The 51,230-nt window shown below is 44.4% G+C and overlaps 2 protein-coding genes across 10 annotated transcripts; both read left to right on the top strand.

Moving 5' to 3' along the window:
* The first annotated feature begins 502 nt into the window (after positions 1-502).
* LOC306920860 (PH domain leucine-rich repeat-containing protein phosphatase 2-like) lies at positions 503-13,747 on the top strand. Of its 5 annotated transcripts, XR_013789694.1 has the most exons (9): positions 503-631; positions 3,249-3,446; positions 3,912-4,146; positions 4,582-5,125; positions 5,697-5,929; positions 6,708-6,959; positions 7,761-8,865; positions 8,926-12,029; positions 12,101-13,747. XR_013789694.1 is itself a non-coding variant. In XM_079497804.1 (7 exons), the coding sequence occupies exons 2-7, from the start codon at positions 3,364-3,366 to the stop codon at positions 8,088-8,090; spliced, it is 1,677 nt and encodes a 558-aa protein (XP_079353930.1). In that variant the 5' UTR covers positions 503-631; positions 3,249-3,363; the 3' UTR covers positions 8,091-12,040. The 5 variants fall into 5 exon arrangements, 1 of the variants encoding a protein (XP_079353930.1); XR_013789695.1 differs by having other exon boundaries at positions 7,761-12,029; XR_013789693.1 differs by lacking the exon at positions 3,249-3,446 and having other exon boundaries at positions 7,761-12,029.
* A 14,584-nt stretch (positions 13,748-28,331) lies between these two features.
* On the top strand, positions 28,332-41,477 carry LOC306920861 (PH domain leucine-rich repeat-containing protein phosphatase 2-like). Of its 5 annotated transcripts, XR_013789698.1 has the most exons (9): positions 28,332-28,460; positions 30,979-31,176; positions 31,642-31,876; positions 32,312-32,855; positions 33,427-33,659; positions 34,438-34,689; positions 35,491-36,595; positions 36,656-39,759; positions 39,831-41,477. XR_013789698.1 is itself a non-coding variant. In XM_079497805.1 (7 exons), exons 2-7 carry the CDS (start codon positions 31,094-31,096, stop codon positions 35,818-35,820), a joined length of 1,677 nt encoding a protein of 558 aa, XP_079353931.1. In that variant the 5' UTR covers positions 28,332-28,460; positions 30,979-31,093; the 3' UTR covers positions 35,821-39,770. The 5 variants fall into 5 exon arrangements, 1 of the variants encoding a protein (XP_079353931.1); XR_013789699.1 differs by having other exon boundaries at positions 35,491-39,759; XR_013789697.1 differs by lacking the exon at positions 30,979-31,176 and having other exon boundaries at positions 35,491-39,759.
* Positions 41,478-51,230: the final 9,753 nt, after the last annotated feature.

Here is a 51,230-nt window from a genome sequence, read left to right as displayed (position 1 = left end):
TAGTTAGAAATATCAATCAGTCTACTTATATGAATGCATATAACATATACAAGTCAATGCATTCCACCAAAGATCCCTCACGTGACGTTAGGGTAGAGTTTGTTTAACAGTACTTGTGAGGACTCTCTCTCTCACACACACACACCAGAGACTGGCAGCTGATTGGCTCATTCAGGGTTGCCAGGTTGGTGGCTGTCAGGTTGTCTAATGCCTGCTGCATTGTGTGTGTGTGTGAACCAGCTACACTGGCATTTAAACACATTCATATTGTAACTGTTGCCACTATAGGTGATATAGTTTGCTTTATTCCTAAAAGCTCCAAGTTCATAATGAAGAAGTTCATAATTAAGTCACATTTACGTTTAAAACATTATTTCATGTATTTGTGTCAAGTTGTTGTAATGCTTTTATTTTGAAGAGTCAAAGTCATGTTCCGTGTCTCGTTTGGTCTGCTCATATAAATTGGGTACACAGGTTTTTTGTGTAAGCAATCAAGCCACAAGCAGGAGCAGCTCCGTTTGCACTGGTCACACAAAGAGACTAAAAGTTACAAGAGACTGTCATAAGAAAGGTTAGAAGGACCTAAGACTGAAGAGATTCCCTTCTTTGTTATTTGCACGCAGCCAACAAGGTATTTGTATTACTTTGGTAAAATGTTTGCATCTACATGCTGTGCATGTCATGTCGTATTTATGTTAATTGTAACGTGCTTGTTTTATTGTATTGTTTATAGTTTTCACGGTGAATTTGGAGGATCCACAAATAAATCAGTTTCAAGGAAACCACTTGTGTCTGTCTGTGCTCGGAGGGAGTTACACATATAATATGACAGCACCACACACACACACACAGAGGCATTGCCTAAAACACATTAAAAAACTCAAACATTCCAGGTGACTAAAATGTGACTAAATGAAAACTATTCAAGGGACTGAAATGAGTTTGCTGCCAAAAACACAACACTGCAGGATGTCACCTCAGCCACGCGTATGTGTGTCAAGACATTTTATTAGCAACTACACACACCTGTTGCAAGGTCCCCTTTTGGTGTTTTAAACGTTTACTGGGGACCCCCTGGAAATCCCACAAGGGCCCCTGGTGGTCCACGGACCCTGAATTGAGAAGCACTGGCATACATTCTAAGCATTTATGTTCAGTTAGCTTTTATAAATGTAACTTTAAACGTAACAACAGACTGCGCTGCTGTCTAGTCGTGTTCAAACCATTGTGATGTTGCATTACCTACGTTTACTGGGGACCCCCTGGAAATCCCCCAAGGGCCCCGGGGGGTCCACGGACCCCGAATTGAGAAGCACTGGCATGCATTCTAAGCATTTATGCTCAGTTAGCTTTTATAAATGTAATTTTAAACGTGAAAACAGACTGCGTTGCTGTCTAGTCGTGTTCAAACCATTGTGATGTTGCATTACCTACGTTTACTGGGGACCCCCTGGAAATCCCCCAAGGGCCCCAGGGGGTCCACGGACCCCGAATTGAGAAGCACTGGTATACATTCTAAACATTTGTATTCAGTCAGCTTTTATAAATGTCATTTTAAACGTGAAAACAGACTGCGTTGCTGTCTAGTCATGTGCAAACCATTGTGATGTTGCATTACCTACCTTTACTGGGGACCCCCTGGAAATCACCCAAGGGCCCCTGGGGGTCACCGGACCCCGAATTGAGAAGCACTGGCATACATTCTAAGCATTTATGCTCAGTTAGCTTTTATAAATGTCACTTTAAACGTGAAAACAGACTGCGCTGCTGTCTAGTCGTGTTCAAACCATTGTGATGTTGCATTACCTACGTTTACTGGGGACCCCCTGGACAACCCCCAATGGCCCCTGGGGGGTCACCGGACCCCGAATTGAGAAGCACTGGCATACATTCTAAGCATTTATGCTCAGTTAGCTTTTATAAATGTCACTTTAAACGTGAAAACAGACTGTGCTGCTGTCTAGTCGTGTTCAAACCATTGTGATGTTGCATTACCTACGTTTACTGGGGACCCCCTGGACAACCCCCAATGGCCCCTGGGGGGTCACCGGACCCCGAATTGAGAAGTACTGGCATACATTCTAAGCATTTATGCTCAGTTAGCTTTTATAAATGTCACTTTAAACGTGAAAACAGACTGTGCTGCTGTCTAGTCGTGTTCAAACCATTGTGATGATGCATTACCTACGTTTACTGGGGACCCCCTGGACAACCCCCAAGGGCCCCTGGGGGTCACCGGACCCCGAATTGAGAAGCACTGGTATAGATTCTAAACAATTGTATTCAGTCAGCTTTTATAAATTACATTTTAAACGTGAAAACAGTCTCTTGTTATAGATATTATAGTTGTAGTTAAAGTACACAGTGTGAATGTCCCTTAACATAACACCAATGCTGAATAGTACTAGGGAGAACATGATAGTATCCGTCCATAGACTGGCCTCTGGTGACCAGATAGGAGCATTACTGCATCTACATTAAGGACAAGTATACAGCCTACTGTACATCCTCAGGGTTCATTGATATAATCTCTGTCTAAAATAGCAGATCTACAAGCTCGGTAGCGCGGCACCGATTGCCGCGCTACGAGCTTGTAGGTCTGCTATTTTGGGGGCCTCTGTCTGTCTGTCTGTCTAACAATCTGTCTTGTCTGTCTGTCTGACAGTCTGTCTTGTCTGTCTAAAATAGCAGATCTACAAGCTCATAGCGCGCCACTCGGTGGCGCGCTACGAGCTTGTAGTTCTGCTATTTTTGAAAAATCGTGAAAATATTTATTTCAGAAAACTGGAGGATTTAGAAGATTTTTTTTAAATTTTGAGGTCAGGCCTAAATGGGTTAAAGTATGTTTTGTATGAATAATCTAAATCTCCAAAGTCACTTGTAACTAAAGCTGTCAAATAATTGTAGTGGAGTAAAAAGTACAATATTTGCCTCTGAGTTGTTCATTTATGTGTTGATGTGTGTGTGCTGTGTTGTGGACAGGTTGTGTTAATGTGTGTGCTGTGTTGTGGACAGGTTGTGTTAATGTGTGTGCTGTGTTGTGGACAGGTTGTGTTAATGTGTGTGCTGTGTTGTGGACAGGTTGTGTTAATGTGTGTGCTGTGTTGTGGACAGGTTGTGTTAATGTGTGTGCTGTGTTGTGGACAGGTTGTGTTAATGTGTGTGCTGTGTTGTGGACAGGTTGTGTTAATGTGTGTGCTGTGTTGTGGACAGGTTGTGTTAATGTGTGTGTGCTGTGTTGTGGACAGGTTGTGTGTGTCTGTGCTGGCAGTGGATCGTTTTGGGGACAGCGGCGTAGAGGCAGCTTATGGCATCTTTGACGGTGACCGCAATGAGGAAGTGCCTCGACTACTGCAGTGCACCATGGGAGATGTGCTATCCGAGGAATTACAGCACTCCAGTGTGGACAGCGTGTACATGTGCAATACCTTTCTCACCTCACACAGGTTGGATTATCTAATAAATACACTGGTTCTCAGAGTAGGCTCCGGGGACCCGGGTTTCAGGGCATCCACAGCAAAATAAGGAACAATGTTTAAATCTTAAACTTAAACCTATTTTAGTATTTGGCTATTTGAAAATAGACCATCTACAAGCTTACGTGTCGCAATGTGACATGTTGTGAGCTTGTAAATCTGCTATTTTCAATATACGGTTAAAAGGCCTGAGGCAAAATACAGTGTCAATCTAATATATTGCGTAAATTTGAATTAAAAACTATTTAGACGATATTTGCCATCAGTACATCAACAGTGTTTGCAATTAACAAACGGATCATTGTGCTGCCGCTGCTGTGTTGATTTATAGGTTGCGAACAGCTGCTTTAGGGCTCTGAAGCTGGTGTGTGTGTGTGTGTGTGTGTGTGTGTGTGTGTGTGTGTGTATGTGTGTGTGTGTGTTTGTATGGTACAGGAAACTAGGCATGGCTGGGCAGAAGCTGGGAGCCTCTGCCCTGCTGTGTTACATCCACCACGAGCCTTTAGGGGAGCCAGGAGGCGTGTTCAGCCTGACCGTGGCTAACGTGGGCACCTGCCAGGCAGTGCTGTGCCGAGACGGCCAGCCTCTAGTCCTCTCTAAGGTCCTCAGCCTGGAGAGCAGTGCCGAGGAGATGGAGAGGGTTAAACTAGCCAAAGCCATCATCACAGAGGTACTAGTTATTGCACTATTGCAAATTTCAAAAATAGTGAAGATAGCTCATCTACAAGCTCACAGCGCATCGCGATGCAACTTGTAGATCAGCTATTACAACTCTGACCACCAAATTGCACCATTTGTAAGATATTGATTCTAATTAGAAGTTGTGTAGTGATTTTTACAGTGTACCGAATGACTATACATAACCAGCCAGTTTCATTACAAGAGTTTAGTAATCTCATCAAGGCTCAACTAATAAGTTGCCTATAAAACATGTTTTTTGAGGATAGAAAAATCACACATGTCTTCTTGAGACATTATGAAAATATTGACTGGTTGGAAACTCTTTATACTTTTCCAGATGCAACACTTTAGGATGAAACCCTACATGTACTAGACTGTGTTCTACTCATGTTTACATGTTTATCTCTGTTCTTAATGTTTGCAGGACAACAAGGTGAGCGGAGTGACGTGTTGCTCGCGCCTGCTGGGCTGCTCTTATCTCTCTCCGTGGGTGCTGCCCAAGCCCTGGGTGCACACCGAGCCCCTCTGTCCCCAAGACCAGTTCCTGATCCTGGGCAACCGGGCGCTGTTCCAGAGGGTCTCCTACCACGAGGCCGTGCGTACCGTTCAGACCGTGCGCGACCCGCGCGCCGCCGCCAAGAAGCTCTGCTCCCTGGCCCAGAGCTACGGCTGCAAGGACAACATCGGCGCCGTGGTGGTGTCTCTGCACATCGGCGAGGACAGCTGCACCTGTGAGCCGCCGCTCTCTGCCGCCGGCACTGAGCCACGAGGAGGGGGGCCGACCACGGCGTGCCCCGCCACCGCCTTACCGGCCGCCGTGATGATTCTCGGCCCCGCCACTGCCGAGCCAGTCACTCCCTCGTGCAGCACCGCCGTCGTCGTGTCCGAGTTCAACAGCGAGACGTCGGCCTCCGAGGTGGGCAGCGAAGCAGGTTCCACTGCCTCCGATGAGCAAACCTCCTCACAAGGTTAGTAAAGTTTAGAATCCGTTTTTTTTAACGTTGTTTGACTTTTTTTCCTATGCACAGCTTTGTGTGTGTGTGTTTGTAGCACGGAATGTGATGTATGATGATATATGATGGCAAGAGCGCCCCTCACTTCACACAAGTGTAATTTTTTATTTAGTTTTCACTTTTTTTGTTTTTCAATTTCAGTTAGTGTTTATAGTTCGTTTTTTAATTAGTTTTAGTGTTGTTTTTTATTGTAATGTATGGGGTAGGGGAGAGATTCAAAAAGTTCAGAAAAACGTGTCGCATTGCATCGCTGGCACAGCAATAATATTGGAAGATTTCACATCCACCCAAAATAGGCTTTTGGGTGGATGTGTCTTATTCATTCATTAATATTGGAATCCCCATCAATGATGTTATTGGTAGACAGGTTTCCGTACACTGTCCACCAATGAGACGCAGTGAGCGAATAGGCACAAATGGTGCCATCTTCTAACGAGCATGAGGACCAATTATCTGAAGATAAGATTTAAAATGGGTGACATGCTCCTTCTTTAACCAGTGTATGATAGTAACCCTGCCTCCTCAGGCCCCGTGCACCGCCCAGAGAGACGCTGCAGCCTGCATCCCGCTGCCACCACCACGCTGTCTGGCGTTATGGTGCCCGGCTCGGCCGGGGCGGGGGGGCCTCACCCCGTCTTGTTCCAGCGGCAGCCCTCCAGTGCCACCTTCTCCAGTAACCACTCTGACAACGGGCTGGACAGCGACGACGAATTACCACTTGAAGGTGTGATCTCCAACGGCAGCAAGCTAGAGGTGGAGGTACTGTTCGACACTGGACCGATTCCAGAGTATTCTGTAGTACTGGACTGATCCCAGAGTATTCTGTAGTACTGGACTGATCCCAGAGTATTCTGTTGATCTCGTTATTACGACACTAGTTGTTTAAGCATAGCGTGGGATACTGTAATTACTGTGATTGGGTGTGTCTTGTTTGTGCGTAGCGCAGGTTACTGTAAAGGGTGTGCTGTCGTAGTGCAGGTTACTGTAAAGGGTGTGCTGTCGTAGTGCAGGTTACTGTAAAGGGTGTGCTGTCGTAGTGCAGGTTACTGTAAAGGGTGTGCTGTCGTAGTGCAGGTTACTGTAAAGGGTGTGCTGTCGTAGTGCAGGTTACTGTAAAGGGTGTGCTGTCGTATGCAGGTTACTGTAAAGGGTGTGCTGTCGTAGTGCAGGTTACTGTAAAGGGTGTGCTGTCGTAGTGCAGGTTACTGTAAAGGGTGTGCTGTCGTAGTGCAGGTTACTGTAAAGGGTGTGCTGTCGTAGTGCAGGTTACTGTAAAGGGTGTGTTGTCGTAGTGCAGGTTACTGTAAAGGGTGTGTTGTCGTAGTGCAGGTTACTGTAAAGGGTGTGCTGTCGTAGTGCAGGTTACTGTAAAGGGTGTGCTGTCGTATGCTATCATTCATTGTTGATGGCATTTTAAGCGTTAACCATCAAAAATGGTGTGCTTTAACTGCTGGCCACTGAATTTGCCCTGCGGGATCGATAAAGGTGTCTGTCTGTCTGTCTGTCTGTCTGTCTGTCTGTCTCTTTATCTATCTAGGTTGACATCCATTGCTGTGCGTTCCAGCTGCGTTCTGGCCCCCCCGCCGTGAACCCCAAAGACGACATGGAGAAGCGGGGTTGTGACTATCCCAACGGTAAGACGCGCAGGCAGACCAGCGTGGTGGTGTCTGCGACCAACGGCTGCCTCCTGGCCGTCTGCGGCCGAGAGATGTCGGACCTGAAGAAGTCACCGTCCACGTCCAGCCTCTTTGGCAAGAAGCTGTCCAACGGCTCCGTGGTTGCCCCTCAGGTAGCCCTGTCACAATTACCCAGTGGTGTGGGGGAAAGTACTCAAATGTGTTGCTTAAGTAAAAGTATCAATACTGCAATGTAGAACTGCTCCGTTACAAGTAAAAGTTCGGAATTCAAAATGTACTTGATTAAAAGTACGAAAGTATTGGCATCAAAATGTACTTAAAGTACCAAAAGTAGAAAGTACTCACTGTGCAGAATGTCCCATTTCAAGTTTTCAAATGTATTCAAATATTTTGAAAATAGCAGATCTAGAAGCTCACTGTGAATTTGTAGATCGGCTATTTTCAAATGGCCGAAATGTATAGAGCTGAAGTGTTTAATATATGTTTTATAATAATAATCTAGTTATTGAAATAATTATAATAATATTATTTTTAATAAAAAATAGTTTTCAAATGAATGTAAAAGTACAATATTTGCCTCTGTGATGTAGTGGAGTAGAAGTAAAAGTAGGGTACTTTCGATCACATGATCTCCTCATCGCAAATTATTTGGGATGACTCGTTTCCATTTCATCTGTATAAATGAGTCTGTGGAGAAATGCATCGTATCATGTGCTTATAATTTAAATCATCTATTTTCGCCATTTTTGAAAACTTTGGAAGTATTAAATGATCAAACAGAAAAGTAATTTTCTGTTACTAGGCAAACTGAAAAGACATTTTCAACTATATATGTATTTTTTATGCCAAAAACAGTTAAATTGTTACTCGCATCAATGGATTATTTAGGGACATGTCAGATAAACATTTGATCGTCAACTAAACTGTCATCATGATGACAACCCTACCCTCAGGACAGCCATAACGCCATCGAGGTGGCCCTGGAGGCTCCCAAAAAGAAGTCGGGCTACTTCACTGCCCCGGCCCAGCAGGACCCAGAGGATCAACTGATTGTGCCCCCGAGTCTGGAGCAGGATGTCCGGGAGCAGCTGAGAGGCCAGACCCCTGTGGTCTTGGGTCCCCCGGTGCCGTCCACTCCCCCTTCCATTAGAGACCTGGTGTGGGACCACCCGCACCCTCCTGCTGCTCCCATGCTCCATCAGCACAACCACACCTCCATGCTGGCCCCCTCTGCAGGCCCCACTCACATTCTACAGCAGGAGGTGTACGACACTGCCCTCTAGTAGGAGAGCCAGAGTAACGCACCAAATGCCATGGCAAAAGGAGGCAGAAAGGAGGTCTCTCTGTGGGATATTCAAATTGGAGTTGCCATTCAGACCAGACATGGTAGATGTGTTGTGACGTTTGACAGATGGAAAAGCGATTGATGTCCGTCAGCACGTCGTTCTAAGCTAGCGAGTTGTCTGAATGGGGTTGAATCTGGTGGAACTGTGTGAGCGGGGCGTCGGCGGCACAACTCGTGACAAGAGGTTGTGGAAAGAAATTCATGTTCCAAAGGACGAATAATAAGCCCCATGCCTGAACTGGAATACCTCATGAATTTAACATTGCAGAACACGTCAGCAACATTTCCCTTTACTCGGAAGGTCTAGCAATCAAATTGCTATCCTGAATTGGGATGATCACTCTAATGATCTCCTCTCGAGGGGTCCGTCCGGCGGTCTTTCAGGTCCAGGAGGAAAATCCCTGTGAAGAAAAGGTGAAAAAGTGCCTACTGCGGATGAATCAGCCCAGACCAGAGCGTGTTGACATTCCCAGCTGTAAGAGAAAAGCTACTGTGGGATTGTTCAACGATTCCATTCAGTAGGCCTATGTGGTGAACCCTATGTATAGGATGTGATCCATCTTCAAAAGTTTTTTTTAACTAAGGCCTAATTCATGCGCTGTCGTGTGCAGAGAACGGCTGGGAATGGCAGGGAACGGCCGAGAATAGCAGGCCTTCATTAGCAGACCTTGTATGTCGGCTGTCCTCGACATGCGACACCGTCGTGCAACCAAGTATGAATCGGGCTTTAGTCTGTTGAATTTAGGCACTGGTTCACGTGGATGTTCCGCTAGAGAGGACATTAATTTTGAATTGTTGCCAAAAATAATTGTAAGAACTTAATTGTCATAACCGTGTAAAGCCAACACTGTAATTTGAGATGGTGTGTGATTAATTATTGTCCTCACAAATTGCATGGGAAAAACAAAAGGTTCAATTGGAATGGATTATGTTGTTTGGTCATCAGAGAATCAAATGAAGATCTAGGAAGTGTGGAAGAGTCATTTGAACAAAACAATTATCAAAGTACTGTACGCAATGAGGGCAAGGCTGGATTTATTTAGAGACATGTAAAATAAACATACTTTATATGTATGTACCGTATGTTATGAAATGTCAGTGTACTCTGCTGGTACATAGATGACAAATTCTAGTCAACACACACTGTTTTTGTTTCTCTTTTGAGGCTGCTACCCAAGTACCCATTGAAATTTGTTATCTCAACTAAAATAATCTTCACGGGCGCATTCAGTTTGTTTGTGTGACAAACTAACTACAGCAGTGACAACTATGACAAGCCATAATTTATCTATCTCAGTGGGTCTTTTTTTTAAATTATTCTTACTGTTTTACTGGCTAGCATATCATCTACAGATCCACAGCAAGTTAAACGTATGGTCTGTCGGTCTTGTTTTATGCAGGAAAGTGTTGTGTGGTAGGATCTGGTCCCTAGAGGTAGCGTGACCCAAATGGGAGAATGCCAGTCCAGGACAATAGGTGGGTGTGATTTTTGTGTTGCTGTTGTTGTCTTAGAACAAACGACAGCATTCATAATAATTGGGACAGTCTATGTCTCCCACACAAGGTTTATTATGCCTTGTTTAAACCCATTAAAACCAGGAAAAGCATCCGTGTCATTTTAGATTTTAAACCCTTTAACCATTATTTTATACTTTGGCTATTCAAAAATAGCAGATATACAAGCTCATAGCACGTCACGTTGTGCCATGCTATGAGCTTGTAGATCTGCTATTTTTGAATCTGGAACATTTGTGCAAATCTTTGAATATATATATATATTTTTAAAGTGAACATTTTTAACTCAAATCTTTGCTTCTGGGGGTCCCTGGAACAAAATATTTTGAGATGGGTGTCCGCGGCCAAATTCATATAATTTGGGGGGGTCCTTGACATGAAAAGGTTTGAGAACCAATAACATAGAAACTAGGATTTAGAACAGCGGTTCCCAAAGTGGGGTCCGGGGACCCCCAGGGGTCCTTGAGGGAGTTCAAGGGGGTTCCCATCTAAATGATGGTTTGGAACCATCATCAATTCTAAAGGTACTGCATCCTCTGCCGCCGTGTGTTTGCCAAGTATAGGTGATGAACAATGGAATGCAGGTTACAGTGTTCATTGGTTTGTCAAACACCATCGTGCAGTTCTAGAAACCCCTGTCTAGCCATTCCTTTAAACCTTGCCTTGTGCCAAAACAGAGATTGTAGGGAGGCCAAACATGTATAATTACTAGTGTCATTTATTGCTCCATCTAGATACTATTTGGTTATTGGTGCTGCTGCATTCAGTAGCTGCATCTTCCAATTGGATCTTCCAATGTTCCCATATCGCCTTAAAGAAGCACTACTACTATTCTATGTTATACCGTCTCCCTGTCTCTTCGTGACTTGCATCAGTGGTAAATAGAGGGAGGACAAGAAACAAAGAAATACCAACCTACCCTTTTAATCTGTATTCATTAGACTGGAATGATCGGTAAAATATTTACCGATTGATAGATTCATTACTCAATTTTGCCATTACTTTTTTCATTTAAAAAATATATGTTCAAAGCACTTTGTAAAACAAATGAAAACATTTGTTGTGGGCTATTATTTTTGCTAACTTCCCCCAGGATAGGCATGCTGGGGACGTTCAAGTGGTTAACACGAGAATCTTAGCATCAGCACCATAAACAACATACCGTAATTGGGCCTCGATAACGTTGATATACCTGGGCTATGGTACAGGTATAAGCCAACAGCATATTGCCTTTGTGATCACTCTCTTCCCAATTGTTATTTGGAAGTCTTTGTGTTCATTATTGATTATACTGTAGTATTTTTCCTAAGGTGACAAACTACTTAGATAATTCCTTTAGAAAAGTACAGAGCGCCTTAGTTGCTGGAACTAAGGGATCTTGGAAGAAGATTTTGTATGTCTGTGTGTGTGCGTGCGCACGTGCATGTATGTGCATGAGTCTGGATCCAATCTTTGAAAATGCTGCACCTGTCAGCATCCAAACTTTGTGCAGGCTTCCAGTAGGCCGAGGTCCTAGAATGGTAAATAAATGGTCCTAGGAAGACAACGCAACCCAAACATATTCAAAGTGTCCTAATGGTGGTGCTATAATAGCCCACTTTATATTTTGGCCGAAAACTGTAGAAGGTCACAGTACAACCAAAAATGTGGTTTTTTTCCTGGATTCCCTGGCTCATGTAGCAACTGTCCATATAGTAAGTCCATTTCTTCAGAATACACACATTTTTCTACTACTAAATTTACAGATTTTGTCCAAAACTCTCACGTGACCCGCCCCGCCCGCCGTGCAATAATTGAGCTGAAAATCTTGTCCCGTCGGCCGGGACAAGATTTCGATCTTTCAAATCGGCGCGGGCCGGCCCGGTTGCCGGCCCCGCCCGTACATCACTAGTACATACATGTGCTTAAGTGTAGACCTTTTCTGTACATTCTACACTGGGATGTTGGAGATAGAGCTTTGGGACAGATGCTAATGTTTAAAAAAATATTTGCACACATTTGACATTTTCATACTGCATTTTTTAAGTTGGGACGAGGGTTTTTCTTTATTAATTCCTGAAATGGAATGGGCCTTTTTGTTTGACTTGTCTTATTGCATACAGGATACTGTTGTAAGGCACTAAAGTATGAAGACTTGATGACTTCCCTCATACAGATATGCAAAGCAAACTGGATGGAAATGATATAGTAACTGATGGTGTGCCTGTGTGAATGTGCGTCTATGCGTTTGTGCAAACATTTTGCATTTATGTGAGTTTTGTTAAGGATCTACAGACCATTAGTCAGGTTCAATTGTGCATTTGTGTGTACATTCTCTCCCACTCTTCCATGGTTTAATAGAAACAAACACTTAACCCATTATGTTATACTTTAGCTATTGAAAAATAGCAGATCTACAAGCTCATAGCGCGCCACCGAGTGGCGCGCTATGAGCTTGTAGGTCTGCTATTTTTGAAAAATCGTGAAAATGTGGCACAGATCTTTGAATATAATATTCTTTCAGAAAACGTTTTATTTATTTCGACGTCGGGCCTAAATGGGTTAAATATCCTTACAGTTAGTATACATACTGTCGAGCCAGAGGGAGCACAGGGTACAGTGAAGTCCAATGTTTTTGATAATAGGATTGATTCCCTTTAATTCTCTAGTGGACAAGACACCATACATACAAGCGTATGCATATGATATAACCATTCCCAACCTGTGAGGATATTGCAAGTGGGCCCTCAAAATTCACTATGGTTTTATTGATATTACAGTACGGAAAAGTCCTTCTGCACACCTACAAAGGACAGGTGCGTCGGATAACAGGAACTGATGGGTAGAAAAAAGAGAATCCCGCACACTGTCTTCACCACACAGGTTGGTTTTTATTGCAACGTTTCGGTCGTCAGACCTTCATCAGGCATAAATGAAGGTCTGACGACCGAAACGTTGCAATAAAAACCAACCTAAGTGAAGACAGTGTGCGGGATTCTCTTTTTTCATTGATATTACAGTACAATAATAAAGAAATCTTTTAAATCTTGACAAATGTGTTTTCATAGTGATACCAAATAAACAAAAACTTAATAAGTAGTACACAATCGATACATTAAAATAAACATGTTCTGAAAATGCACACGGCCCAAAACATCTGATCATAATAGGTGGTCAGATGGGTGGGCCATGTGCACCTTCAAGATTTCCTAGTGGGCCCAGATCCACAAGAGGTTGAGAATCGCTTGGCTGAGTAAAAGGCTGTCAGTGTTTTTCAAATTGCCAATTCATCCTTTCCACTATAAGATGCTTATTTTTCCTTCTTTTTTTTTTTTAGATGCTGCCTGTGTTGTGGTATTGTATGTTGTATGTGGTGTGTGTGTGTGTGTGTGTGTGTGTGTGACGTGTGTGCATGCATGCATGTGTGTGTTAAGAGATGTTAGACTAAATGCACACATACAAGTATGCATGCATGCTCTTATGCATTATGGAATGAATGTTGTTGAGTGGTTCTGGTGAAAGAGAGACTGGTAGAGGATGTTCCAGTTGTTTGACATAATGACCAAAGTAACCATGTTTAACCCTCACTGTTCCTTTCTGTACATTATTTTCTAGAAATGCTTGAATATTTTATCTCAATGCCAAGAAGCTGATGTTTATTTTTGTACTTCATTGTTTCATGCAAATTTATATTTCCTTCTCCATTACAGAATTTAAAATGATAGGGATTGTATGGTAAATTGTTACACATTATTGTACTTTTAAGGTACTAATTATTGCTGTATTTAATGTTTAAAGCATGCCCTATATACTGTAAATCAATATAAAATACATACAGTACATACAAAATGTGATTTGTACAAAATGGAGCATATCTAATATTCTTTTATTTTAGCATGCAGAATACTGCAAAAAAAATCATGTTAAATGTTTATTCATCAGTTGATAATTGTTTTATTTAGGAATAGGACTAACAATGAGCACTTTTGCTGTCTGTCAGCCAGAATCGTACTCCTCCTTTAAACTGTTTTATTTAAAAAGCTGCTATGTCTAGTTTGGAGCAGAAAGCTGTATTTTTAATTAACCTTAAGCCAAGTAGCAATAAAGATTTATACTGTGAAATGCTATGTTATTAATTTTGTCCATTGTTTATTTTGTACACCTTTCCGATGAGCTCATTTCATTCTGACCCCTCCACGAAAAGGCCTCGTTGTCCTGAACCCTTATCTGTCATTTATACATTATGGATCAATAGTGTGGACTTAGACTGTTATTCGTCTGTGGCATTAATGTCCTTACAAAGGAGCTTTTTTTTGTGGAGTAAAATACCATATATTCTCAGTGTTCTTTGCCGTTTACTCTGTGAGAAGAGTTCTCCAATAATTGTAGTCAATATGCACAAGTTAGTTTTCATAAAACATGAGCATAACATTTTGTTTTATATCCCTTTACATACAGAAAACAGGTGTGTTGGTTCATAATGACAACATTTTGAATAGAATGATGTCTGGAATAATATCAAATGTGTAAAATAAATTTAGCTGACAGTGTTGAGACCATTAAATGCACCTTAACCCATTTTGGACTGCGGTCGATTAAAAAAAAGGCTTCAAAATCCTATTTCTTTCCTGAAAAACCCATGTTTCTATATCAGTGGTGCTCAACCTTTTTCATGTCAAGGACCCCCAGAATTATCTCTATTGGGCCACGGACCCCCCCCATCTCAAAATATGTAGTTCCAGGGACGCCCCAGAAGCAAATATTTTAGTTAAAAATGTTCGCTCTGAAATATATATTCAATGATTTGCGCCACAATATAACAATTTTTCAAAAATAGCAGACCTACAAGCTTGTAGCGCGCCACTCGGTGGCGCGCTATGAGCTTGTAGATCTGCTATTTTTTAATAGCTAAATTATAACAATGTTTAAAACACCAAAAGGGGTTCCCGCCCCAAAATGGGTTAAGAACCATGTTAGTATCACTGCTGTTGTGGCTCTACTGGCTCAACGGCCAGTGAGGAGCCCCCACTGCCAGGTGCCTCCCCAGGAGTCGCTAACGCAGTAGCCTCGGTGACCACCGGGGGCATTGCATTCTGCTTTGAAATGTATCTCGACGACACTGCAAAAGGAGGGTGACCTCAATGTCTTACGAGAATAAATAAAGGTTTGAATGCATTCATTTTCCATCCCCCCGAATACAGTATGTGGAAGTACACCCTATGACTTATTTTTTGCACAATAGGAATACATGTTTTCATTTAAAAAAAAAAAAAAAAAGGTATAAAATGTATACTTTGACATTCTACTGTAAAAACAAAATGTAATCCTAATTTCCGAACAATAATTAGTGTGAACCCATTGCAGTACCAACAAGTACCCCTAGGGGTTTGCAAGCCGGACGATGCACCACTGTGGATTTGAAACTCTTGTCTCCATGATGATGGTGGACAGATACTTTACCAATGCACCATTATGAGCACCTTACTTGTTGTTTGAGTCATTTATTAAGACAAATGAAAGATGTTATACACTAGTATATTTATACTAAAGGAGGCAGCAAGAAAAAAATAAAATACATCACTAAAATATTTCTTTAAAAAAAAATGTATAGAACGGTTAAAAATACTGTGAACTTGTATCATGATGATGATGATGTATGATGATGTATTGACCCACATGACTAGCCTGAATTTTCATTTTGTTTCATTTCATTATTCACTGCTGGCACGGCATCCACACTTAACCCATTTAGGCCCGACGTCGAAATAAAAAAAACGTTCGCTCTGAAAGAATATATATTCAAAGATTTGTGCCGCATTTTTACGATTTTTCAAAAATAGCAGACCTACAAGCGCGCTATGAGCTTGTAGATCTGCTATCTACAAGTCCTCGGGCGACCTTTCTAGTCGACATGGCGCGCGCGAACGTTCCACTACACCGAGTGGCGCGCTACGAGCTTGTAGATCTGCTATTTAAAACCTTTGCTTCTGTAGAACGCCACAACGGTAAGGCCTTCCGGTCTGATCTTCGGATATGTTATAGAGCTCCCCGAGACGCACGCGTGGAACTGTAGTACGTCCTCGGGCGACCTTTCTAGGGGACATGGCGCGCGCGAACGTTCCACTACACCGAGTGGCGCGCTACGAGCTTGTAGATCTGCTATTTAAAACCTTTGCTTCTGTAGAACGCCACAACGGTAAGGCCTTCCGGTCTGATCTTCGGATATGTTATAGAGCTCCCCAAGACGCACGCGTGGAACTGTAGTACGTCCTCGGGCGACCTTTCTAGTCGACATGGCGCGCGCGAACGTTCCACTACACCGAGTGGCGCGCTACGAGCTTGTAGATCTGCTATTTAAAACCTTTGCTTCTGTAGAACGCCACAACGGTAAGGCCTTCCGGTCTGATCTTCGGATATGTTATAGAGCTCCCCGAGACGCACGTGTGGAACTGTAGTACGTCCTCGGGCAACCTTCCCTAGGAGGCGGGGTCTCGTTTCACTTTTTCAGCCAGGATGCTGTTAAAGTCTATGGGTCTGTGAGCTGTCCGATGCACAGAGCCAAAGTGAAGGACGTTTTGTACGACTGTCGGAGGCGTACATCCAAGAGACCAAACCGTTCGTCCTGGCTAGCTCTCCGACATATCAGCGCGGCACTTGGTGCAGCGCTGTGAGCTTGTAGGTCTGCTATTTTTCAATAGCTAAAGTATAACATAATGCCTAAAACATCATGTTTCTATGTCAGTGGTTCTCAATATTTCATGTCAAGGACCCCAAAAATGTTATGAAATTGGCCGCCGACCCCCCCATCTGCACATTTTCACGGTTTTTCAATAGCTAAAGTACAACATAATGCTTAGTTATGTAGCCCTCCCATCAGCCTTACTCACATTAATTATCAGGTTAATGAAAAGCATGGGAGGAGCAATACCAACATTCTCGTTGTCTAGGTTCTCACTAGGGTGACCAAAAAGAGACCTCAGGTAGCCACAGAGACATAACATGTAGCTATACTGTAACTTGAAAAACACTAACACTATAAGGTACTATTAGCTCTTGAGCCCCCACCCTGAACACAATCAGAGAATAAACCAAATTATAAATTCACAGACCACAGTACTTTAACTATATTGGTGTTTTTATTCACCCACCAAATCAATTAAAATGCAATGCTCTTATTATGGCACAGTCAGTGGTCAGTTAATTTCCTTACTTACAGTCTGTCTGTACTCTGTGATATGAACCAATGATTCCCGAATCCCGGTCCAACGTGTCCTCCTCAACTGGCATGCACGTGCGTGCGTGTGCTGCGTGTGGTCTCCTGCACACAGTGAACCAGTTTGTAGTAGTCCCGAAATTGCGGTAAAACAAGCGTTCAGAAAGTGTCACTTAAACTCACTTCGGCAAAACTTGTCCTCAGTTGCAAGTCATACAGCACTAAACTGTCTTCTTTCAAGTGTCAATATATATAGACAAGCTAGGCTAAACCATAGCCAAACAATGACTCAAACTGGTTCACTGTTTTCTCCATCCATGTCCACGTTCTTCTGTTCCCCGTTGCTTCTTTTAACACGCATGTCACGTTTCTCTCATAAACACAGTCTTTTTCTCTATGCGTTCATCATGTAGCTCAAACTGAAGCTCTCTCCACATTTTTACATTACGTTCTCCAGCTGTTTACCTTCTCTCTCTCTCTCTCTCTCTCTCTCTCCCACTCCCACCTCTCTTCTTAAGGCACAGTACACACACATCTCCACATAATGGAAAAATAATAAATACCTCCCAGTTTCAAAGAAATAAGTTGACAAAGTTATAGAAAATAACAAACGTCAAAGACTAAAGGCTTTAAACAATGACATTAATTAATATAATTATTCAGGGGCACTACAGTTAAAACACCAAACACCAACCTCTCAGACAGCAGCGCAGCGCACTAACCCTCTTAAAGCACATTATACAAATAACGTTTTATTATTTTATTATTATTATTATTATTATTACAATTGGGTCACAGGGTGCCACGAAAACACATTAACCACAGTGTGATGCTAAAGATTTGATTGATTGAAATATTTATTAACAGTTTGCAGAATTACAGTACATTTCAAGGACAAACTCAATACAAAGACTGTTAACTGTGAGTGGACGACCCAATTAAGCATCACACTTGTTTACAAGAGGGTCCACCTTGTTCAATTCATCAAAACATTTAGAGATGTACAAATAGACACTTCTATATAGCCAAAGAACAGAATCACGTTTAATCACAGGGATGACCCGTACCTGTCACTTTCTGCTGCCTCTCGGGACTCCATGTGTGTCACGAAAACATATAATCCAGGGCATTAATCTCCTCCAAAAACATAAACAACTTAAAAAAGCCAAAATCGCAACAGAGTCAGCTATTCATTCACTGTTTCACAGACCTTGATGTGATTCTTAGCTGTGAATAAGTAAAGTAAACAGATGAACGAGACGACACGATACGACACAACACACACACGCACACAACACACACACACACACGCACACAACACACACACACACACACACACACACACACACACACACACACACACACACACACACACACACAGGAAGTCAGAGAAACGAGAGTCAAATAAAATACAGTCAAATGGCAGTGGATTTCAGAACAGCGCCACAGCCCATCTGTGGCCAGATATAGATATTACATGGCCAGTGAGCGGAGAGGCCCTCCTCTCCTCTCCTCCACAAAAGTGAAAACAGACAAAACAAACCTTTAAAACATGTTCCCTAAGCCTATTCTTCGCAAACGAGACATTTTATTGATATTTAGAGCGTGTAGAATCCAATGGCGTCAGTCTGGGCTCTCCACGCCGTTTACAAAGGTCAATGGTCAGCAAAAAGGCTGCCTCTTCTCTCCTTCCTCTCCTCTCCTTTCTCCCCTCTCTCCACAGAAGTGAAAACAGACAAAACACACCTTTAAAACATGTTCCCTAACCCTATTCTTCGCAAACGAGACATTTTATTCATATTTAGAGTGTCCCGAATTCAATGGGGCCGGTCTCGACTTTCCAGGACGTTTGCAAAGGTCAATGGTCAGCAAAAAGACTGCAACGGTGACCCTTTGGGCCAAATTCTTTAAAAAACGGGGTGATATATATTTTTAAAAATATGTAAGAACCTCCAATATCCATATTCAGGACATGTCGAATCCAATGGAACCGGTCTCAAATTTCCACGACGTTTGCAAAGGTCAAAGGTCAGCCGAAAGACTGCCACGGTGACCTTTGGGCCAAATGCCTTAAAAATTAAGTGATAGATATTTTTTAAAATATGTAACACCCCCGAATATCCATATTCAGGCCATGGCGAATAAAATGGCGTTGGTTTCGATTTTGTGGGACTCTTACAAGTGTCCGATAAAGGGAACTACACTGCAATGCTAGGCCTCGGGTCAGATTTGAGGTTCCCGAGGTCGCAGAAAAAAACTCAGACCATCATGACGATCGGCTCATCGCCGCGATCGCAGAGGTGTTCGGCCCATCCCGAACAGACTTACGATCGTCGGCGTAGGCACGCGTGAACGTAAAAACTTTGCTTCACTGGAACGCCACGACGGTGAGGCCTTCCGGGCTGATTTTCGGATATGTTATAGAGCTCCCGGAGACGCACGCGTGGATCTATAGAACGTCCTCGGGTGACCTTTCTAGGAGGCGCGGTCTCGTTTCACTTTTTCAGCCAGGACGCTGTTAGAGTCTATGGGTCTATGACATGTCTGCATGCACAGAGCCAAAGTGAAGGACGTTTTGTACGACTGTCGGAGGCGTACGTCCGAGACACCGAACCGTTCGTCTCAGCTGGCTCTCCGACATATCCGAACGTCGGACCGTGATGTTTTATCGTTGGCGCGTTGTCGCGCGTCAAAGTCGGCAATTTGTAGGCGTTCGTTCAAGGCTACCGCCGCGACCGTATGTCCGTTTGGCCCGAAACCTATACGGCTGCGATCGGGGCCGCGACCCGGCCGTGGTGATGGTCTCGGATTTGTTCTGCGACTTTCGCGTCAAAGTCGCAAATTTCGAGGCCTTCGTGCAGGGCTACTGTCGCGACCGTATGTCCGTTTGGCCCAAACCCTATACTGCTGCGATCGGGGCCGCGACCCGGTTGCGGTGATGTTCTGCGAATTTCGCGACTTTTCTCGCTAACTTAGGCCTTACTTTGTGGGATCGGTTTATGCTAATGAAGGGCGTGGTTCCGGCTACTTTGTGGGTGTGGGCTATGCAAATTAGTGGGTGTCACTTATGCAAATTAGTGGGTGCTGCCCGCCTACTTTGTGGAAGCGGTACATGCAAATGAAGTGCGTGGTTCCGGCTACTTTGTGGGTGTGGTTTATGCAAATGAAGGGGTGTCGATTATGCAAATTAGTGGGTGTCGCCCCACCTACTTTGTGGGAGCGGTTTATGCTAATGAAGGGCGTGGTTCCGGCTACTTTGTGGGTGTGGGCTATGCAAATTAGTGGGTGTCGCTTATGCACATTAGTGGGTGTCGCCCGCCTACTTTGTGGGAGCGGTTTATGCAAATGAAGGGGCGTGGCATGCAAATGAAGGGGAGTGGTATGCAAATGAAGGGCGTGTTTCGGCTACTTTGTTGGATTGGTTTATGCAAATGAAGGGGCGTGGTATGCAAATGAAGGGGCATGGTTCCGGCTACTTTGTGGGATTAGTCTATGCAAATGAAGGGGAGTGGTATGCAAATGAAGGGGAGTGGTATGCAAATGAAGGGCGTGTTTCGGCTACTTTGTTGGATTGGTTTATGCAAATGAAGGGGCGTGGTATGCAAATGAAGGGGAGTGGTATGCAAATGAAGGGGAGTGGTATGCAAATGAAGGGGCATGGTATGCAAATGAAGGGGAGTGGTATGCAAATGAAGGGCATGTTTCTGCTACTCTGTGGGATTGGTTTATGCAAATGAAGGTGCGTGGTATGCAAATGAAGGGGAGTGGTATGCAAATAAAGGGGCATGGTTCCGGCTACTTTGTGGGATTAGTTTATGCAAATGAAGGTGCGTGGTATGCAAGTGAAGGGGAGTGGTATGCAAATGAAGGGGAGTGGTATGCAAATGAAGGGGAGTGGTATGCAAATGAAGGGGCATGGTTCCGGCTACTTTGTGGGATTAGTTTATGCAAATGAAGGGGTGTGGTATGCAAATGAAGGGGAGTGGTATGCAAATAAAGGTGCGTGGTATGCAAATTAAGGGGCATGGTATGCAAATGAAGGGGAGTGGTATGCAAATGAAGGGCATGTTTCTGCTACTCTGTGGGATTGGTTTATGCAAATGAAGGTGCGTGGTATGCAAATGAAGGGGCGTGGTTCCCGCTACTTTGTGGGAGTGGGTTATGCAAATTTGATGGGCGTGGTTTCGGCTACTTTGTGGGTGTGGGCTATGCAAATTTGTGGGTGTCGCTTATGCAAATTAGTGCGTGTCGCCCTCCTACTTTGTTGGAGCGGTTTATGCAAATGAAGGGCGTGGTTCCGGCTACTTTGTGGGTGTGGTATATGCAAAATAGTGGGTGTCGCTTATGCAAATTAGTGGGTGTCTCCAGCCTACTTTCTGGGAGCGGTTTATGCAAATGAAGGGGCGTGGTTCCCGCTACTTTGTGGGAGCGGGTTATGCAAATTTGATGGGCGTGGTTTCGGCTACTTTGTGGGTGTGGGCTATGCAAATTTGTGGGTGTCGCTTATGCAAATTAGTGCGTGTCGCCCTCCTACTTTGTTGGAGCGGTTTATGCAAATGAAGGGCGTGGTTCCGGCTACTTTGTGGGTGTGGTATATGCAAATTAGTGGGTGTCGCTTATGCAAATTAGTGGGTGTCTCCCGCCTACTTTCTGGGAGCGGTTTATGCAAATGAAGGGGCGTGGTTCCCGCTACTTTGTGGGAGCGGGTTATGCAAATTTGATGGGCGTGGTTTCGGCTACTTTGTGGGTGTGGGCTATGCAAATTTGTGGGTGTCGCTTATGCAAATTAGTGCGTGTCGCCCTCCTACTTTGTTGGAGCGGTTTATGCAAATGAAGGGCGTGGTTCCGGCTACTTTGTGGGTGTGGTATATGCAAATTAGTGGGTGTCGCTTATGCAAATTAGTGGGTGTCTCCCGCCTACTTTCTGGGAGCGGTTTATGCAAATGAAGGGCGTGGTTCTGGCTACTTTGTGGGTGTGGGCTATGCAAATTTGTGGGTGCTGCTCATGCAAATTAGTGCGTGTCGCCCGCCTACTTTGTGGGAGCGGTTTATGCAAATGAAGGGGCGTGGTTCCCGCTACTTTGTGGGAGTGGGTTATGCAAATTTGATGGGCGTGGTTTCGGCTACTTTGTGGGTGTGGGCTATGCAAATTTGTGGGTGTCGCTTATGCAAATTAGTGCGTGTCGCCCTCCTACTTTGTTGGAGCGGTTTATGCAAATGAAGGGCGTGGTTCCGGCTACTTTGTGGGTGTGGTATATGCAAATTAGTGGGTGTCGCTTATGCAAATTAGTGGGTGTCTCCAGCCTACTTTCTGGGAGCGGTTTATGCAAATGAAGGGGCGTGGTTCCCGCTACTTTGTGGGAGCGGGTTATGCAAATTTGATGGGCGTGGTTTCGGCTACTTTGTGGGTGTGGGCTATGCAAATTTGTGGGTGTCGCTTATGCAAATTAGTGCGTGTCGCCCTCCTACTTTGTTGGAGCGGTTTATGCAAATGAAGGGCGTGGTTCCGGCTACTTTGTGGGTGTGGTATATGCAAATTAGTGGGTGTCGCTTATGCAAATTAGTGCGTGTCGCCCGCCTACTTTGTGGGAGCGGTTTATGCAAATGAAGGGGCGTGGTTCCCGCTACTTTGTGGGAGTGGGTTATGCAAATTTGATGGGCGTGGTTTCGGCTACTTTGTGGGTGTGGGCTATGCAAATTTGTGGGTGTCGCTTATGCAAATTAGTGCGTGTCGCCCTCCTACTTTGTTGGAGCGGTTTATGCAAATGAAGGGCGTGGTTCCGGCTACTTTGTGGGTGTGGTATATGCAAAATAGTGGGTGTCGCTTATGCAAATTAGTGGGTGTCTCCAGCCTACTTTCTGGGAGCGGTTTATGCAAATGAAGGGGCGTGGTTCCCGCTACTTTGTGGGAGCGGGTTATGCAAATTTGATGGGCGTGGTTTCGGCTACTTTGTGGGTGTGGGCTATGCAAATTTGTGGGTGTCGCTTATGCAAATTAGTGCGTGTCGCCCGCCTACTTTGTGGGAGCGGTTTATGCAAATGAAGGGGCGTGGTTCCCGCTCCTTTGTGGGAGTGGGTTATGCAAATTTGATGGGTGTGGTTTCGGCTACTTTGTGGGTGTGGGCTATGCAAATTTGTGGGTGTCGCTTATGCAAATTAGTGCGTGTCGCCCGTCTACTTTGTGGGAGCGGTTTATGCAAATGAAGGGCGTGGCTCTGGCTACTTTGTGGGTGTGGGCTATGCAAATTTGTGGGTGCTGCTCATGCAAATTAGTGCGTGTCGCCCGCCTACTTTGTGGGAGTGGGTTATGCAAATTTGATGTGCGTGGTTGCGGCTACTTTGTGGGTGTGGGCTATGCAAATTTGTGGGTGTCGCTTATGCAAATTAGTGCGTGTCGCCCGCCTACTTTGTGGGAGTGGGTTATGCAAATTTGATGTGCGTGGTTGCGGCTACTTTGTGGGTGTGGGCTATGCAAATTTGTGGGTGTCGCTTATGCAAATTAGTGCGTGTCGCCCGCCTACTTTGTGGGAGTGGGTTATGCAAATTTGATGTGCGTGGTTGCGGCTACTTTGTGGGTGTGGGCTATGCAAATTTGTGGGTGTCGCTTATGCAAATTAGTGCGTGTCGCCCGCCTACTTTGTGGGAGTGGGTTATGCAAATTTGATGTGCGTGGTTGCGGCTACTTTGTGGGTGTGGGCTATGCAAATTTGTGGGTGTCGCTTATGCAAATTAGTGCGTGTCGCCCGCCTACTTTGTGGGAGCGGTTTATGCAAATGAAGGGCGTGGCTCTGGCTACTTTGTGGGTGTGGGCTATGCAAATTTGTGGGTGCTGCTCATGCAAATTAGTGCGTGTCGCCCGCCTACTTTGTGGGAGCGGTTTATGCAAATGAAGCGGCGTGGTTCCCGCTACTTTGTGGGAGTGGGTTATGCAAATTTGATGGGCGTGGTTTCGGCTACTTTGTGGGTGTGGGCTATGCAAATTTGTGGGTGTCGCTTATGCAAATTAGTGCGTGTCGCCCTCCTACTTTGCTGGAGCGGTTTATGCAAATGAAGGGCGTGGTTCCGGCTACTTTGTGGGTGTGGTATATGCAAATTAGTGGGTGTCGCTTATGCAAATTAGTGGGTGTCTCCCGCCTATTTTCTGGGAGCGGTTTATGCAAATGAAGGGGGGTGGTTCCCGCTACTTTGTGGGAGTGGGTTATGCAGATTTGATGGGCGTGGTTTCGGCTACTTTGTGGGTGTGGGCTATGCAAATTTGTGGGTGTCGCTTATGCAAATTAGTGCGTGTCGCCCGCCTACTTTGTGGGAGCGGTTTATGCAAATGAAGGGGCGTGGTTCCCGCCTACTTTGTGGGAGTGGGTTATGCAAATTTGATGGGCGTGGTTTCGGCTACTTGGGTGTGGGCTATGCAAATTTGTGGGTGTCGCTTATGCAAATTAGTGCGTGTCGCCCGCCTACTTTGTGGGAGCGGTTTATGCAAAGGGCGTGTTTCGGCGACTTTGTATGATTGGCTTATACAAATGAAGGGGCGTGGTATGCAAATGAAGGGGAGTGGTATGCAAATAAAGGGCGTGTTTCGGCTACTTTGTGGGATAGGCTTATGCAAATGTAGGGGAGTGGTATGCAAATGAAGGAAGTGGTTCCGGCTACTTTGTGGGTGTGGTATATGCAAATTAGTGGGTGTCGCTTATGCAAATTAGTGGGTGTCGCCCGCCTACTTTGTGGGAGCGGTTTATGCAAATGAAGGGGCTCCCTTCATTTGCATAAACCAATCCCACAAAGTAGCCGAAACCACGCCCATCAAATCTGCATAACCCACTCCCACAAAGTAGCGGGAACCACGCCCCTTCATTTGCATAAACTGCTCCCACAAAGTAGGCGGGCGACATGCACTAATTTGCATAAGCGACACCCACAAATTTGCATAGCCCACACCCACAAAGTAGCCAAAACCACGCCCATCAAATCTGCATAACCCACTCCCACAAAGTAGCGGGAACCACGCCCCTTCATTTGCATAAACTGCTCCCACAAAGTAGGCGGGCGACACGCACTAATTTGCATAAGCGACACCCACAAATTTGCATAGCCCACACCCACAAAGTAGCTGAAACCACGCCCATCAAATTTGCATAACCAACTCCCACAAAGTAGCGGGAACCACGCCCCTTCATTTGCATAAACCGCTCCCAGAAAGTAGGCGGGAGACACCCACTAATTTGCATAAGCGACACCCACAAATGTGCATATACCACACCCAAAGTAGCCGGAACCACACCCTTCATTTGCATAAACCGCTAATTTGCATAAGCGACACCCACAAATTTGCATAGCCCACACCAACAAAGTAGCCGAAACCACGCCCCTTCATTTGCATAAACTGCTCCCACAAAGTAGGCGGGCGACACGCACTAATTTGCATAAGCGACACCCACAAATTTGCATAGCCCACACCCACCAAAGTAGCCAAAACCACGCCCATCAAATCTGCATAACCCACTTCCACAAAGTAGCGGGAACCACGCCCCTTCATTTGCATAAACTGCTCCCACAAAGTAGGCGGGCGACACGCACTAATTTGCATAAGCGACACCCACAAATTTGCATAGCCCACACCCACAAAGTAGCTGAAACCACGGCCATCAAATTTGCATAACCAACTCCCACAAAGTAGCGGGAACCACGCCCCTTCATTTGCATAAACCGCTCCCAGAAAGTAGGCGGGAGACACCCACTAATTTGCATAAGCGACACCCAGAAATGTGCATATACCACACCCAAAGTAGCCGGAACCACACCCTTCATTTGCATAAACCGCTAATTTGCATAAGCGACACCCACAAATTTGCATAGCCCACACCAACAAAGTAGCCGAAACCACGCCCCTTCATTTGCATAAACTGCTCCCACAAAGTAGCCAAAACCACGCCCATCAAATCTGCATAACCCACTCCCACAAAGTAGCGGGAACCATGCCCCTTCATTTGCATAAACTGCTCCCACAAAGTAGGCGGGCGACACGCACTAATTTGCATAAGCGACACCCACAAATTTGCATAGCCCACACCCACAAAGTAGCCGAAACCACGCCCATCAAATTTGCATAACCAGCTCCCACAAAGTAGCGGGAACCACGCCCCTTCATTTGCATAAACCGCTCCCAGAAAGTAGGCGGGAGACACCCACTAATTTGCATAAGCGACACCCAGAAATGTGCATATACCACACCCAAAGTAGCCGGAACCACACCCTTCATTTGCATAAACCGCTAATTTGCATAAGCGACACCCACAAATTTGCATAGCCCACACCAACAAAGTAGCCGAAACCACGCCCCTTCATTTGCATAAACTGCTCCCACAAAGTAGGCGGGCGACACGCACTAATTTGCATAAGCGACACCCACAAATTTGCATAGCCCACACCCACAAAGTAGCCAAAACCACGCCCATCAAATCTGCATAACCCACTCCCACAAAGTAGCGGGAACCACGCCCCTTCATTTGCATAAACTGCTCCCACAAAGTAGGCGGGCGACACGCACTAATTTGCATAAGCGACACCCACAAATTTGCATAGCCCACACCCACAAAGTAGCCGAAACCACGCCCATCAAATTTGCATAACCCGCTCCCACAAAGTAGCGGGAACCACGCCCCTTCATTTGCATACCACGCCCCTTAATTTGCATACCACGTCCCTTAATTTGCATAAGCCAATCCCACACAGTAGCCGGAACCACGCCCCTTCATTTGCATAAGCCACTCCCACAAAGTAGGTGGGACGCAGCCCACTAATTTGCATAAGCAAAATGTGAGGTGTGTGTGTGTAGTAGTAGTAGTAGTAGTAGTAGTAGTAGTAGTAGAAGTAATACAACATACGAGATGATGCCTGATCTTCTGACATCCATAGTTGGTTGACTGGATGGCGTTGTCCTCACCTGGAGAGAAATGCCCCCGGAAATATGATCCATCCATCCATCCATCCATCCATCCATCCATCCATCCATCCATCCATCCATCCATCTATTTATTTATTTATTTATTTATTTATTTATTTATTTATTTATTCATTCATTCATTCATTCATTCATTCATTCATTCATTCATTCATTCATTCATTCATTCATTCATTCATTCATTCATTCATTCATTCATTCCCCCCGGAAATAAATAAATAAACAAGGATAATCATCCATCCATGTGTGACAATTGTTTGACACACATCATGTCATGTCATGTCATGTCATGACATGTCTGTCTTACTCTATAGCAAGAGGTGGGGGGGGGGGACCCGCCAAAGCACATTTTAGACAACAAAATCAATTGTAGATTTAGTTTGTGATGTGTTGAGCAGGGAGTAGACTATGGTGGACTGGATACAGCAGAATAGTTGTCAGTCCAGGTATTTCACACAGGTGATGACACTAAACTGGTTTATTTGGCAGCCAACTAATAGAGCATTGATTCAGTATTGACCATATTAAGCCAGGTCTCACGGCAGACAGCACTAATATGATAAACAAATGTGAACGGAGCACGTCAGATCTTCTACACAAAGCAAAATAAAAGGGAGCAGTGCACCACCCTGTGGCACCAACTGGCACTGCTGACTGTTACAAATTGACTAAAAAGAGAAAAGAGTGGATTATCTTGGATTATGTCCGCCAAAATACATTTCAATTGTACATTTAGTTGACTTATTAAAGTGTGATTTATTTTTGATTTATCCTTAGTCCTTGACTAAAAGGTAAAGAATGATTTATTTTGATTTATCCTCAATCCTCTGTCCGAGGTCACGAATCTTGACTTGTCACGAACCAGCGTGTCGTGGCACTGTAAGCGACTGCCAGAACCACTGAGCCACCGTGGAATACTCTGAGCCAAGGATTGAGGGGATATTTATCCTCTTGTTTTTTTTGCAGGAAAATCAAACCACAGACCACCGGCACACTGGACCAGCACACTAGCTAGTTAGAAATATCAATCAGTCTACTTATATGAATGCATATAACATATACAAGTCAATGCATTCCACCAAAGATCCCTCACGTGACGTTAGGGTAGAGTTTGTTTAACAGTACTTGTGAGGACTCTCTCTCTCACACACACACACCAGAGACTGGCAGCTGATTGGCTCATTCAGGGTTGCCAGGTTGGTGGCTGTCAGGTTGTCTAATGCCTGCTGCATTGTGTGTGTGTGTGAACCAGCTACACTGGCATTTAAACACATTCATATTGTAACTGTTGCCACTATAGGTGATATAGTTTGCTTTATTCCTAAAAGCTCCAAGTTCATAATGAAGAAGTTCATAATTAAGTCACATTTACGTTTAAAACATTATTTCATGTATTTGTGTCAAGTTGTTGTAATGCTTTTATTTTGAAGAGTCAAAGTCATGTTCCGTGTCTCGTTTGGTCTGCTCATATAAATTGGGTACACAGGTTTTTTGTGTAAGCAATCAAGCCACAAGCAGGAGCAGCTCCGTTTGCACTGGTCACACAAAGAGACTAAAAGTTACAAGAGACTGTCATAAGAAAGGTTAGAAGGACCTAAGACTGAAGAGATTCCCTTCTTTGTTATTTGCACGCAGCCAACAAGGTATTTGTATTACTTTGGTAAAATGTTTGCATCTACATGCTGTGCATGTCATGTCGTATTTATGTTAATTGTAACGTGCTTGTTTTATTGTATTGTTTATAGTTTTCACGGTGAATTTGGAGGATCCACAAATAAATCAGTTTCAAGGAAACCACTTGTGTCTGTCTGTGCTCGGAGGGAGTTACACATATAATATGACAGCACCACACACACACACACAGAGGCATTGCCTAAAACACATTAAAAAACTCAAACATTCCAGGTGACTAAAATGTGACTAAATGAAAACTATTCAAGGGACTGAAATGAGTTTGCTGCCAAAAACACAACACTGCAGGATGTCACCTCAGCCACGCGTATGTGTGTCAAGACATTTTATTAGCAACTACACACACCTGTTGCAAGGTCCCCTTTTGGTGTTTTAAACGTTTACTGGGGACCCCCTGGAAATCCCACAAGGGCCCCTGGTGGTCCACGGACCCTGAATTGAGAAGCACTGGCATACATTCTAAGCATTTATGTTCAGTTAGCTTTTATAAATGTAACTTTAAACGTAACAACAGACTGCGCTGCTGTCTAGTCGTGTTCAAACCATTGTGATGTTGCATTACCTACGTTTACTGGGGACCCCCTGGAAATCCCCCAAGGGCCCCGGGGGGTCCACGGACCCCGAATTGAGAAGCACTGGCATGCATTCTAAGCATTTATGCTCAGTTAGCTTTTATAAATGTAATTTTAAACGTGAAAACAGACTGCGTTGCTGTCTAGTCGTGTTCAAACCATTGTGATGTTGCATTACCTACGTTTACTGGGGACCCCCTGGAAATCCCCCAAGGGCCCCAGGGGGTCCACGGACCCCGAATTGAGAAGCACTGGTATACATTCTAAACATTTGTATTCAGTCAGCTTTTATAAATGTCATTTTAAACGTGAAAACAGACTGCGTTGCTGTCTAGTCATGTGCAAACCATTGTGATGTTGCATTACCTACCTTTACTGGGGACCCCCTGGAAATCACCCAAGGGCCCCTGGGGGTCACCGGACCCCGAATTGAGAAGCACTGGCATACATTCTAAGCATTTATGCTCAGTTAGCTTTTATAAATGTCACTTTAAACGTGAAAACAGACTGCGCTGCTGTCTAGTCGTGTTCAAACCATTGTGATGTTGCATTACCTACGTTTACTGGGGACCCCCTGGACAACCCCCAATGGCCCCTGGGGGGTCACCGGACCCCGAATTGAGAAGCACTGGCATACATTCTAAGCATTTATGCTCAGTTAGCTTTTATAAATGTCACTTTAAACGTGAAAACAGACTGTGCTGCTGTCTAGTCGTGTTCAAACCATTGTGATGTTGCATTACCTACGTTTACTGGGGACCCCCTGGACAACCCCCAATGGCCCCTGGGGGGTCACCGGACCCCGAATTGAGAAGTACTGGCATACATTCTAAGCATTTATGCTCAGTTAGCTTTTATAAATGTCACTTTAAACGTGAAAACAGACTGTGCTGCTGTCTAGTCGTGTTCAAACCATTGTGATGATGCATTACCTACGTTTACTGGGGACCCCCTGGACAACCCCCAAGGGCCCCTGGGGGTCACCGGACCCCGAATTGAGAAGCACTGGTATAGATTCTAAACAATTGTATTCAGTCAGCTTTTATAAATTACATTTTAAACGTGAAAACAGTCTCTTGTTATAGATATTATAGTTGTAGTTAAAGTACACAGTGTGAATGTCCCTTAACATAACACCAATGCTGAATAGTACTAGGGAGAACATGATAGTATCCGTCCATAGACTGGCCTCTGGTGACCAGATAGGAGCATTACTGCATCTACATTAAGGACAAGTATACAGCCTACTGTACATCCTCAGGGTTCATTGATATAATCTCTGTCTAAAATAGCAGATCTACAAGCTCGGTAGCGCGGCACCGATTGCCGCGCTACGAGCTTGTAGGTCTGCTATTTTGGGGGCCTCTGTCTGTCTGTCTGTCTAACAATCTGTCTTGTCTGTCTGTCTGACAGTCTGTCTTGTCTGTCTAAAATAGCAGATCTACAAGCTCATAGCGCGCCACTCGGTGGCGCGCTACGAGCTTGTAGTTCTGCTATTTTTGAAAAATCGTGAAAATATTTATTTCAGAAAACTGGAGGATTTAGAAGATTTTTTTTAAATTTTGAGGTCAGGCCTAAATGGGTTAAAGTATGTTTTGTATGAATAATCTAAATCTCCAAAGTCACTTGTAACTAAAGCTGTCAAATAATTGTAGTGGAGTAAAAAGTACAATATTTGCCTCTGAGTTGTTCATTTATGTGTTGATGTGTGTGTGCTGTGTTGTGGACAGGTTGTGTTAATGTGTGTGCTGTGTTGTGGACAGGTTGTGTTAATGTGTGTGCTGTGTTGTGGACAGGTTGTGTTAATGTGTGTGCTGTGTTGTGGACAGGTTGTGTTAATGTGTGTGCTGTGTTGTGGACAGGTTGTGTTAATGTGTGTGTGCTGTGTTGTGGACAGGTTGTGTGTGTCTGTGCTGGCAGTGGATCGTTTTGGGGACAGCGGCGTAGAGGCAGCTTATGGCATCTTTGACGGTGACCGCAATGAGGAAGTGCCTCGACTACTGCAGTGCACCATGGGAGATGTGCTATCCGAGGAATTACAGCACTCCAGTGTGGACAGCGTGTACATGTGCAATACCTTTCTCACCTCACACAGGTTGGATTATCTAATAAATACACTGGTTCTCAGAGTAGGCTCCGGGGACCCGGGTTTCAGGGCATCCACAGCAAAATAAGGAACAATGTTTAAATCTTAAACTTAAACCTATTTTAGTATTTGGCTATTTGAAAATAGACCATCTACAAGCTTACGTGTCGCAATGTGACATGTTGTGAGCTTGTAAATCTGCTATTTTCAATATACGGTTAAAAGGCCTGAGGCAAAATACAGTGTCAATCTAATATATTGCGTAAATTTGAATTAAAAACTATTTAGACGATATTTGCCATCAGTACATCAACAGTGTTTGCAATTAACAAACGGATCATTGTGCTGCCGCTGCTGTGTTGATTTATAGGTTGCGAACAGCTGCTTTAGGGCTCTGAAGCTGGTGTGTGTGTGTGTGTGTGTGTGTGTGTGTGTGTGTGTGTGTATGTGTGTGTGTGTGTTTGTATGGTACAGGAAACTAGGCATGGCTGGGCAGAAGCTGGGAGCCTCTGCCCTGCTGTGTTACATCCACCACGAGCCTTTAGGGGAGCCAGGAGGCGTGTTCAGCCTGACCGTGGCTAACGTGGGCACCTGCCAGGCAGTGCTGTGCCGAGACGGCCAGCCTCTAGTCCTCTCTAAGGTCCTCAGCCTGGAGAGCAGTGCCGAGGAGATGGAGAGGGTTAAACTAGCCAAAGCCATCATCACAGAGGTACTAGTTATTGCACTATTGCAAATTTCAAAAATAGTGAAGATAGCTCATCTACAAGCTCACAGCGCATCGCGATGCAACTTGTAGATCAGCTATTACAACTCTGACCACCAAATTGCACCATTTGTAAGATATTGATTCTAATTAGAAGTTGTGTAGTGATTTTTACAGTGTACCGAATGACTATACATAACCAGCCAGTTTCATTACAAGAGTTTAGTAATCTCATCAAGGCTCAACTAATAAGTTGCCTATAAAACATGTTTTTTGAGGATAGAAAAATCACACATGTCTTCTTGAGACATTATGAAAATATTGACTGGTTGGAAACTCTTTATACTTTTCCAGATGCAACACTTTAGGATGAAACCCTACATGTACTAGACTGTGTTCTACTCATGTTTACATGTTTATCTCTGTTCTTAATGTTTGCAGGACAACAAGGTGAGCGGAGTGACGTGTTGCTCGCGCCTGCTGGGCTGCTCTTATCTCTCTCCGTGGGTGCTGCCCAAGCCCTGGGTGCACACCGAGCCCCTCTGTCCCCAAGACCAGTTCCTGATCCTGGGCAACCGGGCGCTGTTCCAGAGGGTCTCCTACCACGAGGCCGTGCGTACCGTTCAGACCGTGCGCGACCCGCGCGCCGCCGCCAAGAAGCTCTGCTCCCTGGCCCAGAGCTACGGCTGCAAGGACAACATCGGCGCCGTGGTGGTGTCTCTGCACATCGGCGAGGACAGCTGCACCTGTGAGCCGCCGCTCTCTGCCGCCGGCACTGAGCCACGAGGAGGGGGGCCGACCACGGCGTGCCCCGCCACCGCCTTACCGGCCGCCGTGATGATTCTCGGCCCCGCCACTGCCGAGCCAGTCACTCCCTCGTGCAGCACCGCCGTCGTCGTGTCCGAGTTCAACAGCGAGACGTCGGCCTCCGAGGTGGGCAGCGAAGCAGGTTCCACTGCCTCCGATGAGCAAACCTCCTCACAAGGTTAGTAAAGTTTAGAATCCGTTTTTTTTAACGTTGTTTGACTTTTTTTCCTATGCACAGCTTTGTGTGTGTGTGTTTGTAGCACGGAATGTGATGTATGATGATATATGATGGCAAGAGCGCCCCTCACTTCACACAAGTGTAATTTTTTATTTAGTTTTCACTTTTTTTGTTTTTCAATTTCAGTTAGTGTTTATAGTTCGTTTTTTAATTAGTTTTAGTGTTGTTTTTTATTGTAATGTATGGGGTAGGGGAGAGATTCAAAAAGTTCAGAAAAACGTGTCGCATTGCATCGCTGGCACAGCAATAATATTGGAAGATTTCACATCCACCCAAAATAGGCTTTTGGGTGGATGTGTCTTATTCATTCATTAATATTGGAATCCCCATCAATGATGTTATTGGTAGACAGGTTTCCGTACACTGTCCACCAATGAGACGCAGTGAGCGAATAGGCACAAATGGTGCCATCTTCTAACGAGCATGAGGACCAATTATCTGAAGATAAGATTTAAAATGGGTGACATGCTCCTTCTTTAACCAGTGTATGATAGTAACCCTGCCTCCTCAGGCCCCGTGCACCGCCCAGAGAGACGCTGCAGCCTGCATCCCGCTGCCACCACCACGCTGTCTGGCGTTATGGTGCCCGGCTCGGCCGGGGCGGGGGGGCCTCACCCCGTCTTGTTCCAGCGGCAGCCCTCCAGTGCCACCTTCTCCAGTAACCACTCTGACAACGGGCTGGACAGCGACGACGAATTACCACTTGAAGGTGTGATCTCCAACGGCAGCAAGCTAGAGGTGGAGGTACTGTTCGACACTGGACCGATTCCAGAGTATTCTGTAGTACTGGACTGATCCCAGAGTATTCTGTAGTACTGGACTGATCCCAGAGTATTCTGTTGATCTCGTTATTACGACACTAGTTGTTTAAGCATAGCGTGGGATACTGTAATTACTGTGATTGGGTGTGTCTTGTTTGTGCGTAGCGCAGGTTACTGTAAAGGGTGTGCTGTCGTAGTGCAGGTTACTGTAAAGGGTGTGCTGTCGTAGTGCAGGTTACTGTAAAGGGTGTGCTGTCGTAGTGCAGGTTACTGTAAAGGGTGTGCTGTCGTAGTGCAGGTTACTGTAAAGGGTGTGCTGTCGTAGTGCAGGTTACTGTAAAGGGTGTGCTGTCGTATGCAGGTTACTGTAAAGGGTGTGCTGTCGTAGTGCAGGTTACTGTAAAGGGTGTGCTGTCGTAGTGCAGGTTACTGTAAAGGGTGTGCTGTCGTAGTGCAGGTTACTGTAAAGGGTGTGCTGTCGTAGTGCAGGTTACTGTAAAGGGTGTGTTGTCGTAGTGCAGGTTACTGTAAAGGGTGTGTTGTCGTAGTGCAGGTTACTGTAAAGGGTGTGCTGTCGTAGTGCAGGTTACTGTAAAGGGTGTGCTGTCGTATGCTATCATTCATTGTTGATGGCATTTTAAGCGTTAACCATCAAAAATGGTGTGCTTTAACTGCTGGCCACTGAATTTGCCCTGCGGGATCGATAAAGGTGTCTGTCTGTCTGTCTGTCTGTCTGTCTGTCTGTCTCTTTATCTATCTAGGTTGACATCCATTGCTGTGCGTTCCAGCTGCGTTCTGGCCCCCCCGCCGTGAACCCCAAAGACGACATGGAGAAGCGGGGTTGTGACTATCCCAACGGTAAGACGCGCAGGCAGACCAGCGTGGTGGTGTCTGCGACCAACGGCTGCCTCCTGGCCGTCTGCGGCCGAGAGATGTCGGACCTGAAGAAGTCACCGTCCACGTCCAGCCTCTTTGGCAAGAAGCTGTCCAACGGCTCCGTGGTTGCCCCTCAGGTAGCCCTGTCACAATTACCCAGTGGTGTGGGGGAAAGTACTCAAATGTGTTGCTTAAGTAAAAGTATCAATACTGCAATGTAGAACTGCTCCGTTACAAGTAAAAGTTCGGAATTCAAAATGTACTTGATTAAAAGTACGAAAGTATTGGCATCAAAATGTACTTAAAGTACCAAAAGTAGAAAGTACTCACTGTGCAGAATGTCCCATTTCAAGTTTTCAAATGTATTCAAATATTTTGAAAATAGCAGATCTAGAAGCTCACTGTGAATTTGTAGATCGGCTATTTTCAAATGGCCGAAATGTATAGAGCTGAAGTGTTTAATATATGTTTTATAATAATAATCTAGTTATTGAAATAATTATAATAATATTATTTTTAATAAAAAATAGTTTTCAAATGAATGTAAAAGTACAATATTTGCCTCTGTGATGTAGTGGAGTAGAAGTAAAAGTAGGGTACTTTCGATCACATGATCTCCTCATCGCAAATTATTTGGGATGACTCGTTTCCATTTCATCTGTATAAATGAGTCTGTGGAGAAATGCATCGTATCATGTGCTTATAATTTAAATCATCTATTTTCGCCATTTTTGAAAACTTTGGAAGTATTAAATGATCAAACAGAAAAGTAATTTTCTGTTACTAGGCAAACTGAAAAGACATTTTCAACTATATATGTATTTTTTATGCCAAAAACAGTTAAATTGTTACTCGCATCAATGGATTATTTAGGGACATGTCAGATAAACATTTGATCGTCAACTAAACTGTCATCATGATGACAACCCTACCCTCAGGACAGCCATAACGCCATCGAGGTGGCCCTGGAGGCTCCCAAAAAGAAGTCGGGCTACTTCACTGCCCCGGCCCAGCAGGACCCAGAGGATCAACTGATTGTGCCCCCGAGTCTGGAGCAGGATGTCCGGGAGCAGCTGAGAGGCCAGACCCCTGTGGTCTTGGGTCCCCCGGTGCCGTCCACTCCCCCTTCCATTAGAGACCTGGTGTGGGACCACCCGCACCCTCCTGCTGCTCCCATGCTCCATCAGCACAACCACACCTCCATGCTGGCCCCCTCTGCAGGCCCCACTCACATTCTACAGCAGGAGGTGTACGACACTGCCCTCTAGTAGGAGAGCCAGAGTAACGCACCAAATGCCATGGCAAAAGGAGGCAGAAAGGAGGTCTCTCTGTGGGATATTCAAATTGGAGTTGCCATTCAGACCAGACATGGTAGATGTGTTGTGACGTTTGACAGATGGAAAAGCGATTGATGTCCGTCAGCACGTCGTTCTAAGCTAGCGAGTTGTCTGAATGGGGTTGAATCTGGTGGAACTGTGTGAGCGGGGCGTCGGCGGCACAACTCGTGACAAGAGGTTGTGGAAAGAAATTCATGTTCCAAAGGACGAATAATAAGCCCCATGCCTGAACTGGAATACCTCATGAATTTAACATTGCAGAACACGTCAGCAACATTTCCCTTTACTCGGAAGGTCTAGCAATCAAATTGCTATCCTGAATTGGGATGATCACTCTAATGATCTCCTCTCGAGGGGTCCGTCCGGCGGTCTTTCAGGTCCAGGAGGAAAATCCCTGTGAAGAAAAGGTGAAAAAGTGCCTACTGCGGATGAATCAGCCCAGACCAGAGCGTGTTGACATTCCCAGCTGTAAGAGAAAAGCTACTGTGGGATTGTTCAACGATTCCATTCAGTAGGCCTATGTGGTGAACCCTATGTATAGGATGTGATCCATCTTCAAAAGTTTTTTTTAACTAAGGCCTAATTCATGCGCTGTCGTGTGCAGAGAACGGCTGGGAATGGCAGGGAACGGCCGAGAATAGCAGGCCTTCATTAGCAGACCTTGTATGTCGGCTGTCCTCGACATGCGACACCGTCGTGCAACCAAGTATGAATCGGGCTTTAGTCTGTTGAATTTAGGCACTGGTTCACGTGGATGTTCCGCTAGAGAGGACATTAATTTTGAATTGTTGCCAAAAATAATTGTAAGAACTTAATTGTCATAACCGTGTAAAGCCAACACTGTAATTTGAGATGGTGTGTGATTAATTATTGTCCTCACAAATTGCATGGGAAAAACAAAAGGTTCAATTGGAATGGATTATGTTGTTTGGTCATCAGAGAATCAAATGAAGATCTAGGAAGTGTGGAAGAGTCATTTGAACAAAACAATTATCAAAGTACTGTACGCAATGAGGGCAAGGCTGGATTTATTTAGAGACATGTAAAATAAACATACTTTATATGTATGTACCGTATGTTATGAAATGTCAGTGTACTCTGCTGGTACATAGATGACAAATTCTAGTCAACACACACTGTTTTTGTTTCTCTTTTGAGGCTGCTACCCAAGTACCCATTGAAATTTGTTATCTCAACTAAAATAATCTTCACGGGCGCATTCAGTTTGTTTGTGTGACAAACTAACTACAGCAGTGACAACTATGACAAGCCATAATTTATCTATCTCAGTGGGTCTTTTTTTTAAATTATTCTTACTGTTTTACTGGCTAGCATATCATCTACAGATCCACAGCAAGTTAAACGTATGGTCTGTCGGTCTTGTTTTATGCAGGAAAGTGTTGTGTGGTAGGATCTGGTCCCTAGAGGTAGCGTGACCCAAATGGGAGAATGCCAGTCCAGGACAATAGGTGGGTGTGATTTTTGTGTTGCTGTTGTTGTCTTAGAACAAACGACAGCATTCATAATAATTGGGACAGTCTATGTCTCCCACACAAGGTTTATTATGCCTTGTTTAAACCCATTAAAACCAGGAAAAGCATCCGTGTCATTTTAGATTTTAAACCCTTTAACCATTATTTTATACTTTGGCTATTCAAAAATAGCAGATATACAAGCTCATAGCACGTCACGTTGTGCCATGCTATGAGCTTGTAGATCTGCTATTTTTGAATCTGGAACATTTGTGCAAATCTTTGAATATATATATATATTTTTAAAGTGAACATTTTTAACTCAAATCTTTGCTTCTGGGGGTCCCTGGAACAAAATATTTTGAGATGGGTGTCCGCGGCCAAATTCATATAATTTGGGGGGGTCCTTGACATGAAAAGGTTTGAGAACCAATAACATAGAAACTAGGATTTAGAACAGCGGTTCCCAAAGTGGGGTCCGGGGACCCCCAGGGGTCCTTGAGGGAGTTCAAGGGGGTTCCCATCTAAATGATGGTTTGGAACCATCATCAATTCTAAAGGTACTGCATCCTCTGCCGCCGTGTGTTTGCCAAGTATAGGTGATGAACAATGGAATGCAGGTTACAGTGTTCATTGGTTTGTCAAACACCATCGTGCAGTTCTAGAAACCCCTGTCTAGCCATTCCTTTAAACCTTGCCTTGTGCCAAAACAGAGATTGTAGGGAGGCCAAACATGTATAATTACTAGTGTCATTTATTGCTCCATCTAGATACTATTTGGTTATTGGTGCTGCTGCATTCAGTAGCTGCATCTTCCAATTGGATCTTCCAATGTTCCCATATCGCCTTAAAGAAGCACTACTACTATTCTATGTTATACCGTCTCCCTGTCTCTTCGTGACTTGCATCAGTGGTAAATAGAGGGAGGACAAGAAACAAAGAAATACCAACCTACCCTTTTAATCTGTATTCATTAGACTGGAATGATCGGTAAAATATTTACCGATTGATAGATTCATTACTCAATTTTGCCATTACTTTTTTCATTTAAAAAATATATGTTCAAAGCACTTTGTAAAACAAATGAAAACATTTGTTGTGGGCTATTATTTTTGCTAACTTCCCCCAGGATAGGCATGCTGGGGACGTTCAAGTGGTTAACACGAGAATCTTAGCATCAGCACCATAAACAACATACCGTAATTGGGCCTCGATAACGTTGATATACCTGGGCTATGGTACAGGTATAAGCCAACAGCATATTGCCTTTGTGATCACTCTCTTCCCAATTGTTATTTGGAAGTCTTTGTGTTCATTATTGATTATACTGTAGTATTTTTCCTAAGGTGACAAACTACTTAGATAATTCCTTTAGAAAAGTACAGAGCGCCTTAGTTGCTGGAACTAAGGGATCTTGGAAGAAGATTTTGTATGTCTGTGTGTGTGCGTGCGCACGTGCATGTATGTGCATGAGTCTGGATCCAATCTTTGAAAATGCTGCACCTGTCAGCATCCAAACTTTGTGCAGGCTTCCAGTAGGCCGAGGTCCTAGAATGGTAAATAAATGGTCCTAGGAAGACAACGCAACCCAAACATATTCAAAGTGTCCTAATGGTGGTGCTATAATAGCCCACTTTATATTTTGGCCGAAAACTGTAGAAGGTCACAGTACAACCAAAAATGTGGTTTTTTTCCTGGATTCCCTGGCTCATGTAGCAACTGTCCATATAGTAAGTCCATTTCTTCAGAATACACACATTTTTCTACTACTAAATTTACAGATTTTGTCCAAAACTCTCACGTGACCCGCCCCGCCCGCCGTGCAATAATTGAGCTGAAAATCTTGTCCCGTCGGCCGGGACAAGATTTCGATCTTTCAAATCGGCGCGGGCCGGCCCGGTTGCCGGCCCCGCCCGTACATCACTAGTACATACATGTGCTTAAGTGTAGACCTTTTCTGTACATTCTACACTGGGATGTTGGAGATAGAGCTTTGGGACAGATGCTAATGTTTAAAAAAATATTTGCACACATTTGACATTTTCATACTGCATTTTTTAAGTTGGGACGAGGGTTTTTCTTTATTAATTCCTGAAATGGAATGGGCCTTTTTGTTTGACTTGTCTTATTGCATACAGGATACTGTTGTAAGGCACTAAAGTATGAAGACTTGATGACTTCCCTCATACAGATATGCAAAGCAAACTGGATGGAAATGATATAGTAACTGATGGTGTGCCTGTGTGAATGTGCGTCTATGCGTTTGTGCAAACATTTTGCATTTATGTGAGTTTTGTTAAGGATCTACAGACCATTAGTCAGGTTCAATTGTGCATTTGTGTGTACATTCTCTCCCACTCTTCCATGGTTTAATAGAAACAAACACTTAACCCATTATGTTATACTTTAGCTATTGAAAAATAGCAGATCTACAAGCTCATAGCGCGCCACCGAGTGGCGCGCTATGAGCTTGTAGGTCTGCTATTTTTGAAAAATCGTGAAAATGTGGCACAGATCTTTGAATATAATATTCTTTCAGAAAACGTTTTATTTATTTCGACGTCGGGCCTAAATGGGTTAAATATCCTTACAGTTAGTATACATACTGTCGAGCCAGAGGGAGCACAGGGTACAGTGAAGTCCAATGTTTTTGATAATAGGATTGATTCCCTTTAATTCTCTAGTGGACAAGACACCATACATACAAGCGTATGCATATGATATAACCATTCCCAACCTGTGAGGATATTGCAAGTGGGCCCTCAAAATTCACTATGGTTTTATTGATATTACAGTACGGAAAAGTCCTTCTGCACACCTACAAAGGACAGGTGCGTCGGATAACAGGAACTGATGGGTAGAAAAAAGAGAATCCCGCACACTGTCTTCACCACACAGGTTGGTTTTTATTGCAACGTTTCGGTCGTCAGACCTTCATCAGGCATAAATGAAGGTCTGACGACCGAAACGTTGCAATAAAAACCAACCTAAGTGAAGACAGTGTGCGGGATTCTCTTTTTTCATTGATATTACAGTACAATAATAAAGAAATCTTTTAAATCTTGACAAATGTGTTTTCATAGTGATACCAAATAAACAAAAACTTAATAAGTAGTACACAATCGATACATTAAAATAAACATGTTCTGAAAATGCACACGGCCCAAAACATCTGATCATAATAGGTGGTCAGATGGGTGGGCCATGTGCACCTTCAAGATTTCCTAGTGGGCCCAGATCCACAAGAGGTTGAGAATCGCTTGGCTGAGTAAAAGGCTGTCAGTGTTTTTCAAATTGCCAATTCATCCTTTCCACTATAAGATGCTTATTTTTCCTTCTTTTTTTTTTTTAGATGCTGCCTGTGTTGTGGTATTGTATGTTGTATGTGGTGTGTGTGTGTGTGTGTGTGTGTGTGTGACGTGTGTGCATGCATGCATGTGTGTGTTAAGAGATGTTAGACTAAATGCACACATACAAGTATGCATGCATGCTCTTATGCATTATGGAATGAATGTTGTTGAGTGGTTCTGGTGAAAGAGAGACTGGTAGAGGATGTTCCAGTTGTTTGACATAATGACCAAAGTAACCATGTTTAACCCTCACTGTTCCTTTCTGTACATTATTTTCTAGAAATGCTTGAATATTTTATCTCAATGCCAAGAAGCTGATGTTTATTTTTGTACTTCATTGTTTCATGCAAATTTATATTTCCTTCTCCATTACAGAATTTAAAATGATAGGGATTGTATGGTAAATTGTTACACATTATTGTACTTTTAAGGTACTAATTATTGCTGTATTTAATGTTTAAAGCATGCCCTATATACTGTAAATCAATATAAAATACATACAGTACATACAAAATGTGATTTGTACAAAATGGAGCATATCTAATATTCTTTTATTTTAGCATGCAGAATACTGCAAAAAAAATCATGTTAAATGTTTATTCATCAGTTGATAATTGTTTTATTTAGGAATAGGACTAACAATGAGCACTTTTGCTGTCTGTCAGCCAGAATCGTACTCCTCCTTTAAACTGTTTTATTTAAAAAGCTGCTATGTCTAGTTTGGAGCAGAAAGCTGTATTTTTAATTAACCTTAAGCCAAGTAGCAATAAAGATTTATACTGTGAAATGCTATGTTATTAATTTTGTCCATTGTTTATTTTGTACACCTTTCCGATGAGCTCATTTCATTCTGACCCCTCCACGAAAAGGCCTCGTTGTCCTGAACCCTTATCTGTCATTTATACATTATGGATCAATAGTGTGGACTTAGACTGTTATTCGTCTGTGGCATTAATGTCCTTACAAAGGAGCTTTTTTTTGTGGAGTAAAATACCATATATTCTCAGTGTTCTTTGCCGTTTACTCTGTGAGAAGAGTTCTCCAATAATTGTAGTCAATATGCACAAGTTAGTTTTCATAAAACATGAGCATAACATTTTGTTTTATATCCCTTTACATACAGAAAACAGGTGTGTTGGTTCATAATGACAACATTTTGAATAGAATGATGTCTGGAATAATATCAAATGTGTAAAATAAATTTAGCTGACAGTGTTGAGACCATTAAATGCACCTTAACCCATTTTGGACTGCGGTCGATTAAAAAAAAGGCTTCAAAATCCTATTTCTTTCCTGAAAAACCCATGTTTCTATATCAGTGGTGCTCAACCTTTTTCATGTCAAGGACCCCCAGAATTATCTCTATTGGGCCACGGACCCCCCCCATCTCAAAATATGTAGTTCCAGGGACGCCCCAGAAGCAAATATTTTAGTTAAAAATGTTCGCTCTGAAATATATATTCAATGATTTGCGCCACAATATAACAATTTTTCAAAAATAGCAGACCTACAAGCTTGTAGCGCGCCACTCGGTGGCGCGCTATGAGCTTGTAGATCTGCTATTTTTTAATAGCTAAATTATAACAATGTTTAAAACACCAAAAGGGGTTCCCGCCCCAAAATGGGTTAAGAACCATGTTAGTATCACTGCTGTTGTGGCTCTACTGGCTCAACGGCCAGTGAGGAGCCCCCACTGCCAGGTGCCTCCCCAGGAGTCGCTAACGCAGTAGCCTCGGTGACCACCGGGGGCATTGCATTCTGCTTTGAAATGTATCTCGACGACACTGCAAAAGGAGGGTGACCTCAATGTCTTACGAGAATAAATAAAGGTTTGAATGCATTCATTTTCCATCCCCCCGAATACAGTATGTGGAAGTACACCCTATGACTTATTTTTTGCACAATAGGAATACATGTTTTCATTTAAAAAAAAAAAAAAAAAGGTATAAAATGTATACTTTGACATTCTACTGTAAAAACAAAATGTAATCCTAATTTCCGAACAATAATTAGTGTGAACCCATTGCAGTACCAACAAGTACCCCTAGGGGTTTGCAAGCCGGACGATGCACCACTGTGGATTTGAAACTCTTGTCTCCATGATGATGGTGGACAGATACTTTACCAATGCACCATTATGAGCACCTTACTTGTTGTTTGAGTCATTTATTAAGACAAATGAAAGATGTTATACACTAGTATATTTATACTAAAGGAGGCAGCAAGAAAAAAATAAAATACATCACTAAAATATTTCTTTAAAAAAAAATGTATAGAACGGTTAAAAATACTGTGAACTTGTATCATGATGATGATGATGTATGATGATGTATTGACCCACATGACTAGCCTGAATTTTCATTTTGTTTCATTTCATTATTCACTGCTGGCACGGCATCCACACTTAACCCATTTAGGCCCGACGTCGAAATAAAAAAAACGTTCGCTCTGAAAGAATATATATTCAAAGATTTGTGCCGCATTTTTACGATTTTTCAAAAATAGCAGACCTACAAGCGCGCTATGAGCTTGTAGATCTGCTATCTACAAGTCCTCGGGCGACCTTTCTAGTCGACATGGCGCGCGCGAACGTTCCACTACACCGAGTGGCGCGCTACGAGCTTGTAGATCTGCTATTTAAAACCTTTGCTTCTGTAGAACGCCACAACGGTAAGGCCTTCCGGTCTGATCTTCGGATATGTTATAGAGCTCCCCGAGACGCACGCGTGGAACTGTAGTACGTCCTCGGGCGACCTTTCTAGGGGACATGGCGCGCGCGAACGTTCCACTACACCGAGTGGCGCGCTACGAGCTTGTAGATCTGCTATTTAAAACCTTTGCTTCTGTAGAACGCCACAACGGTAAGGCCTTCCGGTCTGATCTTCGGATATGTTATAGAGCTCCCCAAGACGCACGCGTGGAACTGTAGTACGTCCTCGGGCGACCTTTCTAGTCGACATGGCGCGCGCGAACGTTCCACTACACCGAGTGGCGCGCTACGAGCTTGTAGATCTGCTATTTAAAACCTTTGCTTCTGTAGAACGCCACAACGGTAAGGCCTTCCGGTCTGATCTTCGGATATGTTATAGAGCTCCCCGAGACGCACGTGTGGAACTGTAGTACGTCCTCGGGCAACCTTCCCTAGGAGGCGGGGTCTCGTTTCACTTTTTCAGCCAGGATGCTGTTAAAGTCTATGGGTCTGTGAGCTGTCCGATGCACAGAGCCAAAGTGAAGGACGTTTTGTACGACTGTCGGAGGCGTACATCCAAGAGACCAAACCGTTCGTCCTGGCTAGCTCTCCGACATATCAGCGCGGCACTTGGTGCAGCGCTGTGAGCTTGTAGGTCTGCTATTTTTCAATAGCTAAAGTATAACATAATGCCTAAAACATCATGTTTCTATGTCAGTGGTTCTCAATATTTCATGTCAAGGACCCCAAAAATGTTATGAAATTGGCCGCCGACCCCCCCATCTGCACATTTTCACGGTTTTTCAATAGCTAAAGTACAACATAATGCTTAGTTATGTAGCCCTCCCATCAGCCTTACTCACATTAATTATCAGGTTAATGAAAAGCATGGGAGGAGCAATACCAACATTCTCGTTGTCTAGGTTCTCACTAGGGTGACCAAAAAGAGACCTCAGGTAGCCACAGAGACATAACATGTAGCTATACTGTAACTTGAAAAACACTAACACTATAAGGTACTATTAGCTCTTGAGCCCCCACCCTGAACACAATCAGAGAATAAACCAAATTATAAATTCACAGACCACAGTACTTTAACTATATTGGTGTTTTTATTCACCCACCAAATCAATTAAAATGCAATGCTCTTATTATGGCACAGTCAGTGGTCAGTTAATTTCCTTACTTACAGTCTGTCTGTACTCTGTGATATGAACCAATGATTCCCGAATCCCGGTCCAACGTGTCCTCCTCAACTGGCATGCACGTGCGTGCGTGTGCTGCGTGTGGTCTCCTGCACACAGTGAACCAGTTTGTAGTAGTCCCGAAATTGCGGTAAAACAAGCGTTCAGAAAGTGTCACTTAAACTCACTTCGGCAAAACTTGTCCTCAGTTGCAAGTCATACAGCACTAAACTGTCTTCTTTCAAGTGTCAATATATATAGACAAGCTAGGCTAAACCATAGCCAAACAATGACTCAAACTGGTTCACTGTTTTCTCCATCCATGTCCACGTTCTTCTGTTCCCCGTTGCTTCTTTTAACACGCATGTCACGTTTCTCTCATAAACACAGTCTTTTTCTCTATGCGTTCATCATGTAGCTCAAACTGAAGCTCTCTCCACATTTTTACATTACGTTCTCCAGCTGTTTACCTTCTCTCTCTCTCTCTCTCTCTCTCTCTCCCACTCCCACCTCTCTTCTTAAGGCACAGTACACACACATCTCCACATAATGGAAAAATAATAAATACCTCCCAGTTTCAAAGAAATAAGTTGACAAAGTTATAGAAAATAACAAACGTCAAAGACTAAAGGCTTTAAACAATGACATTAATTAATATAATTATTCAGGGGCACTACAGTTAAAACACCAAACACCAACCTCTCAGACAGCAGCGCAGCGCACTAACCCTCTTAAAGCACATTATACAAATAACGTTTTATTATTTTATTATTATTATTATTATTATTACAATTGGGTCACAGGGTGCCACGAAAACACATTAACCACAGTGTGATGCTAAAGATTTGATTGATTGAAATATTTATTAACAGTTTGCAGAATTACAGTACATTTCAAGGACAAACTCAATACAAAGACTGTTAACTGTGAGTGGACGACCCAATTAAGCATCACACTTGTTTACAAGAGGGTCCACCTTGTTCAATTCATCAAAACATTTAGAGATGTACAAATAGACACTTCTATATAGCCAAAGAACAGAATCACGTTTAATCACAGGGATGACCCGTACCTGTCACTTTCTGCTGCCTCTCGGGACTCCATGTGTGTCACGAAAACATATAATCCAGGGCATTAATCTCCTCCAAAAACATAAACAACTTAAAAAAGCCAAAATCGCAACAGAGTCAGCTATTCATTCACTGTTTCACAGACCTTGATGTGATTCTTAGCTGTGAATAAGTAAAGTAAACAGATGAACGAGACGACACGATACGACACAACACACACACGCACACAACACACACACACACACGCACACAACACACACACACACACACACACACACACACACACACACACACACACACACACACACACACACAGGAAGTCAGAGAAACGAGAGTCAAATAAAATACAGTCAAATGGCAGTGGATTTCAGAACAGCGCCACAGCCCATCTGTGGCCAGATATAGATATTACATGGCCAGTGAGCGGAGAGGCCCTCCTCTCCTCTCCTCCACAAAAGTGAAAACAGACAAAACAAACCTTTAAAACATGTTCCCTAAGCCTATTCTTCGCAAACGAGACATTTTATTGATATTTAGAGCGTGTAGAATCCAATGGCGTCAGTCTGGGCTCTCCACGCCGTTTACAAAGGTCAATGGTCAGCAAAAAGGCTGCCTCTTCTCTCCTTCCTCTCCTCTCCTTTCTCCCCTCTCTCCACAGAAGTGAAAACAGACAAAACACACCTTTAAAACATGTTCCCTAACCCTATTCTTCGCAAACGAGACATTTTATTCATATTTAGAGTGTCCCGAATTCAATGGGGCCGGTCTCGACTTTCCAGGACGTTTGCAAAGGTCAATGGTCAGCAAAAAGACTGCAACGGTGACCCTTTGGGCCAAATTCTTTAAAAAACGGGGTGATATATATTTTTAAAAATATGTAAGAACCTCCAATATCCATATTCAGGACATGTCGAATCCAATGGAACCGGTCTCAAATTTCCACGACGTTTGCAAAGGTCAAAGGTCAGCCGAAAGACTGCCACGGTGACCTTTGGGCCAAATGCCTTAAAAATTAAGTGATAGATATTTTTTAAAATATGTAACACCCCCGAATATCCATATTCAGGCCATGGCGAATAAAATGGCGTTGGTTTCGATTTTGTGGGACTCTTACAAGTGTCCGATAAAGGGAACTACACTGCAATGCTAGGCCTCGGGTCAGATTTGAGGTTCCCGAGGTCGCAGAAAAAAACTCAGACCATCATGACGATCGGCTCATCGCCGCGATCGCAGAGGTGTTCGGCCCATCCCGAACAGACTTACGATCGTCGGCGTAGGCACGCGTGAACGTAAAAACTTTGCTTCACTGGAACGCCACGACGGTGAGGCCTTCCGGGCTGATTTTCGGATATGTTATAGAGCTCCCGGAGACGCACGCGTGGATCTATAGAACGTCCTCGGGTGACCTTTCTAGGAGGCGCGGTCTCGTTTCACTTTTTCAGCCAGGACGCTGTTAGAGTCTATGGGTCTATGACATGTCTGCATGCACAGAGCCAAAGTGAAGGACGTTTTGTACGACTGTCGGAGGCGTACGTCCGAGACACCGAACCGTTCGTCTCAGCTGGCTCTCCGACATATCCGAACGTCGGACCGTGATGTTTTATCGTTGGCGCGTTGTCGCGCGTCAAAGTCGGCAATTTGTAGGCGTTCGTTCAAGGCTACCGCCGCGACCGTATGTCCGTTTGGCCCGAAACCTATACGGCTGCGATCGGGGCCGCGACCCGGCCGTGGTGATGGTCTCGGATTTGTTCTGCGACTTTCGCGTCAAAGTCGCAAATTTCGAGGCCTTCGTGCAGGGCTACTGTCGCGACCGTATGTCCGTTTGGCCCAAACCCTATACTGCTGCGATCGGGGCCGCGACCCGGTTGCGGTGATGTTCTGCGAATTTCGCGACTTTTCTCGCTAACTTAGGCCTTACTTTGTGGGATCGGTTTATGCTAATGAAGGGCGTGGTTCCGGCTACTTTGTGGGTGTGGGCTATGCAAATTAGTGGGTGTCACTTATGCAAATTAGTGGGTGCTGCCCGCCTACTTTGTGGAAGCGGTACATGCAAATGAAGTGCGTGGTTCCGGCTACTTTGTGGGTGTGGTTTATGCAAATGAAGGGGTGTCGATTATGCAAATTAGTGGGTGTCGCCCCACCTACTTTGTGGGAGCGGTTTATGCTAATGAAGGGCGTGGTTCCGGCTACTTTGTGGGTGTGGGCTATGCAAATTAGTGGGTGTCGCTTATGCACATTAGTGGGTGTCGCCCGCCTACTTTGTGGGAGCGGTTTATGCAAATGAAGGGGCGTGGCATGCAAATGAAGGGGAGTGGTATGCAAATGAAGGGCGTGTTTCGGCTACTTTGTTGGATTGGTTTATGCAAATGAAGGGGCGTGGTATGCAAATGAAGGGGCATGGTTCCGGCTACTTTGTGGGATTAGTCTATGCAAATGAAGGGGAGTGGTATGCAAATGAAGGGGAGTGGTATGCAAATGAAGGGCGTGTTTCGGCTACTTTGTTGGATTGGTTTATGCAAATGAAGGGGCGTGGTATGCAAATGAAGGGGAGTGGTATGCAAATGAAGGGGAGTGGTATGCAAATGAAGGGGCATGGTATGCAAATGAAGGGGAGTGGTATGCAAATGAAGGGCATGTTTCTGCTACTCTGTGGGATTGGTTTATGCAAATGAAGGTGCGTGGTATGCAAATGAAGGGGAGTGGTATGCAAATAAAGGGGCATGGTTCCGGCTACTTTGTGGGATTAGTTTATGCAAATGAAGGTGCGTGGTATGCAAGTGAAGGGGAGTGGTATGCAAATGAAGGGGAGTGGTATGCAAATGAAGGGGAGTGGTATGCAAATGAAGGGGCATGGTTCCGGCTACTTTGTGGGATTAGTTTATGCAAATGAAGGGGTGTGGTATGCAAATGAAGGGGAGTGGTATGCAAATAAAGGTGCGTGGTATGCAAATTAAGGGGCATGGTATGCAAATGAAGGGGAGTGGTATGCAAATGAAGGGCATGTTTCTGCTACTCTGTGGGATTGGTTTATGCAAATGAAGGTGCGTGGTATGCAAATGAAGGGGCGTGGTTCCCGCTACTTTGTGGGAGTGGGTTATGCAAATTTGATGGGCGTGGTTTCGGCTACTTTGTGGGTGTGGGCTATGCAAATTTGTGGGTGTCGCTTATGCAAATTAGTGCGTGTCGCCCTCCTACTTTGTTGGAGCGGTTTATGCAAATGAAGGGCGTGGTTCCGGCTACTTTGTGGGTGTGGTATATGCAAAATAGTGGGTGTCGCTTATGCAAATTAGTGGGTGTCTCCAGCCTACTTTCTGGGAGCGGTTTATGCAAATGAAGGGGCGTGGTTCCCGCTACTTTGTGGGAGCGGGTTATGCAAATTTGATGGGCGTGGTTTCGGCTACTTTGTGGGTGTGGGCTATGCAAATTTGTGGGTGTCGCTTATGCAAATTAGTGCGTGTCGCCCTCCTACTTTGTTGGAGCGGTTTATGCAAATGAAGGGCGTGGTTCCGGCTACTTTGTGGGTGTGGTATATGCAAATTAGTGGGTGTCGCTTATGCAAATTAGTGGGTGTCTCCCGCCTACTTTCTGGGAGCGGTTTATGCAAATGAAGGGGCGTGGTTCCCGCTACTTTGTGGGAGCGGGTTATGCAAATTTGATGGGCGTGGTTTCGGCTACTTTGTGGGTGTGGGCTATGCAAATTTGTGGGTGTCGCTTATGCAAATTAGTGCGTGTCGCCCTCCTACTTTGTTGGAGCGGTTTATGCAAATGAAGGGCGTGGTTCCGGCTACTTTGTGGGTGTGGTATATGCAAATTAGTGGGTGTCGCTTATGCAAATTAGTGGGTGTCTCCCGCCTACTTTCTGGGAGCGGTTTATGCAAATGAAGGGCGTGGTTCTGGCTACTTTGTGGGTGTGGGCTATGCAAATTTGTGGGTGCTGCTCATGCAAATTAGTGCGTGTCGCCCGCCTACTTTGTGGGAGCGGTTTATGCAAATGAAGGGGCGTGGTTCCCGCTACTTTGTGGGAGTGGGTTATGCAAATTTGATGGGCGTGGTTTCGGCTACTTTGTGGGTGTGGGCTATGCAAATTTGTGGGTGTCGCTTATGCAAATTAGTGCGTGTCGCCCTCCTACTTTGTTGGAGCGGTTTATGCAAATGAAGGGCGTGGTTCCGGCTACTTTGTGGGTGTGGTATATGCAAATTAGTGGGTGTCGCTTATGCAAATTAGTGGGTGTCTCCAGCCTACTTTCTGGGAGCGGTTTATGCAAATGAAGGGGCGTGGTTCCCGCTACTTTGTGGGAGCGGGTTATGCAAATTTGATGGGCGTGGTTTCGGCTACTTTGTGGGTGTGGGCTATGCAAATTTGTGGGTGTCGCTTATGCAAATTAGTGCGTGTCGCCCTCCTACTTTGTTGGAGCGGTTTATGCAAATGAAGGGCGTGGTTCCGGCTACTTTGTGGGTGTGGTATATGCAAATTAGTGGGTGTCGCTTATGCAAATTAGTGCGTGTCGCCCGCCTACTTTGTGGGAGCGGTTTATGCAAATGAAGGGGCGTGGTTCCCGCTACTTTGTGGGAGTGGGTTATGCAAATTTGATGGGCGTGGTTTCGGCTACTTTGTGGGTGTGGGCTATGCAAATTTGTGGGTGTCGCTTATGCAAATTAGTGCGTGTCGCCCTCCTACTTTGTTGGAGCGGTTTATGCAAATGAAGGGCGTGGTTCCGGCTACTTTGTGGGTGTGGTATATGCAAAATAGTGGGTGTCGCTTATGCAAATTAGTGGGTGTCTCCAGCCTACTTTCTGGGAGCGGTTTATGCAAATGAAGGGGCGTGGTTCCCGCTACTTTGTGGGAGCGGGTTATGCAAATTTGATGGGCGTGGTTTCGGCTACTTTGTGGGTGTGGGCTATGCAAATTTGTGGGTGTCGCTTATGCAAATTAGTGCGTGTCGCCCGCCTACTTTGTGGGAGCGGTTTATGCAAATGAAGGGGCGTGGTTCCCGCTCCTTTGTGGGAGTGGGTTATGCAAATTTGATGGGTGTGGTTTCGGCTACTTTGTGGGTGTGGGCTATGCAAATTTGTGGGTGTCGCTTATGCAAATTAGTGCGTGTCGCCCGTCTACTTTGTGGGAGCGGTTTATGCAAATGAAGGGCGTGGCTCTGGCTACTTTGTGGGTGTGGGCTATGCAAATTTGTGGGTGCTGCTCATGCAAATTAGTGCGTGTCGCCCGCCTACTTTGTGGGAGTGGGTTATGCAAATTTGATGTGCGTGGTTGCGGCTACTTTGTGGGTGTGGGCTATGCAAATTTGTGGGTGTCGCTTATGCAAATTAGTGCGTGTCGCCCGCCTACTTTGTGGGAGTGGGTTATGCAAATTTGATGTGCGTGGTTGCGGCTACTTTGTGGGTGTGGGCTATGCAAATTTGTGGGTGTCGCTTATGCAAATTAGTGCGTGTCGCCCGCCTACTTTGTGGGAGTGGGTTATGCAAATTTGATGTGCGTGGTTGCGGCTACTTTGTGGGTGTGGGCTATGCAAATTTGTGGGTGTCGCTTATGCAAATTAGTGCGTGTCGCCCGCCTACTTTGT

Source organism: Electrona antarctica (assembly GCF_951216825.1).
Source record: "Electrona antarctica genome assembly, chromosome: 3".
NCBI classification, from domain to species: Eukaryota; Metazoa; Chordata; class Actinopteri; order Myctophiformes; family Myctophidae; genus Electrona; species Electrona antarctica.
Note: the sequence above shows the minus strand (reverse complement) of the source record. Positions and strands in the feature narration are given on the sequence as shown.

Coding starts and splice junctions, on each gene's coding strand:
- LOC306920860 (XM_079497804.1), top strand. CDS start 3,364: ATGGGAGATGTGCTATCCGAGGAATTACAGCACTCCAGTGTGGACAGC. Junction 4,147..4,581: donor CCAAAGCCATCATCACAGAG/GTACTAGTTATT, acceptor TAATGTTTGCAG/GACAACAAGGTGAGCGGAGT. Junction 5,126..5,696: donor TGAGCAAACCTCCTCACAAG/GTTAGTAAAGTT, acceptor CTGCCTCCTCAG/GCCCCGTGCACCGCCCAGAG.
- LOC306920861 (XM_079497805.1), top strand. CDS start 31,094: ATGGGAGATGTGCTATCCGAGGAATTACAGCACTCCAGTGTGGACAGC. Junction 31,877..32,311: donor CCAAAGCCATCATCACAGAG/GTACTAGTTATT, acceptor TAATGTTTGCAG/GACAACAAGGTGAGCGGAGT. Junction 34,690..35,490: donor GCTCCGTGGTTGCCCCTCAG/GTAGCCCTGTCA, acceptor CCCTACCCTCAG/GACAGCCATAACGCCATCGA.